This window comes from Salmo trutta, chromosome 6, assembly GCF_901001165.1.
Source record: "Salmo trutta chromosome 6, fSalTru1.1, whole genome shotgun sequence".
Classification (NCBI taxonomy): Eukaryota; Metazoa; Chordata; class Actinopteri; order Salmoniformes; family Salmonidae; genus Salmo; species Salmo trutta.
Window position 1 is genome coordinate 16794513 of NC_042962.1, and position 72089 is coordinate 16866601.

Consider the following 72089-nt stretch of genomic DNA (forward strand, 5'->3'; position numbering starts at 1 on the left):
CTACCAATCACAGCAATTTGAGTATCAGACCCAAATGTATGTTTTCATGTGTCTGTGGATTCAAGAGACACGCATGCACGAACATACACACACACACACACGCACACACGCACGCACGCACGCACGCACGCACGCACGCACGCACACACACACACACACACACACACACACACACACACACACACACACACAGCCCCTTCTCATCAAAGCAGAGTTAGAGGGGAAAGGGTGTGTCTCCAGGTGAAGAGGAAGACGGAGATGAATTGCCTCCGTAATGGGCCTTGGCACCAGCATCACTATTACGCAGGTTAACGTGTTCTAGAGGCAGCTCTGCAGAGTGGTCACTAGCTGGCACAGCCACAAAGTCATAAAAACTGATTTTAAACCACACCTTAACCACACTGCCAACCCTAATGCCTAACCTTAACATTAAATAAAGACTAAAACATTTTTGTTTTTATGAATTTGTAAGTTATAGCCAATTTTGACATTGCAGCTGGCATATCTAAGGGGAAATCAGTTCTGCCTAAAGGACAAGACTCATGGCAATAAACGTCAACGTGTCACTACTACAAGGCCTTGACACCAGCACCACTACTACAGGGTATTGATAGCAGCACCACTACTACAGGGCATTGACAGCAGCTCCACTACTACAGAGCCTTGACACCAGCTCCACTACTATAGGGCCTTGACACCAGCTCCACTACTACAGGGACACCAGCTCCACTACTACAGGACCTTGACAGTAGCACCACTACTACAGGGCCTTGACACCAGCTCCACTACCACAGGGCCTTGACACTATCTCCACTACTACAGGGCTTTGACATCAGCTCCACTACTACAGGGACACCAGCTCCACTACTACAGGGACACCAGCTCCACTACTACAGGGCATTGACACCAGATCCACTACTACAGGGCCTTGATACCAGCTCCACTACTACAGGGACACCAGCACCACTACTACAGGGACACCAGCTCCATTACTACAGGGCCTTGACTCCAGCTCCACTACTACAGGGCCTTGACACCAGCAACACCACTACAGGGACACCAGCAACACTACTACAGGGACACCAGCTCCATTACTACAGGACCTTGACACCAACTCCACTACTACAGGGACACCAGCACCACTACTACAGGGCATTGACACCAGCTCCACTACTATAGGGCCTTGACACCAGCTCCACTACTACAGGGACACCAGCTCCACTACTACAGGGCCTTGACACCTGCTCCACTACTACAGGGCCTTGACACCAGCTCCACTACTACAGGGCCTTGACACCAGCTCCACTACTACAGGGCCTTGAAACCAGCTCCACTACTACAGGGCCTTGACACCAGCTCCACTACTATAGGGCCTTGACACCAGCTCCACTACTACAGGGACACCAGCTCCACTACTACAGGGCCTTGACACCAGCTCCACTACTACAGGGCATTGACACCAGCTCCACTACTACAGGGCCTTGACACCAGCTCCACTATTACAGGGCCTTGACACCAGCTCCACTACTACAGGGCATTGACACCAGCTCCATTACTATAGGGCCTTGACACCAGCTCCACTACTACAGGGACACCAGCTCCACTACTACAGGGCCTTGACACCTGCTCCACTACTACAGGGCCTTGACACCAGCTCCACTACTACAGGGCCTTGACACCAGCTCCACTCCTACAGGGCCTTGACACCAGCTCCACTACTACAGGGCCTTGACACCAGCTCCACTACTATAGGTCCTTGACACCAGCTCCACTACTACAGGGCCTTGAAATCAGCTCCACTACTACAGGGCCTTGACACCAGCTCCACTACTACAGGGCCTTGACACCAGCTCCACTACTACAGGGCCTTGACACCAGCTCCACTACTACAGGGCATTGACACCAGCTGCACTACTACAGGGACACCAGCACCACTATTACAGTGCATTGACACCAGCTCCACTACTACAGGGCCTTGACACCAGCTCCACTACTACAGGGCCTTGACACCAGCTCCACTACTACAGAGCCTTGACACCAGCTCCACTGCTACAGAGCCTTGACACCAGCTCCACTACTACAGGGCATTGACACCAGCTGCACTACTACAGGGACACCAGCACCTCTATTACAGTGCATTGACACCAGCTGCACTACTACAGGGACACCAGCACCACTACTACAGGGCCTTGACACCAGCTCCACTACTACAGGGCCTTGACACCAGCTCCACTACTACAGGGCCTTGACACCAGCTCCACTATTACAGGGCCTTGACACCAGCTCCACTACTACAGGGCATTGACACCAGCTCCATTACTATAGGGCCTTGACACCAGCTCCACTACTACAGGGACACCAGCTCCACTACTACAGGGCCTTGAGACCTGCTCCACTACTACAGGGCCTTGACACCAGCTCCACTACTACAGGGCCTTGACACCAGCTCCACTCCTACAGGGCCTTGACACCAGCTCCACTACTACAGGGCCTTGACACCAGCTCCACTACTATAGGTCCTTGACACCAGCTCCACTACTACAGGGCCTTGAAACCAGCTCCACTACTACAGGGCCTTGACACCAGCTCCACTACTACAGGGCCTTGACACCAGCTCCACTACTACAGGGCCTTGACACCAGCTCCACTACTACAGGGCATTGACACCAGCTGCACTACTACAGGGACACCAGCACCACTATTACAGTGCATTGACACCAGCTCCACTACTACAGGGCCTTGACACCAGCTCCACTACTACAGGGCCTTGACACCAGCTCCACTACTACAGGGCCTTGACACCAGCTCCACTACTACAGGGCATTGACACCAGCTGCACTACTACAGGGACACCAGCACCACTATTACAGTGCATTGACACCAGCTCCACTACTACAGGGCCTTGACACCAGCTCCACTACTACAGGGCCTTGACACCAGCTCCACTACTACAGAGCCTTGACACCAGCTCCACTACTACAGGGCATTGACACCAGCACCACTACTACAGGGCATTGACACCAGCTGCACTACTACAGGGACACCAGCATCACTACTACAATGCATTGAGACCAGCACCACTGCTACAGAGCCTTGACACCAGCTCCACTACTACAGGGCATTGACACCAGCTGCACTACTACAGGGACACCAGCACCTCTATTACAGTGCATTGACACCAGCTGCACTACTACAGGGACACCAGCACCACTACTACAGGGCCTTGACACCAGCTCCACTACTACAGGGCCTTGACACCAGCTCCACTACTACAGGGCCTTGACACCAGCTCCACTATTACAGGGCCTTGACACCAGCTCCACTACTACAGGGCATTGACACCAGCTCCATTACTATAGGGCCTTGACACCAGCTCCACTACTACAGGGACACCAGCTCCACTACTACAGGGCCTTGACACCTGCTCCACTACTACAGGGCCTTGACACCAGCTCCACTACTACAGGGCCTTGACACCAGCTCCACTCCTACAGGGCCTTGACACCAGCTCCACTACTACAGGGCCTTGACACCAGCTCCACTACTATAGGTCCTTGACACCAGCTCCACTACTACAGGGCCTTGAAACCAGCTCCACTACTACAGGGCCTTGACACCAGCTCCACTACTACAGGGCCTTGACACCAGCTCCACTACTACAGGGCCTTGACACCAGCTCCACTACTACAGGGCATTGACACCAGCTGCACTACTACAGGGACACCAGCACCACTATTACAGTGCATTGACACCAGCTCCACTACTACAGGGCCTTGACACCAGCTCCACTACTACAGGGCCTTGACACCAGCTCCACTACTACAGAGCCTTGACACCAGCTCCACTACTACAGGGCATTGACACCAGCACCACTACTACAGGGCATTGACACCAGCTGCACTACTACAGGGACACCAGCATCACTACTACAATGCATTGACACCAGCACCACTGCTACAGAGCCTTGACACCAGCTCCACTACTACAGGGCATTGACACCAGCTGCACTACTACAGGGACACCAGCACCACTATTACAGTGCATTGACACCAGCTGCACTACTACAGGGACACCAGCACCACTACTACAGTGCATTGACACCAGCACCACTGCTACAGAGCCTTGACACCAGCTCCACTACTACAAGGACACCAGCAACAGTACCTTAGGGCTTGACACCAGCTCCACTACTACAGGGACACCAGCACCACCCCTACAGGGACACCAGGGAAGGACAAACACTAGGCATACTGTATGTGTGTGTTTATGTACAGTACCAGTCAACAGTTTGGACACACCTTCTTATTCAAGGGTTTCTACATTGTAGAATAATAGTGAAGACATCAAATCTATGAAATAACACATATGTAATCATGTAATAACCAAAAAAGTGTTAAACCTATCAAAATATATTTTATTGCCACCCTTTGCCTTGATGACAGCTTTCCACACTTTTGGCATTCTCTCAACCAGCTTCATGAGGTAGTCACCTGGAATGCATTTCAATTAGCCGGTGTGCCTTATTAAAAGGTAATTGGTGAAATTTCTTTCCTTCTTAATGCGTTTGAGCCAATCAGTTGTGTCGTAATACAGAAGATAGCCATATTTGGTACTGTATTCTTATACAACATTATTTGTGCCTGTGTGTGTAATGGTATTTAATCATTTATCTGTGTGTACATGTGAAAAGGAAGGGTATGGATGATGTGTGAACAACAGACGTGGGAGTGAGAGTATACAATCATGTGTGTGTGTGTGTGTGTGTGTGTGTGTGAGAGAGAGAGCGAGAGAGAGAGAGCATGTTCACGTCTGTGCGTGATTCCTGAGTGGACACCACAGCCTTGGAACCTAATCACTGCACTGCCCTACACTTTGCAAAAGGAAAATTTACACAGCACTGTGAATATGCATGACGTGATTAGTTTTGCTTGCAAAAGATATCTTTTGTTTTCACCCTGCTTTTCTTGTCAATCCCAAGAGAAAGAACATCATAATGGAACTGAGATAAATAGGCTGACACAACAGAAGTGGTGTTTTTCCAAGTTTTTTTTCATATGTTGGCCACAAAGGCAGTAGACAATGGAACATGGGTTCTACGGGAGACATTGTGGCGCTAGTCTCTTTTGTCATTGCCTTTCATAAACGCTCCATTTTCACTTCCTGATTGATTTAGTGTAATTGTCTTTTTTTTCTTTTTTTAACAGCTCCTTGTTAATGGCGGCTCAGCCCCTGAAGGGTTGAATTGTGATAGGGCCAATTACCGATCCTAGTGGGCCTAAGTCATCGGAATTACAATAGGAAAATAAATCATCATCCCTGGCTAGGCTTAACGGGCTTGTCTGTGTGTTAGCTATGTCAGTGTTTATGGAAGAAATTGGTTCATATCGAAGGAAATAGAAGGGTAAATAGTGATTCATTGCTTTCAGAAGCCAATTACCGGTTGATAGCATATTCAACCAATCGAAGGACTACTCGGGAGGACAGTACTTTTGTTGAAGGTTTGTAAAAGACATATCACATTTAGGGAGATTCAGAGTTGAGATGAATGCAAAACTCCTATTTTCACCTAAATTGTTCATGGATATTAATCTGTATGGATCTCAAGTCAGAATGCTGTCCATAGTGAAACATCTCTTTAGATCTCAAGTCAGAATGCTGTCCATAGTAAAACATCTCCATGGATCTCAAGTCAGAATGCTGTCCATAGTAAAACATCTCCATGGATCTCAAGTCAGAATGCTGTCCGTAGTAAAACATCTCCATGGATCTCAAGTCAGAATGCTGTCCGTAGTAAAACATCTCCATGGATCTCAAGTCAGAATGCTGTCCATAGTAAAACATCTCCATGGATCTCAAGTCAGAATGCTGTCCGTAGTAAAACATCTCCATGGATCTCAAGTTAGAATGCTGTCCATAGTAAAACATCTCCATGGATCTCAAGTCAGAATTCTGTCCATAGTGAAACATCTCTTTAGATCTCAAGTCAGAATGCTGTCCGTAGAAAAACATCTCCATGGATCTCAAGTCAGAATGCTGTCCGTAGTAAAACATCTCCATGGATCTCAAGTCAGAATTCTGTCCATAGTAAAACATCTCCATGGATCTCAAGTCAGAATGCTGTCCATAGTAAAACATCTCCATGGATCTCAAGTCAGAATGCTGTCCGTAGTAAAACATCTCCATGGATCTCAAATTAGAATGCTGTCCATAGTGAAACATCTCCATGGATCTCAAGTTAGAATGCTGTCTATAGTGAAGCATCTCTATGCATTGCATTGACATGATTCAAATAAGACCAGCGGCAAGGCCTAAATTGAGTCAAAATATGTCATCATAATAATCTTGACATTTTCTTGAAAGTCAACTTTCGTACCCCTGAAAAGACTTATGCTTTTTGAAATCTCAAAATGACTAAAGACAGACAGTAGTCCAGATGCAAAATACTTTGCAATAAATGCTGTACACCTCAATAGGGCCTCTATTGAGAGCAAAATAAGTCAACCACACTGCATTTAATTTTAAACTTGACTCTGTTGCTATCCCATTTTGGTGTCGAATCAGATTCATAGGCCCTACATTAACTGACCCTACAGTGTATAGTGTACTTCAAAATAAATTACACTTGGTAATCCAAATAGGTGTCGCCCAATTCAGTTTAACAAATCTGCATGTATTACACCCAATGCATCTACTCAGCATAACAATACCTCTTTTGCTGCTTGTTGGCTGTTGACAACAGTGGAGTACTTACAGATATTCCGAGTTCCTTTTTTTCCTCTCAAATTTCTTTCTCCAATCTCTAACCCTTTTCCTTCATCACACACACACTCATCACCTAACACTTGTCTGGCTTCCTGCTCGTCTGACAGACTGAAAACACCTCCATTTCCTTTCTTCACAGGAGATAGATTGGCAAAAATTAAAGAGACTACCTTCAGTGGACTCCTACCTTAAAACACCAGTTCAGGTCCGGTAGAGAGGATTCTGCTCAGTTGCCTGCTTCTTTAAATATATAATCTACGCTGTACAGCAAGGCCAAACTTTACAGCCAGAGAAAAAACCTGCTTCCAATTTAACATGATCAATCGAAACAAAATGGAAGCCCACAAGCTCAAAACATTCGGTCAAAGTGTATTAGAAATACAAGACAAACATAACTCTATCTTATTCAACTGAAACAGGGACATGTGTGATACAGAAATAATATATTTGTCATCGTGAGTCATCAGTGACTGAAATAGACATAGGAAGTAGAGGAATGATTTTCTCATCCTAATGCTTTGCGACTCGGCTCCCTCCAAGCACTAGCGGTTCTGGGGGGGGGGGGGCAGTGCCCCTGTGACAACAATTTTGGACCCCCTTGTTGCCCCCCTAAATGTGGAGTATGAAATAATTTTTACATAACAAATTTTTGCTATCGTTCTTTTTTTACATCCGTTATTAGACAGTGGCAACGATGATGATTATGAACATGGTCTTTCTAATGCCTGCAATGCAGTGAAGAAAACGATATGACAACAATAACATCTAATGTAACTGGCCCCTCTAACAGTACAACTGGCCCCAGCTTGGCCCCCCCAGTTGAAATGGTCTAGAACCGCCACTGCCTCCAAGCTGTCATTGTGAACGTCGGGAATGTCCCCAATGATCTGATTTTCAAAGAGTTTTCTACCTTTTCCGAGGCTGGCTTGTCAGTCAAGCGAACACAAAGTGCGGCTTGATGACAAAGGTCGGTGCAGAATCTGCCGATCATAAATAGCAACAATTACATCTGAGGGAAAAAACGATGCGGTGTTCCCTCAGACAATGAAAAACTTCCCGGCTGGTTTTTAATTGGCTGTGCCGGATCATTACCATCTAGAGGTGTGGCTCAAACATTGTCGAAACACGTAAGTCCAAACGTACACACCTGCTGCCGAACACATATACAGTATAATGTAAAACGAGCACATTCATGTCACACACGTTATTGTCACGCACTGCTTGTGTGTTAGGTATGTGTGGCATGCAGGGATTTGGTGGCGCTTGTCACAGCTAGCTTGTGATAGAAACAGCTAATTCAAAACACTTAGTATGATTCTCAGAGGTTAGCAGCAATGACTAGCGTCTACTCAATAAATGATCATCTCTGGTGCAGTCTGCTCTCTCTCTCTCTCTCTCTCTCTCTCTGTCTTTCTCTCTCTCCCAATATTGCATAGTATATTTGTATAGCATATTGAAATATGTTCTAAAGCGTTATATTCACTTCCACTGCTCTCCTTCATCTTTTCAGTTAAAGATATGTTGCTAAATACAGAGTGTGTACTAAATAATAACAAGATGGTTTGTTCATCTTAATATCCATGGCACCCATCCAAACGTTCCAGTGGAAGCAAAACAGCAGCAGCCATTATTACGATGGTCATAATCAAATCAGTATCGCTGCTCGAAATATATTGAACCCCTTTCGTATTTCACAGTATACCAGTGGGAAAGCGGTGGTTGAGGCACCGCAAAAGCAAATTAAAACGAGCCGCTGATTACGACAACCCCAGCAACCATGTTCATTAAATGAAGTTGTAATTACACGCCCGTCGCTATGCTGGGTTATTTAGACTAATATTCATATTAAGTGTGTTCATTCTTTAAAGATGGTCATTTCTGGGATTTTTGTTGTTGTTACTGGAAATGACATTTTCTCCAAGTTAGCTCCAAGACGGAAGCTTGGAAAGATTAAACTCATTCCTGCTATTGTAATTGATTAGCAAAAATCTATGGAATTAAAAGAATTGTTGGCTCTCAACAATGCATAACTGTGCCAAGCCACATTCATCAGTCTGCCAAATTCTTTAATACCATCCTCTCCATTTAACTTGGCCACTGGCCTCCAATTTATATTTCTCAAATGCACTATCAATACAGATTCTCCATTTAGACACTTCTTAAAATGCTGGAGTAGACATAACCTGGCCCGGGACACAGGACCATCATGTAATAAGCACAGGACAATATTGTAAAATGTTTACGTGAAGTTTAAAGTTTGAGTTCACCTGCCTCAAGCCATAAACATAGGCACTAGTTGTGAGATAGAGATTGGGTGGGCCATTGGAAGGAAGCCTGACAAATCATCTATCAGTCTATGGCCCAGTAAATTAGAGTCCAGTCACCCCTAAACTTAACTAATAAAGCTCATGTGATCTATGTGTGTGTCATGCATACGCTGCCTTCAGAAAGTATTCATACACCTTAACTTATTCCACATTTTGTTGTTACAGCCTGAATTCAAAATGTATTCAATCAATTTTTTTCCCACCCATCTACACACAATACCACATAATGAAAAAGTGAAACATGTTTTCAGAAATCTTTGCAAATGTTTTGAAAATGAAATACAGAAATATCTAATTTACATAACTATTCACATCCCCGAGTCAATACTTTGTAGAAGCACCTTTGGTGTCACGACTTCCGCCGAAGTCGGGTCCTCTCCTTGTTCGGGTGGCGCTCGGCGGTCGGCGTCGCCGGTCTTCTAGCCATCATCGATCCACTTTTCATTTTCCATGTGTTTTGTCTTGTCTTTCCTCACACCTGGTTTCAATTCCCTCAATCACCTGTTGTGTACTTAACCCTCTGTTCCCCCCATGTCTTTCTGTGGGATTGTTTATTGTATCGTGTTGATTGGTGTGCGACGGGTTTTTGTACCCATATCTTGTTATTTTTTATGCCGTAGGTTTTGCTATTAAACTGCTCTGGTTATTACCAAGTTCTGCTCTCCTGCGTCTGACTTCCCTGCCACCGGTTACGCACCCCTTATATTTGGCATTGATTACAGCTCTTTCTAGGTAGGTCTCTAAGAGCTTTCCACACCTGGATTGTGTAACATTTGCCCATTATTCTTTTCAAAATTATTAAAGCTCTGTCAAATTGGTTGTTGATCATTGCTAGACAACCATTTTCAGTTCTTGCCATAGATGTTCAAGTAGATTTAAGTCAAAATTGTAGCCCGGCCACTTAGGAACATTCACTGTCTTCTTGGTAAGCAACTCCTATGTAGACTTGGCCTTGTGCTTTAGGTTATTGTCCTACTGAAAGGTGAATTAATCTTCCAGTGTCTGGTGGAAAGCAGACTGAACCAGGTTTTCTTCTATAATTTTGCCTGTGCTTAGCTCCATTCCATTTATTTTTTATCTGAAAAAACTCCCCAGTTCTTAACAATTACAAGCATACACATAACATGACGCAGCCACCACTATGGTACTCAGTAATATGCTGTAATGGATTTGCCCCAAACATAACACTTTGTATTCAGGACTAAACGTGTATTACTTAGCCACATTTTTTTTGTAGTATTACTTTAGTGCCTTGTTACAAACAGGATGCATGTTTTGGTATATTTTTATTCTGTACAGGCTTCCCTCTTTTCACTCTGTCAATTAGGTTAGTATTGTGGAGTAACTACAATGTTGTTAATCCATCCTCAGTTTTCTCCTATCACAGCCATTATTAAACTCTATTGCTGTTTTAAAGTCACTATTGGCCTCATGGTGAAATCCTTGAGCGGTTTCCTTCCTCTCTGGCAACTGAGTTAGGAAGAACGCCTGTATCTTTGTAGTGACTGGGTGTATTGATACACCATACAAAGTTGAATGAATAACTTCACCATGCTCAAAGGGATATTCAATGTTTTTACCCATCTACCAATAGGTGCCCTTTGTGAGGTATTGGAAAATCTCCCTGGTCTTTATGGTTTAATCTGTGTTTGAAATTCACTGCTCGACTGAGGGACCTTACAGATAATTGTGTGTAGGGGGTAGAGATGAGGTAGTCATTCAAAAAGCATGTTAAAGGATATTATTGCACACTGAGGGAGTCCATGCAACTTATTATGTGACTTGTTAAGCGCATTTTTACTCCTGAGCTTATTTAGGCTTGACATTGTCACGGACGTCGTAGTAAGTGGACCAGAGCGCAGCGGGTTGAGTGCTCATTTTCAGTTTTTATTTTGAACACTTAAATAAATAAACAAACAAACAATAAACGAACGAACTAACAGTCTTGCAGGCTAAACACAGCAGTGCACAGAACAACCTACCACAATTCCCATAACAAACATACTCCTAAATATAGGACCTTCAATCAGAGGCAACGATAAACAGCTGCCTCCAATTGAAGGCCCCAATTCCAATACATAAACATAGATCTAAACACCCTAGCACAGACATAGAAATATACAACATAGAACTTAACCAAAAACCCCGGACTAATAAATCAAACGCCCCTCTACATAAACACATACTCAAACACACCCTGAACCACATGAAACAAATACCCCCTGCCACGTCCTGACCAAACTACAATAACCAATAACCCCTATACTGGTCAGGACGTGACAGCCATAACAAAGAGGTTTAATACTTATTGACTCAAGACATTTCAGCTTTTCATTTTTTATTAATTTGTAAAAATGTTGAAAAACATAATTCCAATTTGACTTTATGGGGTACTGTGTGTTGGCTAGTGACCAAAAATCTAAATCCATTTTAAATGCAGGATGTTTTTTTAATTACCTTTATTTAACTATTTAACTGAATTGTCTGATCAATACCGGTCTATGACATAATCATCATTGAAAACATAATGATAGATTGATAGGCCCTAAATATTTGATTTTTATTTAACTAGGCAAGTCACTTAAGAACAGATTCTTATTTTCAATGACAGCCTAGGAACAGTGGGTTCACTGTCTTGTTCAGGGGCAGAACGACAGGTTTTTACCTTGTCAGCTCAGGGATTCAATCTTGCAACCTTGCGGTTACTAGTCCAAAGCTCTAACCACTAGGCTACCGTCCCTGTAACACAACAGAATTTGGGAAAAGTCAATGGGTGTGAATACTTTCTGAAGGCACTGTATGTCTGTCAATACCCAGAGAGCCGAGACATACACAGACATGACCAGTGACGCAGGATGGGATCTGTAATCAGTACAGCCCTCATACAGAAATGATCCACACAAGGCGGGCCTCATAGCTTTGTACTATATATCCTGCAGATTATCACCATACCGCAAGCGTGAGCATGCAAAGGGGAGCTGTTACATGCCCTGCAGCCAGAGATAATGGTGCAACGTGGGGACATAGTCTAGTCTAATTCCCCCTGCACCGCTACCCGACAGTGAGGCCACAGCTTTACGCCCCTACAGGGAGGTAAGCACATAACTTACAGGGTTGGACATGAGAGAAAAAAGAGAGAGCAGGGGGGGGGGGATCTTCGTGTTGTGTATAGTCTTTGTGTGTGTATTAAAGGACTTATCTAAATAGGAAGCAAATGTGTTTGGAAAAGAAAAGCATTTTTGCCCATGGAGATCTGCACTCTTAATCGTGTCCTGGCCAATGACACTGACAGAGATCGTATCTGTCTGATATCTGATGTTAACACCCTGTTCCTGATAGAGAGAGAACTTGTGATGTGGACCCACATGGAGTCTGGGTCCAGAGCAGCGGAAACCCCTCAGGTCCAGCTGCATGCCATACATGACACAAAGAGATGGTTGTTATGACACTCAATACATTCGTATAATGATATAGTGAGGAGACTATTACTGAACAAATCATTGTAGCTATTCTGAAGTAAGGTGTAGTGGATTCATCCACCAAACTGTGAGGAGGCTAATACAATTATTTTAGAAGTATAATTAGCTTGTAGTTAATTGATGTTGCAAACAGGTGTTGTCACAGGAGGAAAGCAGCTGTTATTAGTATGTACTGCTGTTTGTAACACCATAAATATTTATAAGTCTTCAGATTGTGTGATTGTGTGTTTACAAAATATTGCAGTGACCACAGATGGATGATCAGATGGAGGGGAAGATACGAGCGACAGAAAAACAACTTTACACACTGCTGCAGTGATGTTTCAGTGAGCGAAAACTTCTGAAGTTCAGTCTGCTCCGAGTGGTTCCGTTTCAACCATGAATCTCTTTGAGAAAGTAAGCTAAGGCAAAAGGAGCGAAGAGGAGGCTGTAGACAATATGGTGCATCAGGGGGCTCAGTGCCTCAGTTAGGCATTCTGACTTTGTTTAAAGGCATGTTCAGCCAGCCTAATGAGCATTAGTGGGAATGATGAGCTTTTAAAAGATTGCCACGGTCCACAGGGCCGCTGAAATGAACTGTGATCCCCCCCCCAGCCTTCTTTCCAACCCTTGGTGACAACCTGAAATGTAATGCTCCAATTGCTGTGCAATTCTAAAGAAACACGTTTAATTTGTGATGCCACCTTAGGTGATGCTGCCTTTAGTGTTAGCAGTCAAATCTGAAAATGATATGACTTCTCTATTTGAAGTTATACTGTACAGTTTATACTTTTCTGTGTTTAGAAAACTTTTCTTGACCTTTTAGACATGTGTACTAATTCACAAGCATAATTATCCCCTGGATGTCTGTGATACATAATTGGCACCACAAGAGGTTGGTGGCACCTTAATGGGGAGAACGGGCTCATGGTAATGGCACTCCAGACAGGCTCAATCAAAAATGTTAAATACTAGGTGAACCTGAGCTGTCTGATATGTAGACAAGTGCAGCTAACAGACAGGTGTCAGGCCACACTCTTAGGAAAGCCATCCAAATCGCTCCGACAGAGTAATTGCCGGCCTGGCTGACAGACATGGTGCAGAAGTGAGGAGGATAACAAGGTCCCTCTAGCCTTGTTATTTGGGGTGGAATGAAAGGCCTCACCTCAGTCAGAGTGAGCCAAACACTGCCTTATCACTGGGATCCCAGCCTTCGCAAGGTTACCATTTCTGTTGTTTAGCTTCAAATCGAGCCGGAAACATGTCAACTTTTCACCATCTGATGACGAACAGACTATCAATCTGTGTTCTATTGGCAACAGTAAATACAGCCTTTCATAGCATCATGTAATTTCCTACTTTTATTTGCTGATCTTTTCCATTTATTATTAAGGGTTGAAACACAATCAGGAAAGAATGAAAGACAATAAAACTAAGGAGAATCCAGATAGCGGTGGCAGCATCGATCCTTCCTTTGCCAAAACAGAATTATTATTATTATTATTATTTATTATGCTGTAAGACTTCTTATCCTAATTTGATGTGCGTGGTCATGCACTTGTGAATGGGAGAACACGGACATACATCGCTGTTTGTAAAGAATAATTAGCACAGCATAGAGCCTCCTTAGGGATTACTAACACTGATAGTAATTGGGGGAGGGGGGGGTAATTTGAGAGAGACGTGATAGAATTAGATGGTGCAGTAATTTTGCAGTCATTCCAATATGCGTTTCGGAAGAGACGTAAACACCAGACCAATGGTGACCTGTTTTTCCAATGATTTATAAGTTAAATTGAATGAATGCCAACTATTTACACATGTATTGTTCACACCATGTTCATGATGCAAATACTATTTGAACCCAAGTCTGGCGTAAATATTCTGGGGTAAACATTCTGCTGTAAATATTCTGCATTTGATTGAATTGGGACTTATCTCTTTTTGTCTCTCTCTCTAAAAAGAGACATTTCCAGTGTAAGTAAGTGACACAAACTCTCAGGTGGACATTAAAATGTCAGAGATCCTACTCTAAGGCACGTACAGTTTATGTGCATCCCATACCTCTGATGTCATGTGTTCAGCGTTTGACCTTTATATTTAGATGGGCCAACCTTGGTTCATGGAACTCCACTCTGTGAATGTTGTGTTGAAATGCGTTCATATCTCTATTCCTTGAGTCCTTTCCCCCTCTATCACACACTCTCTCATTTTTGGTCTGTATCTTGTTTATGGTACATTTTGATCCATGTACAGATGTAGGATCTTAATTTGATCATCTTGTTGTTCCAGGACACATTTAAAAAGGCTTCTAAGGTTTGTAATTTCCACTTAAAAATGTCAGACTTGATTTGCAATAACAAAAAATGTATCAACCCCTACAAAAATGTCTATTAATTATAATGCACCGAATAATTGACATTTCCTGTTACTGCAGGATTATTTTCCTGATGTGAAAAACTGGTCAATTTAAGATCCTATATCTGTAGGCCTGATAAAAATGCAACCATTTCTTGGAGAAGTAATCCGAAAATGTAGGTTCTAACATGTAACACATCTAAAACATAGAATAGAGGCATTATTACAAATGATGTTATTTCTCATGTAATAACGCCTCTGTATGAATTACGTCACACCAAATGCACGCAACCCGTAAATTCTATGGTTCCCGAATGTCGGTATAGGATATTGAAATTATCCGATTATAAGAAGGAGCAAGGGATCAACGAACATGTGAATAATAATTATTTCTTGGCATTTTTCTCAGCGAGGAGTAAAACTAGGAGTAATTAGAATACATCCTTTGAATGAATCCCTCCCTAAAAAGAATCATATGAGTCACCTTCACATAGTTCCTTTAAATGAGGATAGTCATTCATCTACTCAGTTTATATCTCTAGCAAACTGGGAACATGGTCATAATATCCTTTTTCAGATAATAATGTACTGTATATTATAAGTCTAGTTGCGGCTGGTTAAAAAAGCCAGATGAGAAGTACAAGGTGAAGTGTGTGATAGCGGTCGTTCAACACTGCTATTTAGTATACTAGTCAGATGGGGTCTCGCTGATGCACAGTGTCCCAGTAGGACTATTATTATCACTCCTCTGTCGTAGTCTCTCTCTCTCTCTCCCGCTCTCTCTCCCGCTCTCTCTCCCTTTCTCTCCCTTCCTCTCTCCCAGTCCAACATCTGTAGATCTGTTTTCATCCACTCCCTCCATTTGTAACATTCATAATAAATTATGACACATGGAATAAAACTCCCTGACACGAGCAGTTGCCCAACAGTTACGTGCATGGAGGCGGCGGGGCCCTCGCAATCAGTCAACATTAGTGCTGATGGGTTTGTGCATTTATTTTCCTGCATGCTGGCCTCCTCGCTCTATCTATCTACATAAGTGCTTTCAGGTGGTGGGTCGATACTCAATGATTTGCTCGATGTAGGTATTGATTGAAGAACAAAAGTGTACTTCGACATGTGAGATTTGGTTTCCTAACTGGAAGGGGCACACACGGTATCAGGATCCAGAGACAGTATTCTTCTAACGCTTATGTAGGCTGTCACTAGTCTGTTTGTCTAATGTACTCTGTCTACTGTAGATGTCTCAATTCTCACTGCCTTCACCAGATGCGTCAGTGCACTTGAGTCAGACCCTTCACAAATATTGATGTTACACATCTTCTAGACTTGGTTTGTGGTGGGTGGTTCGTATCCGTCAAAATCAGATTAAGACAATGCTTTGACTATGGGGCTCAGGCGATGGACAACGGAGACAAGTCAAAACCAAAATAATATTGTCACATACACCAGACAGGTGCAGTGAAACGTATAGTTTTACAGGGTCAGCCATAGTAGTAGAGCAGTAGTACGACGGCCCTGGAGGGCCATCCATCATGTGACTGTTATATTTTAGTGCCTAAAAAGTTGAGTTTAACTTTTTCTAACTCTATATGGACAGAGTCTTAATCAAATCGCAACACACCACTCTTAACAAGGCTTTGACTGAGTTAATCAAACCTATCACTCACAATTCACTGTTAAAATGCCCTTCTTGGAATTCAGCAATATGGCAATACTAGACACAATTTGGTTCAATAACTGCTGTGATCTAAGATGATATGTAGTACTTAGCCCTGCACTGAATGTACAACTAACCCCAAATGTCTCCCAGGCATATTAGGTGATGAGAAGGGTTTAAGAGGTGGACAATATAGGTGAAAGAGGCAAATGGGCAGCCTTGTGGCGTTCCTTGATCCAGAGGATACAGATTAATACCGGGATAGGGATTGACAGTCTGCTCAAAGAGGATGACAGGCCTTTAAAATGTCTTCACAGAGGGAAAACGTACGGCTGTCTGTGGCTTCGGAACGCTGGGAACGCTTTGTCCCATCTGCCTTGGCTCCGGGTGAGGTGACAGCAGTAACCTTGGAGTGGTGTGTGTGTGTGTGTGTGTGTGTGTGTGTGTGTGTGTGTGTGTGTGTGAGCGCTTTGTCTCTTTCCCTGTTCTATGGCCCCCCATGGGAAAAGCCGCAGGGTGATTCTGCTCTTCCCCATTAACTCCTCTCCGGTTTGATCATGCGTTTAATGTTCCCGCCGCTCCCCTCCCGCCGGTTCCCCACTGCGTCCTTAATGAGAACGACTCGGAATAACGTGATCAAGACGACATAGAAAACACGTTTTATGAAAAGATGTGGGAAAATAAAGGGGAAATGAGAAGGAACTCTGCTTCATGACAAATATGAAGAAGTTAAAATGAGACGACAATCAGGGAGGGTTTGGTGGATGTGCGAAGATGGGGAAAAAATATTTTCAGTGCCATGAAAGATGTTTTCTTTTACAGTTCGATGAAATATCTATAACGACAAGAGGGAACTGTGTGAGGAGAGGACATAATCTACTCTGTAAATGCAATGTAAAAGTTGAGATTAACTATGGTGCTACATATGAGCAGTGATGTAAAGTAACTAAGTAAAAATACAGCCCCTGACTGTCCGTAAATACAAAATACAAAAATTGTGCTGTCTGGTTTGCTTAATATAAGGAATTTGATGAATAACATTTACTTTTACTTTTGACTTTTACTTAAGTATGACAATTTAGTACCTTCTCCACCACTGTACTTACAGTAAGTACATTTAAAACCAAATACTTTTAGACTTTTACTCAAGTAGTATTTTACTGGGTGACTTCTCTTTTACTTGAGTAATTTTCTATTAAGGTAGATTTACTTTTACTCAAGTATGACAATTCAGTACTTTTTCCATCAATGCATATGAGAGAGCCAGCGGTAATCATATTCATGACTTATCTCGGTTGGTCCAACCATGTGCATTACATTAACATGAACTGGTTATTTTTAAACAATAATAAGTTGGTTATGGTTGTTTTTTGAAAAAAAATACCCTTTTGGGAAAGCCTTACAAACAGATGCCAATTTAACAATACTGCCATTTTAAATAAATATAAAATGTGTTATAAAATGTGTTTTAAAGTGATATAAATTATACAGTGGAATTCAGCACTGAACAAGAAAGTGGAAGCATCTGGGCTGCCTGTCAACCATGCAGTATATTAATAACATCTCTAAATCAACATATGCAGAGAAACCATCAGTAAAATAAGCAATAGTCAATGCACAATCACGTTAACGCTATGTTACTTTCAGTGCTACAATTAAATCTATAGTTTAACTTATTAGGGCTGTATTCAGAAGTCTATTGAAATGTTCTTCTAAACGGAGATATTGGGTATGGTTGTTGGTCATACTCAGGGGCGTCATGCACCCCAAACATTTCAGGCAGCACAAAGTAAGTGAGGATGGCTGGTGGTCCCGAGGGGGGCTATGCCCCCATCTGAAAGTTGGGAATTTAACATTTTTCAAACACCTGAAACAGCTTATGAATGCTTGCTTTTCTACAAACCTTGCCAGCAGGCAAGCCAGGAAGGATAGTTAGACACATAGGTGGCGCGTAAGTTTCAAGTTTGGGGAAGCACATTTTCACAATAAAAATTCAAGTTTATAATAAAACATTTTGTTACCATTCAAATAAAATGATGACCATTATGTTATGTAGTTAGTTGATAAACTGGGTAAATTAAGATAGATGGCATAGGCCTACTCAAAATACAGGTGAAAGCTTATTCAGTTGCAGTGTGCGGATCTACAGCTTTCTGGGTCCATAAACATGCAGGAAGATTCTTAGGTAGCTAAACCTGTTGCCGACCTTTACATTTTAAAACACCACAATCATCTAATCCGACTATCAAATGTCAATTTACAGACACGATTGGTGGTCAGCACACCAGTAAATATGTTACAAGTGTGAAATGGCTCGATGACAAAATTGGTGCATGATCAAAAATGATAACTCGCTAACGTTAGCTAGCTACGTTGGCGATTAGCTCCTATATGATATCCTTGCACAATGTTTATCTAGCACAGTAGCAAATATAGCTAGCTAGTTAACACCACAGATGAAATAATTAGTTATCATAATCTTTGCTAACAGGTCACATAGCTATCTGCTTATCTGGCAAGCTAGCTTTATTATTGCATGCATGTCCGGGCACGTAAACACAAGCCTTATTATTAGTGAATTAAACTAAACTAATATCTGTAACAGGAGTTTCGATTTTGGTTACTGTGGCAATTAATCCGTTTCTCAATGTTGCCCCTTTCTGTTGGAGAATGAGCTAGCAGGCTGCTGCTGATGATTTTCCCACAAGACATTCCCCTGCATTGTGCAGTGCTCATAGCAGCATTTTTGGTATGTAGAGGGACAATCATCAAAGCCGATAAAGGGCTGATCGCCGATATACTAGAAAAGGCCAGTATCGTTTTCTAATAAAGAGTGAATCTGTGCACTCACTGGGGATATGGCCGATGATCTCCTCTACATTGCAGTGCAATTTTGCCAGACATGAGCTGCAATTAATACAACTGTGCTGCAGTGGAACTGAATGCAGAGTACCAACCTGATGCAAACATATATCGCTACAGTTAACCTAATAAATAAAAAAAGAGAGCAGGCACAAATAATGTGAAAAACATGGTTAAAGGATGCATGTTGTACACTGTTACAGGTAAATACTGTATGTGAAACATGCGTCGTATAGAGGGGACCAAGGCGCGGAGTGTTGAGTGCTCATGATTATACTTTATTAAAAACTAAACACTTTTACAAAGAAACAAAACGACAGCAAACAGTTCTGTCAGACAACAGACAAAACTACCCACAAACACAATAGAAAAAAAAAAACTTAAATATGATCTCCAATTAGAGGCAACGAGGACCAGCTGCCTCCAATTGGAGATCAACCCCAAAAAACCAACATAGAAATAGAAACCTAGAATATAACATAGAAATAGAAAACATAGAAAACCACCCAAAAACACCCCCTGTCACACCCTGACCTACTCTACTATAGAAAATGACATCTTACAAGGATCAGGACGTGATAGTACCCCCCCCCAAGGTGCAGACTCCGAATGCAACTAACAAAACAAAAAGGGAGGGTGACAATTGTCTATGGCGGCTCAAATGCAGTCCACATAACCTCCAGCAGAGGCGGCTCCAGTTCGGGGTGTAACCCCCGCTCCACCTGTTGATCCTTCTGCTTTAGTACCACCGGACCGTGGATCGTCGGAGGAAGAACCGGACTGTAGATCGTCGCTGGAGACTCCGGACTGGGGAGCGTCGTTGGAGGTTCCGGACTGGGGAGCGTCGCTGGAGGTTCCGGACTGGGGAGCGTCGTTATAGGTTCCGGACTGGGAAGCGTCGTTATAGGTTCCGGACTGGGAAGCGTCGTTACAGGTTCCGGACTGGGAAGCGTCGTTACAGGTTCCGGACTGGGAAGCGTCGTTATAGGTTCCGGACTGGGAAGCGTCGTTATAGGTTCCGGGCTGGGAAGCGTCGTTATAGGTTCCGGGCTGGGAAGCGTCGTTATAGGTTCCGGGCTGGGAAGCGTCGTTATAGGTTCCGGGCTGGGAAGCGTCGTTATAGGTTCCGGGCTGGGAAGCGTCGTTATAGGTTCCGGGCTGGGAAGCGTCGTTATAGGTTCCGGGCTGGGAAGCGTCGTTATAGGTTCCGGGCTGGGAAGCGTCATTATAGGTTCCGGGCTGGGAAGCGTCATTATAGGTTCCGGACTAGGGACCGTTGCTACAGGCACCATTCCATGGATCATCAATACAGGTTCCGTGCCATGGATTACCTCTGGAGGCTTTGTGCCATGGAACATCCCTACAGGCTCCGGGCCATGGATCATCTCTACAGGCTTCGTACAATGGATTATCACTGGAGGCTTTTCTCGTGGAGCTGGAACAGGTCTCACCGGACTGGAGAGACGCACTGAGGACTGGGTGTGCAGAGCAGGCACCGGACGTACTGGGCTATGGAGGCGCACTGGAGGGAGAGTGCGAGAAGCAGGCACAGGACGTACTGGGCTATGGAGGCGCACTGAAGGGAGAGTGTGAGGATCAGGCACAGGACATACTGGGCCATGGAGGCGCACTGGAGGGAGAGTGCGAGGAGCAGGCACAGGACGTACTGGGCTATGGAGGCGCACTGGAGGGAGAGTGCGAGAGGCAGGCACAGGGCGTACTGGGCTATGGAGGCGCACTGGAGGGAGAGTGCGAGAGGCAGGCACAGGACGTACTGGGCTATGGAGGCGCACTGGAGGGAGAGTGCGAGAGGCAGGCACATGCTCACCACAATAAGCACGGGGAGTTGGCTCAGGTCTCACCCCTGGCCCAGTCAAACTACCCGTGTGCCCCCCCCAAAAAAAATTTTGGGGGGCTGCCTCTCGTTCTTCCCTGGTAGGCTACGATACCTGTCTATTACCTGCCCCCAAGTCCAGTTTCTCCTTTCGGTCCACTCCTTCATCGACCAGGTATCCATCTCTGCCCGGGCACGCCGCTTGATCCAATCGTGGTGGGTAGTTCTGTAACGTGCGTCGTATAGAGGGGACCAAGACGAGGCATGTTGATTATACTTATGATTATACTTTAATGAAACTAAACACTTTTACAAAGAAACAAAACGACAGCAAACAATTCCGTCAGGCAACAGACAACAAAACGGAAAACAACTACCCACAAACTCAATAGAAAAAAACCCCAACTTAAATATGATCTCCAATTAGAGGCAACGAGGACCAGCTGCCTCCAACTGGAGATCAAGCCCCCCCCCCAAAAAACATAGAAATAGAAGCCTAGAATATAACATAGAAATAGAAAAAATAGAAAACCACCCAAAAACACCCCCTGTCACGCCCTGACCTTCTCTACTATAGAAAATGACATCTTACAAGGATCAGGACGTGACGGTATGCAAATATTCTCAACTTTTCCAAAGTAGATAAAGCTAATGAACTGCAATAGCACTAACATACAACATGTGTCAATCAACCGTCTTCTTCACACATGGTATATTTGTAGTATTGCACCTCATTAGCAGTCTTATGGCGCACCTGCTTCCACAAGCTGTTCTTAGCACAGCCGACCTGGAATATAGCCACAAAATCTTTCCAGATAACTTCATGGCTGTGCAATTTTAAAGTCTAAATGGAAGTAAATGCATTAGAGGATATTTTTCTATTCTCAGAATGTAGGGTTGAAAATGAAGCACATCTCCCCCTTTACAAAGTCACTTATATTCTACATTCACACAGACCATAGAGATGGTAATATAAAACCATTGATTTTGCAGATAGATCATTTTTCATCTTGACGACAGTGGCTGATATATTGATATTGCAATGGAGGTTTGAGCTGCATACATGTATAAGGCTGACATATACTTCGTGTCTTAAAAAACAACACAAAAAATGGTCTCCCTTCTAGACAAATATAGCAATCACAACAGCCTGGGTGTTGATGTTAAATGTCAAGTTGCCACAATATTTGACCAACAAAACTCCCAATGCATACGAGCAGGGTTGTTGAGTAACAAAAAAGGGGTTAAAAAAATGGTAACTGTAATCCGTTACGTTACCAGCAAAAATATTGTAATCAGATTACAGATATTTATGAAAAACTAGATGATTACTTCGAGGATTACTTATAAATTCAGAAAAGATTTTTGCGACAAAAAATCTTTGACACTTCTCTGTTTTCTCAATGACATTCAAATCAGCATTGAAAAAAGGCGCAAGTTTAAGTTTGTTCCACCTGAGAAGTCTGACCACAAGTCAGAGACCACTGTGATGACACACCAAATGTGTTTGATGGATCGCAGGAAAAGAGCAGGAATAGGCTTTTGTTGACTACAGTCAAAGCTATGTCTTCCTGTGGTGCGACTGCTGTCGGCATCCAAATATTATCCAACTTGAATAAACGCTTGCATGTAAGGATGACAGCAATGGTGTAGTCTACGGCGATATGGATAATACTTATTATAGGGCTCCCGAGTGGCGCAACGGTCTAAGGCACTGCATCTCAGTGCAAGAGTCATCACTGCAGTCACTGGTTCAAATCCAGGCTGCATCACATCCAGCTATGACTGGGAGTTCCATAGGGTGGTGCACAATTTGCCCAGCGTTGTCTGGGTTTGGCCAGGGTAGGCTGTTATTGTAAATAAGAATTTATTCATAACTGACTTCCCTATTTAAATAAAAAAATCTACATAGCTCATTGATGAGAATCACGCCGCTCTCTCTCATTTAGCTATTTGCTTCTTACGGATTGTTGTTGTTGTGGATGGCTGTTCACAAATCTAAATATGTATTTGAACCCAATAATGGTTGAATTCAAGAAGTTTCAGCTGCCTATCAATCATTGTTTTTTGATACCAGTGGACAGCCAGTGAAAAATGCACTCTTGCAACAGCTGCATAGTGCAGATCCCAGCCTATGGAATAAAAGTGTGGCTTTTATTGCTCAATCTAATTCATACTGATAAAAAATAAAATAATCCATAGGCCTAATGGACACATGCTCAAACTCGTACACTTTTGATGTATGATGGCACAATCTGTAGTTGCTACATTCATTTTTGGACTTAGAAATTATATATATTATTGTAAAGATATAATTTAATCGTATTATTATATGTAGTAGAAAGTGATGGGTTAGAAGAAGCCTACATAACCAACACATAAAGTACAAATTTAAATGTGGCCAGCTATAAACTTTAACATTGATTTATCGTGCAATAGATGTCGTTCAACTGGTAACATACATTTGTGTCTTCTTCTAATGCCTCTTAAGGGAAAGGAATCTAAAAGTAACTGAATGTAATCAGATTACATTACTGAGTTTGGGTAATCCAAAAGTTACGCTAGTGACTACAATTTTGGACAGGTAACTAGCAACTGTAACGGATTACATTTAGAAGGTAACCTACCCAACCTTAAATATGAGCAAGGTTAAAGAATTCATCATTCTGTACAAAATGCCTTTGAAAAGAGCCAATGTCAAAGAAAGATACTTTATAAATTGGCCACACAAATGCCAACGAACCATTCATATTGCCAACTGTTCGGTAAGACTATAGATTTAGACTTTTCAGAGATCCATGTCAAAACGTGAAAGCAACAAATGGAAGGTGAGAGGCGGTGCTAGAATTATCCTGGAATTATCAAGAGAGCATCAAATCAGAGGAGAAGGAGAGGGTTACTGTACACCTGTCTGGTCAACAAACACATCCAACAAGATAGATTAAACAAATTAAGTTCTTTAACACAAGATAGGTGTAACTGTGCACTGTATTGACCAGGCTGTTGTGTGAATGATTGCCCTGCAATTCCAAGGTAATGTCTGTACACATCTTTGAATAGATGCACTTCAGTGAAGACCATCTAACGGACTGGACCTGTCAGTCTGTCAGCAATGCTACTGAATGGAAGGCCCTTAATGGCCGACTTCTGGCAGTGCCCGGATCTGTCCAACCTTGCTTTGGCATGATTGCTTTTCTGAATTAATTAGGAGTTCATTGATTCTTTCCAATCCCACTCTATATGTGTTAGACAGATGGCAGTAAGCAGCCATTCCTGAGCTTTAGCGGGGAGTTTGTCAGCTCCATCGATGCCATTACAGTACATGTGCGCAATGGAGACTCACGGTAATGACTTTGGCTGGGAAGCTGAGTTGTTCACCAAAAGATACTATAACTGGCACAGGAGATCCAGACAATTCGACCAGAAACACAAATAACAAATGACCAACTTCGAGTCTAGTTGAAGGAAAATGTTAGGGCTACTCTTCCTGAAACTGAAATGTATCAATCTAGTGATCATTGGGATCTTACTAACTGGGATATTTTTCCTGTGTCTTGTATAACATCAATCTACTGTTATATTCAAGGCACAGTATACTAAGAAACTCAAGGTGTGGTGAGGTGACCATCTTAGGTTGTAGGACATCACCAATACAGACGATGGAATTCTGTTAATCATCTTTCTTTTTGCACATTTGATATGAACAGACTAGTGGCTCTTTGCAATACTGAAAAGTTTCCCAAGGTAAGCGAGGATGGTAAAAAGCTGATTTCTTTTCCAAGTAAGTTACAAACTGCTGTAGCAAAATGATTTCCATTTACTGGCAAGATGTATTTCATTGCTATCACCATTGTGCCCAATGAGAAAATTAGATTCGATGAACGGTTATCTTTGAATCAGACCTGAGATGTTCTTTGGCTAACAATGAACAGTTAGATTGCGATTAACACTGTGAACGTGCCTTACTGTATATAAGGACTGAACACAATAATGGGATCACAAAGGCTCCACAATGTATACAGCGGGGGTATTTCAAAGTGAAATGTGTAAGCATGAGTCACGTGGGTGATAGCATGCAATATGGAAAGATGGGTGATAGAATGCAATATGGAAAGATGGGTATTTTGATTGTGTTTACACAGTCATTGAATTGATATTCAAGAAAAGAGTGCCATGAGGGTTTCAATGGAAATGTTAGCTCTCTTAACAGCTAATACAGGGGCATCTGGTGCTTTAAATCCATACATATGTATAGTTTTAAAGGCCAGATGCATGGAAAATGTAGACATTATATTGGTCTGGTTTGACCCCTGTATTAGCTGTTAAGAGAGCTAACATTTCCATTGAAACCCTCATAGCACTCAACGCACAACATTCTACTTTCATAGACAGTTTGTCATAAGATGGAGTCGTGTTTTGTCGTTGTGTAAAGGTCCCAGTAATATTTGTGGCAATGGATAAAGGCCCCTGCGTCAGAACTTCTGATCAATACAGACATAATGACCATGGGCCTCACTCTGACGCTGGCATTTAAAGGCAATCAAGGCAACCTGATTGTTGCCAATTGGAAAAGCGCAAAAGGGACGTTTTTTTTTCCTTCGTCTCAGCAAATGCTATGTCTGTTCCCTACCAAATCGATATTCTTATGATGTGCCAGGAATAGGAACAAAGGCAAATAGAAGCAAATTATGAAAGTGTCTCACATAGGATTCTGCCCCTCAGTGGGCCTCAGTAGCTGTAGCCCTGATTCAGACCACCAATATGTGGTTTAGGGACCAATTCAATCCAAAATGGAACCAGGAGTTTTCATAAGGCAAAACAACAGCTTCCCACGCTCTGAGTATGCGCACATTAATTAAGTAAATTAAATTTAGCCTTACCCTGTAAACGCTGACAGATACTGGTTCTGGTTCTGATTGCTTTGCCTTACTGTTAAGGGTTTCTGCAGAGTGAAGTTTTTTGTTGTTGTTGCTGCCAACCACTGAAACAATAAACATTTTATGACCCATAAAGAATTAAAGGCCTTGTCTTTGCCTGAACATACTAGTATTGAGAACAGTGACTTTATTCTCATTTATTCAGGATATTCTGTTCACTTTTAGCTTGTCAACTTCTTGTTCACATCCTTAATGTAGTTATCTAAATTATCTAAATAAAGTAACATTTTAACAAAAGTTTTCTGTATTCAGGCACACACTTGGGTTTACTATATGCATCCATTGACAATGAAGTGAGATTACAGAGTATCCAGTTCACAGGTTCACGAAGAGTATTCTTTTAACATAGTGATTACAGCGTGTCAGTGTTCATTTTGGCACTATTTTTTATGATTTAGTCTAGTCTTAGTCATTTTAACTCAAATATTGTTACTCTTAGTCACATTTTTGTCATTTGAATAATGATTTAGAATAGTTATTGTCAAAATGATGAAAACAGAGCCATTTTAGTCAACTAAAATCGGTTTCATTTTAGTCACATCTCATATACATTGCTTCATTATCCTATAGTAAACATAAATCTCTGACTTCCATGTGCACAAACATACATAGCCTTGTCCTACCAACAAACATACACTACCATTCAAAAGTTTGGGGTCACTTAGAAATGTCCTTGTTTTTGAAAGAAAAGCACATTTTTTTGTCCATTAAAATAGCATCAAATTGATCAGAAATACAGTATAGACATTGTTAATGTTGTAAATGACTATTGTAGCTTGAAACGGCAGATTATTTATGGAATATCTACGTAGGCGTACAGGGGCCCATTATCAGCAACCATCACTCCTGTGTTCCAATGGCACATTGTGTTAGCTAATCCAAGTTTATCATTTTAAAAGGCTAATTGATCATTAGAAAACCTTTCTGCAATTATTTTAGCACAGCTGAAAACTGTTGTGCTGATTAAAGAAACAATAAAACTGGCCTTCTTTAGACTAGTTGAGTATCTGAAGCATCAGCATTTGTGGGTGGCCAGAAACAAATTCTTTCTTTCTTCTGAAACTCGTCAGTCTATTCTTGTTCTGAGAAATGAAGGCTATTCCAGGTGAGAAATTGCCAAGAAACTGGTACAACGCTGTCTACTACTCCCTTCACAGAACAGCGCAGACAGGCTCTAACCAGAATAGAAAGAGGATTGGGAGGCCCTGGTGCACAACTGAACAAGAGGACAAGTACATTAGAGTGTCTAGTTTGAGAAACAGACGCCTCACAAGTCCTCAAATGGCAGCTTCATTAAATAGTACTCGGAAAACACCAGTCTCAACATCAACAGTGAAGAGGCAACTCTGGTATGCTGGTCTTCTAGGCAGCTATTACAGTGAAATAATATCATGCTGTTGTTTGAACAGAGTGCACAGTTTTGAACATGAAACGTTATTAATAAACACATTAGAAACATTTGGGCAGTTGTGATACAAAATCTCTAACAGAAATGCAATGGTTCTTTGGATCAGTCTAAAACTTTACATATACACTGCTGCAATCTAGTGGACAAAATCTAAATTGCAGCTGGGCTGGAATAATACATTATGGCATTTCTCTTGCATTTCAAATATGATGGTATAAAAAAAATACTAAAGAACGGTTGTTTTTTTCTTTAACCAGATCTGTTGTGTTATATTCTCCTACATTCCTTTCCCATTTCCACAGACTTCAAAGTGTTTCCTTTCAAATGGCACCAATAATATGCATATCCTTGCTTCAGGGCCTGAGTTACAGGCAGCTAGATTTGGATATGTCGTTTTAGGCGAAAATTGGAAAAAAAGTGTCAGATCCTTAATAAAACGATAAACTTGGATTAGCTAGCACAACATGCCATTGGAACACAGGAGTGATGGTTGCTGATAATGGGCCTCTGTATGCCTATGTAGATATTCCATAAAGAATCTGCCATTTCCAGCTACAATAGTCATTTACAACATTAGCAATGTCTATACTGTATTTCTGATCAATTTGATGCTATTTTAATGGACAAAACATTTGCTTTTCTTTCAAAAACCAAGGACATTTCTAAGTGACCCCAAACTTTTGAACAGTAGTGTATATAAGAATATATAAGGATTATCTGGCCATATACATTTTTAATTCAGCCTACATAGATACTGCTCATCACATTCAAAACAAACACACTCACAAAAGTGCGGAGAGAATGAGACAGAGAGAGAGAGAGAGAGAGAGAGAGCGAGAGAGAGAGAGAGAGAGAGAGAGAGAGAATAGCACAAACACCAAATGATGCCTCAAAGTATTGGCAAAGTAGTATTGGTTGCACCTCCATCACGTCATTGCCATTGTTATCAACATTCCAAATATGATGCAACCACATTGATGTCAAATAGTAGAAGGGGAGCTAATGAGTGTTTCTCCCAGTGATGTAGTTGAGTCACTAAACCGCCAATCCGAATCAAGTCCCAAGTGCCCAATGTCTGAGTTACCAATGGTCGAGTCACAAGTCGAGTAACGAGTCCCTATGGCTGAAGTCTGAGTCCCCGTGCTCGAGCCCTGGTCTAAGTGCTCAAATCTGAGTCACTGGGTCCACATTAACTCAAAGTTAATTACCCAATCAGATATTGCATAGTGGCAAGGGGGACATTGTCAATAAATTGTTTGCTATTCCTTTTCCTTTCTTTCTGTGCCACCAAATTCTTGCATATAGGCTACTGGTAATGTTACCAGGGCCACGTTCAGTTGCAAAACGTTATTGAACGTTGCAGATAGAAATGCAATGAATAGAGCGGACATTATTCCTTATTCAACATGTCCGAGGCGTGTTTGTTCAATATAAAATATTAATATCTGAACTTTCCAAAACGTTGGGTCCTGCTGAACACATCCCAAGTTGTTAGTTGTAGCTAGCTAATGAGGTAACATGACTGAACAAGGTGTAGCCTAAACAAATGGTTAACAGTCCGGTCCGCAAGTAGCCTAGTTTTAGGATGGCCTGTGATATGCTTCATGAATGTCAAATACGGCCCGCCAACGCACGATTGAAAGAAAAAAACATAGCGCCGGTATTATGGATCATATCTGTTGAACGTAATTTGTAAGTCGCTCTGGATAAGAGCGTCTGCTAAATGACTTAAATGTAAATGTAAATGTAAATGAACGGTAACGTCTTCATTCTCTGAGGAAAGAGGGAGACTTGGCTAGTACGTTGGCTAATGGCTACAGAACCTTACTATGTAATACAGTGGGGAAAGTGTGGTGTTGAGCGAGACTGCAAATTCAAAATGTTTCTATACTCAAAGGAGAGAAAAACTTAGCTAGACTGCTTTACTATTAAAGTTAATTCTGCTATAGTTTTAATTTCTTAAAGGAGCTTGTGTTGCTTATCCAGTCGAAGGGTATCTAACTAAAAGGCTGGTTAGCTGGTTAGCTATGGGGAAACAAGAGAGTCGCCTGTGTGATGTGTATAATCAGAGGCGGTCTCGGAGCAAAGCCTGTCTGCCTGTCTACCCACCCTTATCGCTTGGTCCCCCGCAGCTCACCAGCTAATGTAGGCTAGGCTGTATGTGCGGGGTGTGGGGCATCCTTCCCACTGCTGAACAGAACTGTGCTGCTAATATTAATTGTGCTTATCACTGAAAAGCTCTCAATCTCTCCAAAAACTGTTATCCAGTCGACATAGTAGTTCGATTTTAGTCACATAGATAATTTAGTCTCATCTTGTTTTAGTCAACTGAAATGAAGGAAAAAGGAAACCGCACACTGCTCTGAAATGAAAAATAATTTCCGTTAAGTTATATTTTTTTCTCTGTCTATTTAGTCAGTTATAGTTTCATCAAATGCCACTGGAAAATAAGTGTTTGACAAATATTTTAGTCGCTATTTTTGTTGACGAAATGAACACTGCAGTGTGTCAGTGTGAGAAGGTGAACATTGGCCTTGGGAGGCTCAGTTTATAAGCCTACAGCCTTATCTCCAGAAATGACTCGGAGGATCTGAGCTCATCTCTCTGACACGGCAGATAAAGGAGGGGAAAAAATTAAGCTCGTCCATCATATCCCAATCCTGCCTAGTTTACTGTCCAATTTGTCTCTGAGCCGCACGGCAAAAATCCGGGAGCTTTTGTGCTAATCAAATGGACAAGAAATGGGTCAGTAACCAGGGGACACTTCTAAAACCCATTTATCTGACGGAACAATTAGGAAGAGAAATGGAGCTTTCGTCTGGGGCTGAAACAGGACTGTTCTGTGGGCTGACAGCAAAGGCTCATTTCTGTTGTGCCTCATTCCCTCCGACTGAAACACTGCTTTCATAAAAAACACAAAAAAAGATTTATGGCATCGATGTTATGGTGATACCCTATGCAATTTTATATAACGCTCTGGTGTCATAGCAGGCAAGACACAGGATTCATAGTCTCAGATTAAAGGCTTTCCAAAATAAACTTCAATACCTGACATCTCACTGATTGTCAATTCCATATTCACATGAAATGATTAGAATGGGAAATGGAGCAATTTGCAGAGGTGAGTCATGCTAGACAATTACTTTCGCTATGTGTGGGCAGCTATTTCTTTCTTAATAAAGTCCTATTTGTCTTCTCAGGAAGTGATTTTCATCAACTTCTTTGAACCACTGTTGAACCACGGCTGACTCACGTTGACATAAATCTTGGTCTTGTGTAGCAAGTAGGTATTAACATCACAGTCACAGCATGCGTGTAAGTACCCACTTAACATCAACAGTAGCCTAAATGGAAATTCAACTGAACTGAACTCTCAAAGGAACACTAATTCAGTTAATATAATGCCTGTTTTTTTGTGAAATGTACACGTCTAGCTAACTAGTGCATTGGAATCTGATGAGACTGTGAAGGATATTTGGCTAATGTTAAAGTAAGATTTTGTACAGGTTTTTTGGCCTGAGGGCTGGGTTAGGGTTAGGGTTAGGGTTAGGGTGCTCTTGAACAAAATAAGTATGTAGGAGTGACATGCTCAGGCACTGCTCCAAACATGTATTTATCATCAGATAAACATTTCAGGTTTTCGCCTGATCTCAGCATATTTCGGTAAGTTCACCTTCTAACAAAATACTTTGTCAGCATGGAAAGCGATGTGGAGTGCATTGGCCTCTGTAATAAAAGGTTAAAGATCACAGGAAAGGCGCTTTGTCTTACAGTAAACATTCACCCTGTTTGACATTCTACTGAAATTGCAACAAATGATGAGCATTGTTGAATATGATTAAGACTACGACCTATTCCATGGGGTTCAGCTACTGGCAGTAAATGGGCCAGAGAACCACCCGAGAGAGGCAGACCAGCGACTGGAAGGCTCATTTTATTTACAAATAAACAGGGAAACAGTTTTTTAGGTCACATTTATTTGGATAGTCCCATATACTGTAGCTGATCTACAGATGTTCATACTATCAAGAAAATATACAGTGAACAAAATTATAATATAGGTACAGTGTTAGTCCCATGTTTCATGACCTGAAATAAAAATATCCCAGAAATGTTCCATACGTACAAAAAGCGTATTTCAAATTTTGCATAGAAATTTCTTTACATCACTGTTAGTGAGCATTTCTCCTTTGCCACCCACCTGACAGGTGTGTCCACCAGAGCTGTTTCCAGAAAATGTAATGTGAATTTTTCTATCATAAGCTGCCCTCCAACGTTGTTTTAGAGAATTTCGCAGTACGCCCAACCAGCTTCACAACCGCAGACCACCTGTAACCACGCCAGCCCAGGACCTCCACATCCGGCTTCTTCACCAGTGGGATGGTCAGAGGCGGTGTTGAAGAGTACTTATCTCTGTAATAAAGCCCTTTTGTGGGGAAAACACATTCTGAGATTTTTTTTCACCTTTATTTAACCAAGTAAGCTAGTTGAGAACAAGTTCTCCTTTACAACTGCGACCTGGCCAAGATAAAGCAAAGCAGTGCGACAGAAACAACAACACAGAGTTACCCATGGAATAAACAACCGTACAGTCATTAAACAGCGGGAGTAACTATGACTCTCTTAAGGAATCGTTAGCCCCGGACTCTAGGGGTTCCTACGTCTCTGAATGAGAAACAGTCGGAGATGAGCAGGTTCGAGGAGCCGCTCCTGATGGGATAGGGTGGAAATGTAAGGGGGGAGCACTCTAGCAGGGCTTTCTCAACCCCTCTTCGCGTGATGCCTAGCAGGGGTGGATCAAGATGTTTCCGACAGGCTGCTGCAGGGAGGTAAGGGAGAAACCCTCTAGTGGGGCTTCTTCAGCCCCTCCTGGTGGTATGCATGGTGGGGATGTTTCGGGCCTGCTCGCACAGGTTAGTATGGGGAGGTAAGGGGGAGGTCCTTTAGTGGATCTCCCCAACTCCTCCTCATTCAACACCTGTGGTGCGTGTGTGAGGGTTTCTTGAGGGATAATACTGGGAGGTACGAATGAGGCTCTCTAGTAGGGACTCTTCAGCCCCTCCGGGTAGGACTCCCAACGGGGATCCAAACGCGCGCATCAAGCGTTTTTAACTAAAGGAATTGATGGGGTGCAAGTGACTACTTGACCGAATCCTAGCCACTTGACAACCAGGGATATGTTTTCGAGACATTTCCCAGCCCAGAGAGTCTAAACTGGGGGATCAACCATGGACCCACACATGCTACGCCAGGGGCATGATTGTGAGACGCAAAACCTGGTGGTGCGGAAAACGAGAGAACAGATGCATGATGAGATGACAGATGCGAAGAGCAGTTGCGATGAGAAAAATGGTAAAACCAAGCATTGCTTGAAACGTAGAAGGGCGTGGATGTCCAGCCCAAAGGGGGAGAAACCTCCTCCTTGCAAGAGAGGAACTTGCGGAAATGTATCCTTCCAGGATAAGTCTCAGGCCTCGGACCCAGATCCTCCTGATTCCCCGGAAGTGAGGGAGGACGCGGGCTCGGTGGCACCTCAGTGTGTCGGCGAATCAAAGACACATACCCTAGCATCGCGGGATGGGGGTAGAGATGTCGTGTTGCCACCACAGCCAATTCATGCGGTGGGCGAAACCCCAGCCAGTGGCTCAGTGGAAAAGGCCTCTTCAAGTGCGTTGCGTGTATCACTCCCCGTCCGTGATCTGAATTGTGGGCGATGTGGGAGGGCGATGGGTACCGTTGGAGAAGCAGTGAAGCACTTTAAGGTGGTTCACCCGACGTTACTAGTGACATATGTGTGCCGAATGTGCGGGAAGTCGAGCGAGAATAGCCACTCTATCTCCTGTCATGTCCCTAAGTGTAAGGGAATGGTAGAGACCCGGATGGAGTCGGACAGTGGGTATGTGTGTGGACACTGTCCAAAAAGTTTTACAATGGCTATGGGGCTGACTCAGCACAAGAGGCACAAACACATCGCCCTCTACTGTAAAGAAAAGGAGGGGGAGAGGACCGCGACCACTAAAAAGATTAAGTGGATGGAAGATGGGGAAAGTGTGGAGGCGAAAAGAGAGGTGGCTAGACTGAGTGAGGAACTGGCTAGGGATAAACATATAAACAGGTATGTCGCAGATAGCCTGGGCACTGGCAAAACCGCAGAAAGGGTGAGGCAGATAAGACGAAAACTGAGGCGTGGAAGGACACAGAGTGGCGTACTCCAGGAAGCAATTGAGGGGAGGAATCTCATACGGTTGCTGTCCAAACCAGGAACACCACCAACACCCCAGACTGGGCTTCGCGGAATTCTCAGTGGAGCACTGAATGGGGATGATACCGAAGGTGGAGTTCAGATTGTAGACGTCACATTGTCATTGAGGAGGGAGGAGCAGGACCCAGCTTTGCTCAATTTGTCCACCCTTGAACTGCAACAGTTGCTGGGGAAGGGCAGGAGGGCTTCGGGTTAGTCGGGAGAACGCAGGCCCACAATACCAAGTGAAAGAAAAAGTAAGACCAAGGTGACCGAGTATCATATGCTACAGGAGCTATATGAGAACAGAAGGTCAAGATTGGCAGAGTATATTCTAGATGGTAATGTTGGCATGACGACTGCATCTCCGCCACTTGAGGTTGCTTTGGCATTCAAGAGTCGGTGGGAGGTGGTGGAAGCATACCATGGGCTTGGTCGGTTCTGCTCGAGGCGAGATGCCGATAACTGCGTGTTCTGGCCTCTTATCTCGGTGTCCGAGGTATGTGAAAACCTCAAGGCAATTAAAAAAGGTACAGCAGCTGGGCCAGATGGGATAACAAAAGCGGCAATGCAAGAATGGGATCCCACTGGTGCGAAACTGGCCGCCACCTTTTCTGTATGGTTGACAGCGGGCACCCTGCTGAGGCCCTTCAAGAAGTGCAGGACGACTTTGATACCCAAGACTGATGACCCGATCTTACGCACTCAGGTGGCTGGGTGGAGGCCTCTCACTATCGGGTCAATAGTCTTGAGGCTGTACTCTCACATCTTGACACACAGACTGGCGCAGGTGTGTCCCATTAACCCGCGCCAGAGAGGATTTGTTTCCTCATCTGGGTGTTCAGAGAACTTGGCGATATTGGGTGGCCTGATCAAATACAGCAGGGCCAGGGGCAAGATGTTGGCCGTGGTGTTGGTTGACTTTGCGCATGCATTTGACTCAGTGAGTCATTTGCACATCTTGGAGGTGCTCAGGCAGAGAGGGCTCGATGAACATATCATCGGAATCGTAGGTGATTCGTACACCGATGTGACGATGGCGATAACAGTCAACGGTGAGTTGTCCCCTCCCGTTGACATGAGGAGTCAAACAGGGAGATCCGATGTCTCCACTGTTATTCAATCTGGCCCTGGACCCAATGATTGACACACTTGAACGCTACGGCTTGGGGTACAAACTGGATGATCAACAGATCACAACTCTGGCCTTTGCTGATGACCTGGTCTTGGTGAGCGGATCATGGGAGGGCATGGCACACAATATCCTGATTCTGGAAGAATTTTGCCAGCTGACTGGGCTGAGAATTCAGCCCAAGAAGTGTCACGGTTTTCTCGCCCAGAGGGTCCGGGGGGCGCGACAGATCAACCTGTGTCAACCCTGGATAATGTGTGGAGAGGAACTGCACATGGTCGGGCCGGGGGAGTCGGTTGCGTACCTGGGTGTAAGGGTGAGTCCGTGGCATGGCATTATGGAGCCAGAACCTGTTGAGCGACTCCGTAACTGCATTAGTTCGATCGGGCGGTCACCGCTGAAACCTTCACAGAAGGTGAGGATGTTGGGAATGTATGCGGTTCCAAGGATGGTTTATCAGGCGGATCATGGCGGGCTAGGGCCAAGAATACTGAATGTACTCGATGGGATGATCAGGAGTGCGGTGAAGGTGTGGCTTCACCTTCCGCCGTGTACCTGTGATGGGCTGCTTTATGTAAGATGCCAGGACGGTGGACTTGGCATAACAAAGCTTGCTTGTCAAATCCCATCTATCCAAGCTAGGAGGGTCTACCGCTTGTGGCATTCTGAGGATGCCATTATGCGACTAGTTACCCGCAGGACAGTGGAGCCGAAAGAGTATCTTGGGATGTGGCTGAGAGCCGGTGGGGAAGAGGCAGGTCTGCCTCCCCTGGAAGAGAGGGAAGAGAGAGCTGTACGGAGTACAGACCCTGCCGACTCGGTGAGGCCAAAAAGCCCAGTCGCTCCAGACTGGAGTCGAGCGGAGTTCCTGAGATGGCAGAACCTGACATCGCAAGGGTTTGGAGTGCAGGCCTTTGGCGGAGACAAAAACAGCAATCACTGGCTGGCAAATCCGGAAACGTTGGGATCTAGAGAATGCTACTATATTGCAGGTCTCCAGCTGAGGGCCAATGTATATCCAACTCGTGAGGCTTTGTCCAGGGGCAGGACAGACTTACCAAAAGTCTGCCGCCAATGTCTATCAGGAACTGAGTCTTGCTCGCACATTCTCGGACAGTGTCCTGCAGTGAAGGAGAGTTGCATCAAGCAGCATCACAAACTGTGTGACCTGTTAGCAAGTGAAGCCGAAAGCGTCGGATGGATCGTCATCAGGGAAATGTGCTGCAGGACTCGTGCCGGAGCTCTGCGGTGCCCAGACCTGGTGTTTGTGAAATCCGATAACGCTTTGGTGGTGGACGTTACTGTGCGGTACGAGATGGCCTTTGATACGCTCATGGCCGCGACTGCCGAGAAGGTCGCTTGATACACCCCGATTGCTCCGTACGTTGCGACTGCCCTGAAAGTGGGGAAGGTAAAGGTGTTTGGTTTTCCACTGGTAGCCCGGGGCAAGTGGCCGACCGGTAACAACCACTTGCTGCATGCTTTGGGGGTGAGTTGCTCTAGGAGGAAGCAGCTAGCCAAACTATTCAGCAGAAGGGCGCTTCTGTACTCCTTGGATGTCCTTAGGGACTTCTACAGAACGGACGGAGAGGCAGTTGACTCGGATGGTGAGAGCGAGGATAACCATCCCTAGGCCTGATGGGCGACCATCGAGGGGTGACTGCCGTGAGATGGGGGCACCTTCACTGCCTACCCAGAATTCTGACCTGATTCTATCAGGAACTCCCAGTTCCCCACCTCGAACGTAGCCCTAGCTCAGCTAGGAGATCCATAGACTTGGCCTATGGAGGATCATGACAGTTGAAGTACCTCTGTAGCATGCTGGAGAGATTAACACTGGAGTGATAGATCAGCAAAGTAAATTAAAACAATATGGGGATGAGGTAGGTAGATTGGGTGAGCTATTTACAGATGGACTATGTACAGCTGCAGCGATCGGTTAGCTGCTCAGATAGCTGATGTTTAAAGTTAGTGAGGGAAATGTAAGTCTCCAGCTTCAGCGATTTTTGCAATTTGTTCCAGTCACTGGCAGCAGAGAACTGGAAGGAAAGGCGCTCAAAGGAGGTGTTGGCTTTGGGGATGACCAGTGGGATATACCTGCTGGAGCGAGTGCTACGGGTGGGTGTTGTTATCGTGACCAGTGAGCTGAGATAAGGCGGAGCTTTACCTAGCATAGACTTATAGATGACCTGGAGCCAGTGGGTCTGGCGACGAATATGTAGCGAGGGCCAGCCGATTAGAGCATACAGGTCGCAGTGGTGGGTGGTATAAGGCGCTTTGGTAACAAAGCGGATGGCACTGTGATAGACTACATCCAATTTGCTGAGTAGAGTATTGGAAGCTATTTTCTAGATTACATCGCCGAAGTCGAGGATCGGTAGGATAGTCAGTTTTACTAGGGTAAGTTTGGCGGCGTGAGTGAAGGATGCTTTGTTGCGAAATAGGAAGCCGATTCTAGATTTGATTTTGTATTGGAGATGTTTGATATGAGCCTGGAAGGAGAGTTTACAGTCTAGCCAGACACCTAGGTATTTGTAGTTGTCCACGTATTCTAGGTCAGAACCGTCCAGAGTAGTGATGCTAGTCAGGCGGGCGGGTGAGGGCAGCGAACAGTTGAAAAGCATGCATTTGGTTTTACTAGCATTTAAGAGCAGTTGGAGGCCACGGAAGAAGTGTTGTATGGCATTGAAGCTCGTTTGGAGGTTAGTTAACACAGTGTCCAAAGAAGGGCCAGATGTATACAGAATGGTGTTGTTTGCGTAGAGGTGGATCAGGGAATCACCCGCAGCAAGAGCGTCATTAATTTGCTGGGCCTGGCTCCGCAGTGGGTGGGCCTGGCTCCCAAGTGGTTTCAAAGTGTTCTATTAAAAAAGTTTGGTTACTAGCTAGCTACCTTTTTAGTTTGGATCCAGCGACACAGTTGGTATCAGTTGCTAGTGCTGCTGCTATCTGTCCAGTGATCCTGCCGACCAAGGGTCTGAATGTTGCATGTGATGCGGTTAATCCTTATGGCTGGGACCGCGGATTGTCCCGGGCTTGTGGCTGTCTAAAGCCTTGCTGTATGTTGCTATTTCCATCTTCCCTGCGACCTGCCATGTCTGGAATGGCGAGGAGTAACAGCGTTGCCTACATTGCTACCATGACAAAGCCCAAAGGAGGTGGGAGTACCGTTGAGGACAGTGGTGTCTCTCTATCACAGGTGAAGGATATTTTAAACAAACAAAAAATGTATACAAGCAGTTGTTACAACAACAAGAAAATCGCTTCAAGTGTTTTGTCCAAATACTGGTGGAGTCAACTAATAAAAGATTGGATGACCTGACCAGCGAGGTCCAGGACCTGAAGAACAGTTTTCAGTCGTCCCAGGATCAGCTCGATGAGTTAAACAGGAGAACGACAAGTCATTGAGAGGGAACATCAGTTCTGTATGTGAATCCATGATAACAATGACGGGAAAATCAGATTATTTCGTGGGACAATCAATCGGGCTCTCTCTCGGCGGACAAACATCTGGGCCGAAGGTATGCTCACTTTTTCCTCTTGCTCAGGGAAGAGCGTGGGCTGGTAACCCAAGGAACACTCAAAGGGCGATAGACCAGTGGCCGAGCAGGGAAGGGTGTTGGTGGCGAACTCCACCCACACGAGTTGCTGGCTCCAAGTGGTGGGGTTGGCAGAAACGAGGCAACGAAGATTTGTCTCCAGGTCCTAGTTGGTTCGCTTCGACTGGCCATTGGTTATGGGGATGAAACCCGGAGGACAGGCTGGCTGACAACCAAATCAGGGTGCAGAAGGCCTTCCAGAACCTGGACGAGAACTGAGGACCACAATCACCGACCGTGTCAACCGGAAGTCCATGGATCCGGAAGACACGCTGCACCATAAGCTGGGCAGTGTCCTTGGCTGAGGGAAACTTGGGAAGGGGAATGAAATGTGCGACTTTGGAAAACTTATCCTTGTGCTTGTCTCCACACCCCTCCAGATGTTGCCCATCTTCACCATTATCCCCTGGGTACTTATACCTGTGCTCTCTGTTTGTCCGTTGCCAGCGTTTTGTCTCAGCTCCTGCTTTTCCCCAGTCTCTCTTTTTCTCATCCTCCTGGTTTTGACCCTTACCTGTCCTGACTCTGAGCCCGCCTGCCTGACCACTCTGCCTGCCCCTGACCCTGAGCCTGCCTGCTGTCCTGTACCTTTGCCCCACTACTCTGGATTACAGACCTCTGCCTGCCTTGACCTGTCGTTTGCCTGCCCCTGTTGCTGTAATAAACATTGTTACTTCAACACAGTCTCCATTTGGGTCTTACCTGAAACGTGATACCAGGATGACAGGTAAGTTTAGCGGAATGAGTCCATTCCAGGACCAGGACCGGGGACCGGGCCAAATCAGGGACGAACATCCGGTTAGCCTCCTGTCTTTCAGCTACACTGAATTTGGTATCTGGGTCAGAGGGTTTAGCCGTAGAACTGTACCCAGGGCGGTAGGAGATGGTAAAACTGAACCGAGTGAATAACAGAGCCCAATGAGCCTGCCTTGACTTGTGGCGTTTGGCGGTGCGAAGGTATTCTAGATTCTTATGGTTAGTCCACACTAAAAACATATCCCAAAAAGTAGGTAATGGAGCGATGGAATTCACATTTCTCCACTATGACAAACAGCTGGTTCTCCAGGAGGCGCTCAATGTACTCCTCCATGGCCTTGGGCTCTGGGCCAGACAGGGAATAAAGCCACCCCTGAGGCAGTGTGGTACCCGGGATGGGATCAATGGCGCAAATGTAGGGCTGTTGCGGAGGAAGGGATGTGGCGTGAGCCTTGTTGAATACCTCCCGGAGGTCCTGGTACTCCGCGGGAACAGCGGACAGATGCGAGGCTTTTCCCAAGCCCGCAGGAGGACGTCCTGGGGCATGCCGCGCCGCCTTAAGGGAATATCCCAGGAAAGAACCAGTAGCCCAGTTGATCCAAGTACCCCTGACTGTAGTTTGCAGTTCGGGCAGGTATCAATGTGTGCGGAGTCAAACATTTTGACCCCGCCCACCGGTGTTTTTTTTGTCCATCTGAGGTTTGATAGTCACACACTGAATACAAACACACATGTTTGTGCAAGGCACACGTTGAATACAAACGTATTTCATTTTTGAAGATTGTGGGAAATATTATACAAAGTTGTACCGGGACGTGTTGTAACACTTTTTGCTTCATGCTATATTTGAGACAAGCTGTTGATATTGTTGCAGTGAACAACAGACTTGTTATGTATGTCATGTACTGTTAAAATTGTGTTGATATATGTTATGACTTTGTAATTATATTACTTAAATGAGCATATATATATACAGTTACTACCTATCCTGATTTATAATGCTATTTACTTTCCTCATGAGAATGGCGAGACTATACCATATAGACATACTGACAAGCCGAATGTGCTTTGTACATTAAGTTATACCAGCTCCAGTAAAGAGATCAGAGACTCGGGTGACTTCTACGTCATCTTTATTAAACAACATAACACAATTAACACTTGAAACAATTAACACAGCAGACAAAAACAAGGTTTGACCACTCCTCAAAAATGGTTTCACTCCTGCTTCTCAAAATAGGCAGACAGTCATTTTCTTGTTGTCAACTGCCTCCACATAGAACATCTCATAATCTCTCTAACTGGAACGAGAACATGAATGGTTACTTGAGGAGAATATTTTCCTCTTCATCCAGGCCATCATACAACCGTAGTTCTTTAAGGGTTGTAATGCGGTCTTCCCCATCCATATCATTTACACAAGGGAGGGAAACGATGCCTTTAAATGTTGGGTGTTCGCACCACCTTGCTGTCTCTAGGGTGTCCCTTAGAAGAACGTCTGCTTCCTTGAAGAAAAAGGAAGAATAAATATTAAGAGCAGTGCATCATTGGGTGAGCAAGACAAATTACACCCTACTTCCACAATACCCCCTTGCAAACAAAAGCCCCTATTACTAAAAGGGTTTTCAGCGATATCCATAACTACTCAACAAGTCATCACAACTATTACATCTTGCCATGCATCAAGTCTTCAGCATTACACACAGTAGACTACATACCCAGTTCACAGCTCACGGTTCGCCGTGCATTTTGTTTTCAGTATCGTCTAGAAAGAAAACAGATTGTGGTCATTAAGTAATGTAAGGAACCTCTAGGGATGTGTGTACAAGAATGCACCTTACTTTAGCTAATAGCCTATGCAGTACCCGATCCTGCAGAGCTGGATGCTGATGTGACATGCTGTGACTTCTTGGGGGTGAGTCTTCTACATCATCCTGAAATATATTGGAGAGGGGGGTTTTAAGTCTTTAAACACAGACTATACTACTCATCACCTCCTACCTGCAGTGTTTTTTTTCACCGCCTTTTTCGATGTTTCAACCTCTCTTCTTCAGACCTTAGTGAGTGAATGACACACATTACATCCATTCAATATGAAAATATATTCAGGTCAGTCTGGCTACAGTGAAACAAGTGATTTTAAGGATGCAAATGAAAAGTTTTCATAATGTTCAAGACTTACGGCATGGGAAAGTTCTGCAGGAGAACTAGGCACCACCATCGCCTAATTTGCCTAATCACACGATCGGATGGTTATCCCAAAAACCTAATATCCACTAGTTATGAGAATTTCATAATTTATACATACCTCATTGAAATCACACTGTGCTTTCATTGCAATGTACAGAGCGTACTGTAAGTTAAGAAAGAGTAGGTTGTTAAGTTTGATAGTTATGATAACAATAATAATAATGATAATAGTAAATAATAATGAAAATAATAATACCACCCCCCCAGAAATATATTTCAGGATATAGAAGACATCCCCCCAAGAAGTCACAGCATGTCACATCAGCATCCAGCTCTGCAGGAGTTTGATGTATGAATTGTGTATGTAGTGTAAAAACTGTAGAAAATAGGTCGAAAAAAGTGTCAAGAGTAATAAACAAGAAAAGGTATGAGCAATAACAACAGTGTGCTTTGCATGCTGCCAGCACAGAAATAATAATAACTTTCATATGTTATAACAACAGAAAATAGGACAAATATAATATACTGTATAGCCAGCATCTTACCATCAAAACAAACACCCCACAGAAACCTTGCTTTGGTAGGCCCTGTGGTGTGAGTACACTTTTCAATAAAGGAATAACAATCAAATGGTACAGTTCAGTGGAATAATTGAAAGAAATATCTAACCTGATCATCATCCACACCAAAAGTCCTCCAAGGTCCAGGGGCGAAGCTCTTGAGGGGCCTCTGGAGACTGTTTAAGGGCCTCTGGGTGCTCTTGAGGGGCATCTGGGGACTGTTTATGGGCCTCTGGGTGCTCTTGAGGGGCCACTGGCTGCTGTTTAAGCGCCTCTGGGTGATCTTGAGGGGCCACTGGCCACTGTTTAAGGGCCTCTGGGTGCTCTTGAGGGGCCACTGGCCACTGTTTAAGGGCCTCTGGGTTCTCTTGAGGGGCCACTGGCCACTGTTTAAGGGCCTCTGGGTGCTCTTGAGGGGACACTGGATGCTGATGGTATGTCAGGTGCTTCAGAAACTGTGCTCTGTTGATTATTGTTGCCGTGCAATAGCAACAATGAAAGCGTGTCACATTTCTACAAATGAAGCCACACTTTATCATTTTGAACTCTGAAAGAGAGGAATAACAGCAAAGTTACAAGTTATACAATTAAATTAAATACACTGATGTAACTGAAAAAATATGGCAAATCAAAAAACGTGAGCGTCAAATATATTCACTAAACAAATAAATAAATAGTACCTTTGTGCCTCACTGAAGCATGATATTTAATGTGGTTGTTGACCATATATTGTTCAGCCTTATATGTGTAGAAGGGGCAGTGACGAAGTTGACTGCTGCTGCATTTTTACATTTTGAGACTCTCGCCCTCCAATAACACACTAATGTGTCTCTATACATCAAAGAAAATAAGCATAGACATAAAAGGCATGATAATTAGAAAGGCATAAAATAAGCAATAGGCATTTAATTTCATTATTGTATATACTATGTGTAGGCTGTGTAGACTCGCAATGTGTAACTTAGGGAATGGCCGTCAGCATCAACGATACACATTTAGAGCCAACCAAACACAACAAGGCATACATTGAAGAAACACAGAAAATCAACAATCAAATCGATTACATAACTGTACATGTAAACCTAGGCTTATGTCACGATCGTCAAAAGGAGGGGACCAAAGCGCAGCGTGGTAAGTGTTCATTGTTGTATTTATTTTAAATCAGAACACTCCAAACAAAATAATAAACAATGATAACGACTGTAACGTCTTGCAGGCTTAACAAGCAGTACAAAAATAAGGTCCCTGTCACGACTTCTGCCGAAGTCGATGCCCCTCCTTGTTCGGGTGGTGCTCGGCGATCGACGTCACCGGTCTTCTAGCCACCATTGATCAGTTTTTCATTTTCCATTGGTTTTGTCTGGTCTCCTTACACACCTGTTTCTTATCCCAGTAATTACATATTGTGTATTTAACCCTCTGTTTCCCCTCATATCCTTGTCGGTGATTGTTTGTTATGTTATGTACGTGTTGTTTATGTATCGGTGTGCGACGGGTTATTGTTTACCCGGATTATTTACTACGTTGGTTTTGGAGTTAGTTTTTTTAATAAATACTCAATTTTTTACCACTTTGGTTTCTCCTGCGCCTGACTTCCCTGCCACCTACATACACGGATAATGACAATCCCACAACTACAGGTGGGGAAAGGCTGCCTAAGTATGATTCCTAATCAGAGACAATGATAGACAGCTGCCTCTGATTAGGAACCATACTCGGCTCAACACAAAGAAATAGACACCATAGAATGCCCACCCCACACCCTGACCTAACCACATAGAGAAACAAACTGTCTCTCTCAGGTCAGGGCGTGACAGCTTACTGCTCAAGTAGGCAAATTTGTCCAAATAAGATTCCCTCATTGTAAGCAATTAGCTAGCTCAAGTGCAAAAGGGTGCTATTGCTAATTAGCGAGCTCACGTGCAAATGGGTGCTAATTAACGCTATGCAAACATCAGCCATGAAAGCTGCCGGAGCATGTGGGGACATTGCTTACATCCACTACGACAGGCTCATTGTCCACCCTCCCTCCCAAAAGCCTGGAAATTATGAGAGAACCAGGCCAATGGGTTCGTAGCTTCATCCCCGCAGCACACACACACACTTACACACACCAACTGAATGTTTTTTTTCTCTTGCTTTGTTTGCTATTTTCCATATTATGTCTATCTCTGATAAGCTACACAGGAAAGAGCTGAAAATAGCCCTTAATAGTATATGTAGCCTTAGAAATTAAATCAATAAATTGATAACATCAAATAACATTCAAATATTAGCCATTTCTCAGACTAATTTAGATACTGCCATTCCTTTGATGATACAGCAGTAGAACGACAATGATGTAACATCTATAGAAGAGACAGGAATGCTTAGATAAGATCTCATGTCAAGTGTTATTGAAGTGTTGTGGTTGCAGGTTCACCTGCCTCATCTAAAGCCTATTCTTTTGGGGTGTTGATATAGGCCACCAAGAGCTAACAGTCAGTATCTAAATAATGTGTGTGAAATGCTTGATACTGTATGTGATGTAAACACAGAGGTCTACTTTCTTGCGGACCTGAATATTGACTGGTTTTCAGTCAATATCCGCTCAAGAAGATTTTCACTGTAACCAGGGCCTGTAATATGGTTTGGGTTATTAATCAACCTACCAGGGTGTTTACAAACACTATAGAAACAAGATCATCCACATGCATTGATCACATTTTGTTCTACAGCTGTATCCAGATGCAGTGATGAAATTATATCCAGGAAAGCCAAAGTTCCAAATGCTGGGCCTAAAATAGTGTATAACAGATCATACAAAATATTTTGCTGTGAGCTTCATGAATTTATGAGATTGCTTTCTCCAATTATTGATAAACATGCACCTGTTAAAAACTGTTAAGGCTCAATGGTTTGAGGAGGAATTGAAAACCTGTATGTTTGAAATAGATGGGGCAAAAGGAGTGGCTAATAAGTCTTTCTGCACATCTGACTGGCTGACTTACTGTAAATTGAGAAAGTATGTGACTAAACTCAACAAAAAGAAGAAGAAACTATATTATGAAGCCATGATCAATGATGAAAAAAACTTTGGAGTACTTTAAATGAAAGTATGGGCAGAAAGACTAATTCAACTCGATCTTTCATTGAATCAGATGGCTAATTTATCACAAAACAATTTGGTGTTGCCAATCATTTTAATGATTACTTAATTGGCAAATTGGGCAAAAAAATGTATAAATAATGAAAGAAAATCATTGTAAGTTTGAATTTTATGAAGTTAGTGTGGGAGAAGTGGAAAAATTATTGATATTGATCAATAATGACAAACTTCCTGGCATTGACAATTTAGATGAAAAGCTACTGAGGATGTTAGCTGACTCTATAGCCACTCTTATCTGTCATATATTTAATCTAAGCATAGAGGAAAGTGTTTGTCCTCAGGCCTGGAGTCAAGACAAAGTCATTCCTGTACCCAAGAGTGGTAAAGCAGCCTTTACTGGCTCTACCAGCAGACTACAGTATCAACCTGCTGCCAGCTCTTAGCAAACTGTTGGAAATAAGTCTGTTTGACTAAATGCAATGCTATTCCTCTGTAAACAAATTAACAACAGATCTATAACATGCTTATTGAGAAGGGCACTCAATATGTACTGAGCTGACACAAATTATTGATGATTGGTTGAAAGAAACAGAGTTTGCCATTCGGGCTCTGGCACTCCCCGCTGCTCCGCCGACCGCTCCATGTGCCCCCCCCCCCCCCCCCCCCCCCAAAAAAAAACAATCTTGGGGTTTCTGTGGCCGCAGTCCCCGGTGCCGTCGCTGTCCCCCTATGCTCCTTGGCGACTCCCGCCAAGGAAGGGTCTCGTGTCCTCTCATGTCCTCCCAAGTCCAAAACTCCTTTACCTCATTTACACACTGCTTGGTCCTGCGTGGGTGGGATATTCTGTCACGTTCTTCAAAATGAGCGGACCAAGGCGCAGCGTGAATTGAGTTCTACATCTTTTTAATACAAAGTCAAACTAGAAACAAAACAACAAAACTTACAAAGAACGTGAAGTCTTAGTGCCCACACACACTAACTCAAACAAACAATATCCCACAAACACAGGTGGGAAAAACGGCTACCTAAATATGATCCCCAATTAGAGGCAACGATTACCAGCTGCCTCTAATTGGGAACCATACAAAACACCAACATAGAAAATATAAACTAGATCACCCCCTAGTCACGCCATGACCTACTACACCATAGAGAACCAAGGGCTCTCTATGGTCAGGGCGTTACAGCATCACTTCTTGTTTTTTAAATAAATATTAATGGGTTGGAAATTCCTAATTGTTTGCATATTAAACTTACACACAGCATTGACACACAAATTTACCCTACCAGACATGCCACCAGGGGTCGTTTCACAGTCCCCAGGTCCAGAGCAAATTCAAGGAAACATACAGTATTATACAGAGCCATGAGCGTAAGTGAACAAACTTGGTTTAAAACAAAAAATTAAGCAACACCTCACGACACAATGCCTGTCCCCCATGTGGTCTACTTCTCGTGTGCATGTACTGACATGTATGTGTAACTGATAGATTCACACGCACGCACGCACGCACGCACGCACGCACACACACACACACACACACACACACACACTACATGTCAATGTTTTTAAAAGTACAGTACCAGTCAAATGTTTGGACACACCGACTCATTCGAAGGGTTTTTCTTTATTTGTATTATTTTCTACATTGTTGAATAATAGTGAAGACATCAAAACTATGACATAACACATATGGAATCATGTAGTAACCAAAACAGTTAAACAAAAAATATTTTACATTTGAGATTCTTCAAAGTAAAAACCATTTGCCTTGATGACAGCTTTGCACACTCTTGGCATTCTCTCAACCAGCTTCATGACGTAGTCTCCTGGAATGCATTTCAATTAAAAGGTGTGCCTTGTTAAAAGTGAATTTGTGGAATGTCTTTCCTTCTTAATGCCTTTGAGCCAATCAGTTGTGATGTCACAAGGTAGGGGTGGTATACAGAAGATAGCCCTATTTGGTAAAAGACCAAGTCCATATTATGGCAAGAACAGCACAAATAAACAAAGAGAAACACAGACTGTGTTACAGTCCATCATTACTTTAAGACATGAAGGTCAGTCAATATGGAAAATGTCAAGAACTTCCAAAGTTTCTTTAAGTGCAGTCGCAAAAAAACATTAAGCGCTATGATGAAACTAGCTCTCATGAGGACCGCCTAAGGAAAGGAAGACTCAACAGAATTGAAGAGGATAAGTTCATTAGAGTTAACTGCACCTCAGATTGCAGCCCAAATAAATGCTTCACAGAGTTCAAGTAACAGCCACATCTCAACATCAACTGTTCAAAAAAGACTGCGTGAATCAAGCCTTCATGGTCGAATTGCTGCACAGAAACCACTACCAAAAGACATCAATTAGAAGAAAAGCTTCTTGCTTGGGCCAAGAAACACTAGCAATGGACATTAGACCGCTGTAAATCTGTCCTTTCATCTGATGAGTCCAAATTTGAGATTTTTGTTCCAACCGCCGTGCCTTTGTGAGATGCAGAGTAGGTGAACAGAGGATCTCCGCATGTGTGGTTCCCACTTTGAAACATGGAGGAGGAGGTGTGATGGTGTGGGGGTACTTTGCTGGTGACACTGCCTGTGATTTATTTAGAATTCAAGGCACACTTAACCAGCATGGCTAGCACAGTATTCTGAAGGGATTCACCATTCCATCTGGTTTGCCCTTAGTAGGACTATCATTTGTTTTTCAACAGGACAATGACCCAAAACACACCTCCAGGCTGTGTAAGGGCTATTTGACCAAGAAGGAGAGTGATGGAGTGCTGCATCAGATGACCTGACCTCTACAATCACCCGACCTGGGATGAGTTGGACCACAGAGTGAATGAAAAGCAGCCAACAAGTGCTCAGCATATGTGGGAACCCCTTAAAGACAGTTGTAAAAGCATTCCAGGTGAAGCTGGTTGAGAGAATGCCAAGAGTGTGCAAAGCTGTCATCAAGGCAAAGGATGGCTACTTTGAAGAATTTGAAATCTATTTTGATTTGTTTAACACTTTTTTTGTTGACTACATGATTCCATATGTGTTATTTCATCATTTTGATGTCTTCACTATTATTTTACAATGTATAAAATAGCACAAATATAGAAAAGCCATTGAATGAGTAGGTGTGTCCAAACTTTTGACTGGTACTGTATGTAAATTGTAAAGTATTTTGTCTGTAACGTCTTTTTTGTTATGTGTCGGAACCAAGTAAGAATAGCTGTCACCATTGGCGTTGGCTAATGGGGATGCTAATAAATCAAAATCTACAGACTATCAGTAACATTTCAACAAATTATCTACTAACCCTAGCCTTAAGTCTTATACTAAGCCTAAACTGAACCCTTACCCTAACCCTAAACTTAACCCTTACCCTTTCTCTAACCTTTATTCTAAACCTAACGCTAACTGTAACCTTAGCAAGCAGTTTCTTATGAACAGGTAGTTTGATGATAGTATGACTATCTGTAGAGCATCTACAGATGGACTATCTGGACTGTACAAATAAAGTGTGACCACACCTCCTTGCTAAGGTTACAGTTATGGTTAGGTTTAGAATAAGGGTTATGGTATGAGTCAAAGGGATACTTTAGGATTTTTAGCAATGAGGCCCTTTATCTACATCGCCAGAGTCAGATGAACTCGTGGATAGCATTTTCATGTCTCTACATATAGTTTGAAGGGAGTTGCTAACTAGCAGTAGTACGCAATTGCTAGCTAGCATAGACTTCCAGTCATTGCGCTAATGCTAGTTAACATTGGCTCACGAAACTACCATAAAAATGGTATCCATGAGTTATCTGACCCTGGGGAAGTAGATAAAGGGACTCATTGCCAAAATCCCAAAGTATCCCTTTAAGGTAAGGGTTAGAGCTAGGGTTAAGGTTAAGTTTAGGGCAGGATAAGGGTTAAGGTTAGGGTTAGGGTTAGGGCCAGGGTTAGCATTAGTGGATAGTTAGTTTAAATGTGGTTACAGTTATTGAACATCTACTGAACATCTACAAACCATCTATTTGGAACTATCTAAATAAAGTGTTACTGGTTTTTTATCTTAAAAGGAATGGTTCTCAAAAATTACCAAATTACCTTTTTGTTTGCTTACTGTGAAAGCAGACACATACTGTTTATACATTTGTAAGTTGGGTTAACTATCCCTTAAAACGTATCCAACTTATTCCTTTGTTACCTACCATTGCAGCTGTAGTCACCATGGCAATACTTGGGTCTGATTAGCAGCAGTGATGGACAGTGGACGATCCTCTCCATCTCTTCCAGTCATTCCTAAAGTTCCTTTTTCAAAAGAGCAAATCACTTCTTTGTGATGGGGCAAACAGTGAGCAGAGTGAAATGGACTGTGCAGAAGAGCAGACTGGAACACACACAGACACACTGGCCATCTGTACCCATGGCAGCAATTATCTCCCACCTCTTCAACAAAGTATTTTTTCTCTCCTTTCCCCTGCTCCTTCTCTTTTTCATCCTGTACTGTCAGAATACTACGTAGGTACCTTCAGATGTCTCCAGGCTACGATCTGCACTCTCTCAAGGTAAGAAAGGAATCTTCGCTGAACTGAAGCAAGGATGTGACTCAGTGCTTATGAAGCTCAGCCTGTCGGCTTGCAACTAATCAAATCCTCTCTTCTTTTTTTATTGTTTTCACATTTTCCAATTGATCTTCATACAGGATAGAGTTCATAGTCAGAATGATTATTATTATTATGATCAAATAATAAAGGATCTTCATAAGACTTACTAGAGTTCCTAGTAAATCATAAGTTACTAGAGTAACTACATGTAAGTACATTGTAACAAGCTAGTAGGTAGCTAGTACTTGCCATTTACCTCCCAGAATGGTCAATTGTATTAGAGATATTGTCACCAATTTTCAAACTTTAATGACAATAGAGCATGCATTAAGTATTCAAGTTTATAGCCCTACATAGAGTAGTCATACTGCATAAAGAGAGTTATAAAATAGCCTTACAGCTGGCTTTTTTTAACCTCTCTTTATATACAGAAGCATGACATCTGCTTATGAATGACATATCACCTACACTGAGTGTACAAAACATTAGGAACACATGCTTTTCCATGACGTAGGCCAGGTGAATCCAGCTGAAAGCTATCATCTCTTATTGATGTCACCCGTTAACCCATCAGAGTCCAAGCCCAGCCGGGGGGTTCCACTAAGCTATATGGAATTGTTTAAAGAAGGTCATACCAAGGATCATTTAGCTATTTGATTTAGAATTTTTAGACCCCTTGAAATGTAAAAAAAGTATACAGTACCAGACAAAAGTTTGGACACACCTACTCATTCAAGGGTTTTTCTATATTTTTACTATTTTCTACATTGTAGAATAATAGTGAAGACATCAAAACTATGAAATAACACATATCGAATCATGTAACCAAGAAAGTGTTAAACAAATCTAAATAAGCTGTCATCAAGGCAAATGGTGGATACTTTGAAGAATCTCAAATATAAAATATATTTTTATTCGTTTAAGACTGTCATGACGTTGGCCTGTGGGTAAGGTTTATGACCCCCCATAAATACCTTTCTCCCTTCCCCTCTCTCTCTGACCCTACTGAAGGACTTTTGAATAGCCTTTGTTAAATATAGAGAGTCTGGGAACATCAAACAAATGGGGGAAAGGAACCATATTTCGGTAATAGAACCAGTTGGAAATATGTGTTGGAACTTAATGAGTATGGATATCAGTTCGGTTGTCATCTGGGACATTATGACTGATGACAGGACGACATAAACTGTACCTGGGAAAGTCTACACATTCTAGTTATCAGATTCACATGGAATTGTTGTGCAATTTAAATGTTTGATATTGAAACTGTTTGTTAGAAGATTAAATGTAATTTTAGCTTCCAAATGAGAGAATTGGGTTTTCATAAGGAAAGTGCCCTGCTTAATCAGTGGCCCACACCCTTCTCCCTCTCCACTATATAAGCCTTTGACGAAAAGGTAATCACCCCGTTCTGGGTACGTGAGGTCTTCAGCCTCTGCATTAAAAGGACTCACATGTCAAGTACAGAACTAAGCCAACCTCAGCGTGAGCTTTGGTTGTGAATGGTATGAACTTTGAACCCTTATTCACTACAGAAGTGATACTTCCTAGCCGTTGAGTTAGCAGCGGCCGCTGTAAACGTGGGCTAGGAAAGGATGGACGACGGATCCAGTCTAACACACAACGAAGATACTACAACGTATCCAATTTACCACCAGAGACATTCTTCCGAGGACAGGAAGATCTCTGTTGGCCAACCGGGCCAGCATCTACGACCAACCTACCGAAGCGCAGCTCAGAGTAAATATTTATTGCATTTTCCTTTTCCAAATGGGCGGTAATTTAGAATGCATACGATTCTGTATTTACGATGGCACAGCTTCTCCCTTTTGTTCCTCAGTCTTCCCGCTCTTTCATTCAAACCCAACCCCCTCTCTTTGTGTAACCAGCCGTCATGTTGGCTCCGTCCACCAGGGGCGTTTTCTGTATTACATAATTTGCATTCTGTGTTTATGTAATTCTGTGTGATTAGTTTAGGTATTTGGTAAATAAATAATTAAACCCAATTTTGTATTGCTGATTCAACTTGTTAGCCAGGGTTCGTGAAGATAACCAACAATTTACGATGTTTGGAATGAGATTGACGTGAGGTAAATAACACATCATGAATGAGGAGACAAATCGATCAGATATTATAATATCTGAAAGTTATATTAGGAAAATTATAACTTTGTAATCTGAATATTTTCCTTGGTGCCCCGCCCGACCTTCTAGTTAATTACAGTTACACGATTAATCAGTTTAATCGCGTAATAATAATTACAGAGAGTTATTTGATAAACATGTCTTCCGTTTTAATGATGCCAAAGACACGACAACACTTTTGTGGTTACTACGATTCCATATGTGTTATTTCATAGTTTTGTTGTCTTCACTATTATTCTACAATGTAGAAAATAGTCAAAATAAAGAAAACCCTGGAATAAGTAGGCGTGTCCAAACTTTTGACTGGTACAGTATTAAAAACATATTTGAGGAAAAAAGCCCATACCAACACTGTCACGTCCTGACCAGTGTAGGTATTATTTGTATTGTAGTTTGGTCAGGACGTGGCAGAGGATATTTGTTTTGGTTGGTTCGGGGTGGTTGGTTGTGTTTAGGGTGTGTGAATTGTTAGTTCTGGGTGTTGGGTATGTTCTAGGTTGTATGTTCTACGTTCTGTCTAGTTTAGTTTTTCTATGTTTAGGTTTGGGTGTGGACTCTCAATTGGAGGCAGGTGTTTCTATTTTCCTCTGATTGAGAGTCCTATATATAGGTATGTGTTTTGGGTTGTTTATTGTGGGTAGTTGTATTTCACACTGCTGTTATTTTTGTAGCCTGTGAAACTGTCGGTCTGTCGTTCTTTGTTTTCTTGTTTTCTTGTGTTCACAATAAATATAAAGATGAACATGCAACCCGCTGCGCCTTGGTCCTTTCTCTCCTACGACACCCGTGACAAACACATTGAATAACAGATTCACTACATGGAACAACAAATAGTGTGTCTCTCTTATATCTGAGAGATATAATAAGAAAAGGAAATATTTTTTTTAATATGTACACTGCTCAAAAAAATAAAGGGAACACTTAAACAACACATCCTAGATCTGAATGAAAGAAATAATCTTATTCAATACTTTTTTCTTTACATAGTTGAATGTGCTGACAACAAAATCACACAAAAATAATAAATGGAAATCCAATTTATCAACCCATGGAGGTCTGGATTTGGAGTCACACTAAAAATTAAAGTGGAAAACCACACTACAGGCTGATCCAACTTTGATGTAATGTCCTTAAAACAAGTCAAAATGAGGCTCAGTAGTGTGTGTGGCCTCCACGTGCCTGTATGACCTCCCTACAACGCCTGGGCATGCTCCTGATGAGGTGGTGGATGGTCTCCTGAGGGATCTCCTCCCAGACCTAGACTAAAGCATCCGCCAACTCCTGGACAGTCTGTGGTGCAACGTGGCGTTGGTGGATGGAGCGAGACATGATGTCCCAGATGTGCTCAATTGGATTCAGGTCTGGGGAACGGGCGGGCCAGTCCATAGCATCAATGCCTTCCTCTTGCAGGAACTGCTGACACACTCCAGCCACATGAGGTCTAGCATTGTCTTGCATTAGGAGGAACCCAGGGCCAACCGCACCAGCATATGGTCTCACAAGGGGTCTGAGGATCTCATCTCGGTACCTAATGACAGTCAGGCTACCTCTGGTGAGCACATGGAGGGCTGTGCGGCCCCCCAAAGAAATGCTACCCTACACCATGACTGACCCACCGCCAAACCGGTCATGCTTGAGGATGTTGCAGGCAGCAGAATGTTCTCCACGGCGTCTCCAGACTGTCACGTCTGTCACATGTGCTCAGTGTGAACCTGCTTTCATCTGTGAAGAGCACAGGGCGCCAGTGGCGAATTTGCCAATCTTGGTGTTCTCTGGCAAATGCCAAACGTCCTGCACGGTATTGGGCTGTAAGCACAACCCCCACCTGTGGACGTCGGGCCCTCATACCAGCCTCATGGAGTCTGTTTCTGACCGTTTGAGCAGACACATGCACATTTGTGGCTTGCTGGAGGTAATTTTGCAGGGCTCTGGCAGCGCTTCTCCTGCTCCTCCTTGCACAAAGGCGGAGGTAGCGGTCCTGCTGCTGGGTTGTTGCCCTCCTACGGCCTCCTCCACATCTCCTGATGTACTGGCCTGTCTCCTGGTAGCGCCTCCATGCTCTGGACACTACGCTGACAGACACAGCAAACCTTCTTGCCACAGCTCGCATTGATGTGCCATCCTGGATGAGCTGCACTACCTGAGCCACTTGTGTGGGTTGTAGACTCCGTCTCATGCTACCACTTGAGTGAAAGCACCGCCAGCATTCAAAAGTGACCAAAACATCAGCCAGGAAGCATAGGAACTGAGAAGTGGTCTGTGGTTACCACCTGCAGAAGCACTCCTTTATTGGGGGTGTCTTGCTTATTGCCTATAATTTCCACCTGTTGTCTATTCCATTTGCACAACAGCATGTGAAATTTATTGTCAATCAGTGTTGCTTCCTAAGTGGACAGTTTGATTTCACAGAAGTGTGATTGACTTGGAGTTACATTGTGTTGTTTAAGTGTTCCCTTTATTTTTTTGAGCAGTATATTTAACCCCATATTTTTGGCATTGTACAGTCTCCATGTATACTGCCATGAATATTTTCAACTGGTATCGGGGACCTTCAGACGAGTCTTGTGAGGCCCATAGAGCTAAACAACCATAGAGTCTCCTGACACTTGCAGTGCAAAACGGAAAACACCATCGTGTTTGTGAGAGTCTCATCTTTCCATAGAGGGGACATAGTTTGTAGGCCAAACCGTTCAGACGATTTTGTGAGAAGACCAATTTTTGGGATGTCTCATGGTCTGACAAACACCACTCTAGCTCTGTCACCTTTCACCGCAGATGCAGAAGTGTTACATAGCCGGATGCGATGGATTGAGACAGATAACTCTAGTTTAAACTGACAGATATTTATGGGGATTTTTTACACACTCAGTGTATATACACCTTATAAATGTAGTAACCTGACATTTAGATTAATTGTTTTCCTGGCTGACCACATATATGGGGGCTCCCAAGTGGCGCAGCGGTCTAAGGCACTGCATCTCAGTGCAAGAGGCGTCACTACAGTGTACTGTATCACATCCGGCTGTGATTTGGAGTCCAATAGGGCGGAGCACAATTGGCCCAGCGTCGTTCGGGTTGTAAATAACAATTTGTTCTCAAAAAATCGTCCCACCTACTCAACAGCCAGTGGAATCCCGTGGTGCGTTATTCAAATACCTTAGAAATGCTATTACTTCAATTTCTCAATCATATGACTATTTTACACCATTTTAAAGACAAGACTCTCGTTAATCTAACCATACTGTCCGATTTCAAAAAGGCTTTACAATGAAAGCAAAACATTAGATTATGTCAGCAGAGTACCCAGCCAGAAATAATCAGACACCCATTTTTCAAGCTAGCATATAATGTCACATAAACCCAAACCACAGCTAAATGCAGCACTAACCTTTGATGATCTTCATCAGATGACAATCCTAGGACATTATGTTATACAATACATGCATGTTTTGTTCAATCAAGTTCATATTTATATCAAAAACCAGCTTTTTACATTAGCATGTGACGTTCAGAACTAGCATACTTCCGCTGAATTTACTAAATTACTCACGATAAACGTTCACAAAAAACATAACAATTATTTTAAGAATTATAGATACAGAACTCATTTAAGCAATCGCTATGTCCGATTTTAAAATAGCTTTTCGGTGAAAGCACATTTTGCAATATTCTGAGTAGATAGCCCGGCCATCACAGGCTAGCTATTTTGACACCCACCAAGTGTGGTACTCACCAAACTCCGATTTACTATTAGAAAAGTTTGATTACCTTTGCTGTTCTTCGTCAGAATGCACTCCCAGGACTTCTACTTCAATAACAAATGTTGGTTTGGTTCAAAATAATCCATAGTTATGTTCAAATATCCTCTGTTTTGTTCGTGCGTTCAAGACACTATCCGAAGGGTAAAGAAGGGTGTTCATTAAGCCTTAGAAGTTATGTTTAATTTAAAGTACATTCAACGGATCAAGACCACAGATCAGGTATCATTTTGTAGAACATATCGCAAAGGGAAGATATCAGACTTCAATTATTTTAATTGCTGTTATGACTTTCTACACTAATAACACACTATTAACAGATCAACTCAGACATCATTGTTCAAATGATATGAATAGACTGATGCCATGGTTTGAAAAGAACATAAGAGGAGTTCTCCATCTCTCTACACTATGGATGGGTTTTATATGTTTTATTTGTCAGAGTCTTTTGGCTCTTGATGGGATCCATTAAAAATATAAGGTACCTATCGTAATACCAAGGTACGGCTTGATTGGCAGAATAACAGGACTCATTTCCAAGAGAAACCGAGACATGTTTTTCAACCAGTCCACTAATTTCTTGTTAACAAACCATTGTTTTGGCAAGTCGGTTAAGACATCTACTTTGTGCATGACACAAGTAATTTTTTCAACAATTGTTTACAGACAGATTATTTCACTTAAAACTCACCGTGTCACAATTCCAGTGGGTCAGAAGTTCACTAAGTTCACTAAGTTGAATGTGCCTTTAAACAGCTTGGAAAATTCCAGAAAATGATGTCATGGCTTTTGAAGCTTCTGGTAGGCTAATTGACATAATTTGAGTCAATTGAAGGTGTACCTGTGGATGTATTTCAAGGCCTACCTTCAAACTCAGTGCCTCTTTTGCTTGACATCATGGGAAAATCAAGAGAAATCAGCCAAGTCCTCAGAAAAGAAATTGTAGACCCCACAAGTCTGGTTCATCCTTGGGAGCAATTTCCAAATGCCTGAAGGTACCACGTTCATCTGTACAAACAATAGTACGCAAGTATAAACACCATGGGACGACATAGCCATCACACCGCTCAGGAAGGAGACGCATTCTGTCTCCTAGAGATTAACGTACTTTGGTGCGAAAAGTGCAAATCAATCCCAGAACAACAGCAAAGGACCTTGTGAAGATGCTGGAGGAAACAGGTATAAAAGTATCTATATCCACAGTAAAACGAGTCCTTTATCGACATAACCTGAAAGGCCGCTCAGCAAGGAAGAAGCCACTGCTCCAAAACCACCATAAAAAAGCCAGACTACGGTTTGCAACTGCACATGGGGACAAAGATCATACTTTTTGGAGAAATGTCCTCTGGTCTGATGAAACAAAAATTAAACTGTTTGGCCATAATGACCATCGTTATGTTAGGAGGAAAAAGGGGGAGGCTTGCAATCCGAAGAACACCATCCCAACCGTGAAGCACAGGGTGGCAGCATCATGTTGTGGGGGTGCTTTGCTGCAGGAGGGACTGGTGCAACTCACAAAATAGATGGCATCATGAGGTAGGAAAATTATGTGGATATATTGAAGCAACATCTCAAGACATCAGTAAGGAAGTTAAAGCTTGGTCGCAAATGGGTCTTCCAAATGGACAATGACCCCAAGCATACTTCCAAAGTTGTGGCAAAATGGCTTAAGGACAGCAAAGTCAAGGTATTGGAGTGGCCATCACAAAGCCCTGACCTCAATCCCATAGAAAATTTGTGGGCAGAAGTGAAAAAGTGTGTGCGAGCAAGGAGGCCTACAAACCTGACTCAGTTACACCAGTTCTGTCAGGAGGAATGGGCCAAATATTCACCCAACTTATTGTGGGAAGCTTGTGGAAGGCTACCCGAAACGCTTGACCCAAGTTAAACAATTTAAAGGCAATGCTACCAAATACTAATTGAGCGTATGTAAACTTCTGACCCACTGGGAATGTGATGAAAGAAATAACAGCTGAAATATATCATTCTCTCTACTATTATTCTGACATTTCACATTCTTAAAGTAAAGTGGTGATCCTAACTGACCTAAGACAGGGAATTTTTACTAGGATTAAATGTCAGGAATTGTGAAAAACTGAGTTTAAATGTATTTGGCTAAGGTGTATGTAAACTTCCGACATCAACTGTATGATTTAATTGAGACTTTAAGTGAGCAAAATTAAGTAATTCTCAACAAATGTTTTAACTCAATTACACTGACCATTGGACTTTTTGACACTTGTAATATTTGGCCTAAGTCTATGAGTCATCTATCTGAAGGACAGGTCAGCTGCACATTCTGAGCTATCTGAAAATAATATGTGAATGGAATCATTTTCAATTTGATCAAAACCACCCACATTGAATAGAAGAGGCTGACCTAGTGTGTGGGTATTGCTTTTTTCACTACAGCCAGTGTGTGGAACAGTGACCCCAATCTATGCACTCACTGACCCAGGCGGGTCCACCACTCACCATCCATGCAGTGGAGCTTTCATAATAGGAGAATGAAGGACTCGTGCTTATGCAATACTAACAATCAAGAATTTGTTTCTATGTGAGTTTAAGACACTCTTTAATTTTATTATTGATGAATGAATTTAAGGTTTAGACAGAAATGTGATCCTCTTATTCTATAGGGAAGCCTGTTGAATGTGAAGAATACATGTGACACATTGGTACAATGTCCGTAGAATCACATGAAGCTTGTAACAGCCAGAAAGGTCATTTTTGTCCAAGTGAAATGTCCTGTTCATTCTCCGTCCTCAAAGAGATTCTTAATAGGAATAGCAATGGTGTGAGGAAATTAGGATTTTCCTCTACTGCTATCTGCTGATGAAGCATTGTAATGAGTGGATTAGGGACTTTCAGATTCAGAGGCGTACAATTTGGATTAAAGGTGAAACCCTCTCAAAAATCCTAATTACCGAGTTTAATTAGGATTCCAATAGGTTGGATATCAAGAGGGATGGTATGGAGGTGGGTTTTAAATAGTTATAAAGGGTAAGACAATATCCCCTTTGAGATGCGTGAGTCACTTTCCCACCTTTTGACATTCGGCACGGCTTACTTGCGTCAGTCAAATTCATAGCTGTTCATGGGGAAATAAATTCCCACTGTGCAGTGTTTGTGCAGTATGCTTATTTCAGTTGAAGGTCTCAGGAATTGTTCAGTTGAATGAAGTGGCCCTGAATGCCATAAAATTGTCAATTTAAACCATTAATTGTCAATAGAATGGTACCCTGAGAGGTCCTCAGCAATAGGCAGCATTGTGGCAGCAAATGCTTAGTGTTTGGCAGTTCATTGAATTTTATTGTCAATCCAGAATTCTCTGTGGATGGTCTTACTGTTAGGGGTTCGGGAAAAATCCTACCTACCTACCTACCTACCAAACTATATGTCCTTAAAAGAAGGACGAAAACACTTCCATCTGATTGCTTTCTAATTTTCTGCCTCATTTAATCCAATGCTTTGGCCATTCTGCCCTCTGCCAATCGACGTCTATCATTTCTCTGGTAGACATTTCTCCTCTGTCCACTCATCCACTTTTCTCTTTTTTAATTCCTTGACCTTGTGCTTTCTAAGAGAAGCTGATCCAGGAGCATGTCGAGCCACCTGGAACCCCAGTGGCACTCTCCCTCATCCTCCCCCTTTCTTTCTCTGCCTCCCTCTTTCTCTGCCTCTCTTTGCCTCTCTCTCTCTCTGCCTCTCCCTGTTGCTCTCTCTCTCTCTCTCTGCCTCTCTCTCTCACGATCTCAGAGAGATGTGACAGCAGTGGGCTGTTAGGTCAGGTAAAGGCCTTCAATGCCTCTCCACGCTCGTGTCACTCACCTCCGCCTCTCTGTCTGTGGCTGTCACCATGGTGACAAGGAGCCTGGAAGAGAGTATAGGTGAGATGGACAGGCCAAACGACAGGGTGGCACCTACAGGCACATGATTATCAGGGGAGGTGGGGCAACCATGTCTGGTCCCCCGTATAGCATGTACACAGATGGGGACATATGACAGCTAGGGTGGTGTGATACAGCCCTTACTTTACGTGTTTGCTTTAGCTTGCCTGAATACCAGTTCCATTGGTTCACTGCCCAGTGAAATTATTTCAAATAGTATTTGAACCCAGGGCTGGTGTGATATTTTTTTTCAACCTCATATTCCCATACCTAATATGACTGGTCATGCCTCCAATGTTTTTTTTTTCTCTCATCACAGAAATCCTTGAAATACAAATCTATGTTTTTGTTTACATGCCTTTATGGAATAATGAATTCTGATTGTTCATTGCACCACGCTGTAGTGATTTCTTATCATACAATGACGCATCCTATTGTGGTTTAGTCTTTATTGTTATTATATTCTTATATGATATTTATTATTATATTAATATTATTATATTTCTCATTATCCTGTGAGAATGACTGGATGTAGATGTAATGATTTACAGTAAGTTGTGAAGGTCATGCACATAGTGGAAAATTGCTCCCCATCCAGTGAAAACAGAGAAAGGCCTCAAATAAAATTAAGATCTGCTGACTGAGATGGCCATGGCATATGGTTTACCTCGTTTTCATGCTCATCAAACCATTCAGTGACCACTCAAGCCCTTTGGATGGGGGCATTGTCATCCTATGGGGGCATTGCCACGGTAGCCAAAATAATGGCCTGCCCAGCATTTTTATACATGATGGGATGTTAATTGCTTAATTAACTCAGGAGCCTTTGTGGAAGGACCTACTTTCAATATACTTTGTATCCTTCATTTACTCGTGTTTCAATTATTTTTGCATTTACCTGTACTTTGCATGAAAAAGACGAGACGTTTGGCAGCGTAGGTCTTAATCCAGGCACTTGTCATCTCCCATCTACACTACTGCAACTCTCTGTTGGCTGGGATCCCCGCTTGTGCCATCAAACCCCTGCAATTTATCCAGAATTCTTCAGGCCGCCTGGTGTTCGACCTTCCCAAGTTCTCCCATGTCAACCCGCTCTTCCGCACACTCCACTGGCTTCCAGACGAAGCTCACATCATCTTCAAGACCCTGGTGCTTGCCTACGGAGCAGCAAGGGCAACGGCCCCTTCTTAACCTTCAGGCTATGCTCAAAGCCTACACCCCAACCCAAGCACTCCGTTCCGCCACATCTGGTCTCTTGGCTCTCCCACCCCTACGGTTATGCAGCCCCCGCGCTCTTCTCTGTCCTGGCACCCCAATGGTGGAAGAAGCTTCCCCCTAAAGTCACGACAGCCCATCTTTCGAAAACGTCTGAAACGCTACCTCTTTGAAGAGTATCTTAAATAACTCTCATGGCGCCACCTAGCTATCTTAAGATAAATGCACTAATTGTGAGTCGCTCTGGATAAGAAGATCTGCTAAATGACTAAAATGTCAAATATTTATGAATCTGGATGCTCCAGGAAACCACACAGCACATATTATGATGTAGTAGTGCAGGCCATAACATTTCTTTAACATGTAGGTTAAATATTGAATCAATTCGTACAGTATCGGGTAAAAGATGCACTACAGTAATAACTAAAACAGATAAAAGGACACATTGAAGACATAGGATAAGATATTGGTTTAACATTTCATCAGAAGGAGGCTATATGGTTAAGTGTATTACTTTCATTACCTCTTGTGATTTTAGATGAAAAGGACACGTGCCCTGAAAATTAACGTCCTTGACTTTTCCTAGTTTTCAGCTAGAAAAAAGGTACTGGTACTCCTATTTTTGTAAGGTCAATTTACAAATTGGTGACCCATTGGTGCTTATAGCCATGAACAGGAGGCTAACCCCACCACAATGTTCTATAAAGGTCTGTTATTGTGTTTTCCTCACTGGGTTTTGAACTGCTGCATGGACACACAGTGCCTACAGAGGTACAGTGCCTTCCATATGTCATTGTGTTGTTGTAGAATGAAGCTAAAGCCAAATACGTATAGTTGTGTCACAACGTCCACAAGTGGCACCTCTCCCCGTTCGGGCGGCGCTCGGCGGTTGTCGTCGCCGGCCTACTAGCTGCCACCGATTTCCTTTTCTGTTTCGTTTGGTAATGTCTGGTTAGGGTAGCACCTGTTTTGTGTTTAGTAATTAGTGGGGTATTTAGTCTGTCTGTTTTGTGTGTGGGGTTGTGCGGGATTGTTTCGTGTCTGTTGTTGTAGGTTGGGGGATTATTTTTTCTTGTCCTTAAGAATGCGTTCCGCGTTTTGGCATTAGGGTTGCTGGGCTGCGTCCCGCTACATTCCTAGACTGTGTTTGTCTTGCTTTGGAATTATTTTTTACCCTGCCTTGTCGGTTCGGTTCGGTTCTTTGGACTTGCGTTCTTCATTAAACGTGTTTCACGTACCTAAGTCTCCTGCGCCTGACTTCACCCCTCCTGCAGAACTATTATTGACAAGTTGAGATTTTCTGATCTGTGGCACTAACATTGGCTAGCTCTTGAAGTTAAGCAGGGTCTTTTATAAAAAAGAAATATTTAACCTTTATTTAACTAGACAAGTCAGTTAAGAACAAATTCTTATTTACAATGACGGCCTACCAAAAGGCAAAAGGCCTCCTGTGGGGACTGAGATTAAAAATAAATAAAAAAATACAATAGAGACAACACAACACTACATAAAGAGAGACCTAAGACAACAACATAGCAAGGCAGCAACACATGACAACACAGCATGGTAGCAACACAAAATGACAACAACATGGTAGCAACACAACATTGTAGCAGCACAAAACATGGTACAAACGTTATTTGGCACAGACAACAGCTCAAAGGGCAAGAAGGTAGAGACAACAATACATCCTGCAAAGCATCCACAACTGTCAGTAAGAGTGTCCATGATTGAGTCTTTGAATGAAGAGATTGTAGATAAAACTGTCCAGTTTGAGTGTTTGTTGCAACTCATTCCAGTCGCTAGCTGCAGCGAACTGAAAAGACGAGCGACCCATGGATGTGTGTGCTTTGGGGACCTATAACAGAATGTGACTGGCAGAACGGGTGTTGTATGAGGGCTGCAATAGATATTTCAGATGGGGGAATGAGGTCTAAGAAGGTTTTATAAATAAACATCAACCAGTGGGTCTTGCAATGGGTATACAGAGATGACCAGTTTACAGAGGAGTATAGAGTGCAGTGATGTGTCCTATAAGGAGCATTGGTGGCAAATCTGATGGCCGAACGTTAAAGAATATCTAGCCACTCGAGATCATCCTTACCTGCCGATCTATAAATTATGTCTCCATAATCTAGCATGGGTAGGATGTTCATCTGAATCAGGGTTAGTTTGGCAGCTAGGGTGAAGGAGGAGCGATTACGATAGAGGAAACCAAGTCTAGATTTAACTTTAGCCCGCAGCTTTGATATGTGCTGAGAGAAGGACAGTGTACCGTCCAGCCATACTCCCAAGTACTTGTATGAGGTGAATACCTCAAGCTCTAAACCCTCAGAGGTAGTAATCACACTTGTGGTTAGAGGGGCATTCTTCTTACCAAATCACATGGCCTTTGTTTTGAAGGTGTTCAGAACAAGGTTAAGGGTAGAGAAAGCTTGTTGGACACTATGAACGCTTTGTTGTAGAGCAAAGAGGGCATAGAGGGTCAGGCATGAACCTGAACGGGAGATTTTATGGGGAGAATCCAGTTGATGTTAGAAGACTTGTTGTGTGGTCAGTAGTGGGGAAATCTTTCCTGTGGTCTCTAGGTAACCTTCATGCCACTGGACAACGATAGGAGCACAGGGTGCCATCCTCCTGATGAGACTAACCAGAGGTTCTGACTCTTGATGGTCATTTAAGCTCTCATGAAACCTTTCACAGCAACATGACAGTAGCAGTGTTAACCTTGGTGATCTGGTCCAATTCCCACCTGCCCTCTCACACTATCATGTTCACCTGATCATACCCTGCCTCAAACAGGCAACCCATTAAGCCTCCCTAGGCCAGGCGCAACACTCCCTTGGTTGCTGTAAATGAGAACGCTCTCAATCAACTCACTGGTAAAGTAAAGGTAGAATAAATACAGGATATGAATAAAACATTAACAGACGCCAAGTGTCCATTCGGGATAGATTGGAAATTTGCAAGCAAGAGAAGATGGCTAGTCTTATAAAGGAATTGACAAGTGGGCTCCTTAAATTCATCCTTCCTCATCGATATGCAGGTCATCAGGTCCATTTGGCAAAACCGATGATGACTCCATGAATAATGGATACTTACAGCTCAATAAAACATTTGGCTTGATTTGGACTAAGGGCTTTTTATATAACCCAGGTAAGGTTTCATATTGATGCCACTGAGTGACAGCCCTTTTGAACCCTGTTAATCGAATTATGACCCTTTCACTTCCTGTTTAATTTCGGGACATTTGCTACCACAATATCAAATGTTCCACTTTAACAGTCACCTGACATCTAAGTTCTAACTATCAAATGGGGCAAAATGCATACCACATCAACATTTCAATAACAATGTTGAGATTCCCATTTATTTCTTATAGTATAACCATGTCATAGCATTGCTAAATTCATGTTAGTGGGTGTTTTGTGCAGGGATTATATACAGTAGTAGGATACCGTGTCTTCAGAAAGTATTCACACCCCTTGATTTATTCCACATTTTGTTGTGTTACAGTCTGAATTCAAAGTGGATGAAATATTATTTTTTTATCACCCATCTACACTAAATACTACATAATGCATTTTTGTTGTTGTTGTTGTTTTACATTTTAGCAAATATATTGAAAATGAAATACAGAAATATCTCATTTACACAAGTATTCACACCCCTGAATTTTTTACTCTTGAACTTATTTAGCCTTGCCATAACAAAGGGGTTGAATACTTATTGACTCAAGACATTTCAGCTTTTCATTTGTAATTAATAAAAAATACAAAAAAATACATAACTCCACTTTGAAATTATGGGGTATTGTGTGTAGGCCAGTGACAAAAATCCCAATTTAATCAATTTTAAAATCAGGCTGTAACACAACAAAACATGGAAAAAGTCAATGGGTGTGCATATTTTCTGAAGGCCTACACACAAGTAGAGTTCTGTTTTTTTTATTTTTTGATTCATTAATCTAACTGAATTAATTATATAGTAACAGCTTATGGTGCATTATATGTGTCAACCGTAGGCATTTCATCACTTTACCTAAAGAAATCAAAAATGACTTTATAGAGGCTTATAAGTACGCTATAACACACCATAACAAAGAATATGATGCAGTAATGAAGATTTAAAATGCATCGCACTGATAGCCATTATACTGTGTATGATCCTTGAGGAAAAAGTGACCAGCAATTATGAAGCACTATGTTTGTTTCTGAACATTATAAGTGATTATGGTTATACTTACCATGCATTAGGAGTATTGGTATACAGAATTATTGGTATTTATGTGTGTCTATAACTATGCTTATACCACATTATTACTAGTGCATTATGAGAACATGTATAATGCTGTATAATGCATTATTCATATTGGCTTCATAGAAAGTGTTACCAGATATATCTTGTGTAAACCATGCCGTGGGATTTGAGAGTATTCAAAATAATTTTGACTAATTGTTACTGAATTAATACAAAAAAAAGTAAAGTTATTGAGCAGACTTACAGTTAGTGTATTCATCTTAGGCAAGACCACCTCATATAACAGCAAATGTAAATAGCCTGTCACCTTTATTTACCACATAACGAAGTAATTAGACCTCTGAGATTTGGAATTACAGGGTTTGAAGAACTCCCTGTGGAGTCATGTAAAGCTGATGTCGTTTCTTACTGTCTGGCAAATGATAGCATTATGTCACACTTTTCACCTATCATGCTGGGCTACGTCAACACACTTTACTTCTGATACTTCTGATACATAGTACATCTTCGCATCCCCTGCTACAATAGCATGTGCAGTTCAGCCGATATAAGTCCCAGTCCATTGACATTAGCGCACTCTCTGCCTGGGCAACCGACAACCCAGTAGCCTCTCAGAGAATAAAGCTCTCAAAAGATCCTGAACTGTTTGGATGTTCTAAACAAAATCCTCTCCAAATGGTGATCAATCAATCAAATCAAATAAATAATCAGGGAGGGAGAGACAGAAGGCTACCGCAAAATTGCATATCATCCAGAGTTCCTGACTTTGGGCTTTTACATAGGAAATGTATGCTTTTAAAGAGAACTCCACATGAATTGACATGGGTATTTAGGTATGCTTTTCTCTAATTTCTTTGGAAATGTTTCAGATTATGTTTCTGTTTTTCTATGTTGGGTTCGATTGTTTAACAGCATACAAGCTCACACCATCACCTTGACTCATCAAGTCTGTGAATTGAAATCAGATAAAGGTGGTGTGTTTAAGGCTGGATCCAGCAGTACGTGTTTCAGGAGCGTCCTCACTCACAAATAGACACTACATTATACGGTATACTCCTACACAAAGACAGACACCCACAGAGAAGTCATTGTTGGAAAAGACTCTGTCAACCCTTTAAAAGACTTTACATCCAATCACCTGTATAAGATATTCACTTTACCTCAGTCCGATGTATACCTTTCCCATGTCTCTGTAAGTGTAATTGAAGAAGATTTCCAAAGTGTATTGACATTATGCTATGACTTTTAATCTTCCCATTTGACATTCAAAAATATTATGCCAACCTCATAGGCTACATTACCCCAGTCTCATAGTTACATTTTCCAAGCCCTATCCCTCAGCTTACCAAACAAAGTGTCAGACTCAGGCTCTTGAAATTATAGATAGTGGCTTTAAAGCTGTAGATGCATTCTGTTTACTGTATACCGTATATCTAATTCCTCTCAGTTGTGCAGTAGGACAGGATGCATTATTCATGATCAAGCTCTCACTATGAATCATTTGGCTACTCCTCCTCCATGAATTTGCAAACACTTTCCCTCCCCTTTCTGAGACAACAGGCTGGAAAAATATCACTTTTGAGATCTGGCGTCCATGATGCAAAGTGTACACCAAGAATACAATGTGAAATTCAATGCATAAACCACACCTCTCCTGACACACTCGCTCACACACACACACGACACACACACTTTGACCTTTTGCCCAACCCTACCATCTACTTCATCTTTTCCCCAAAATATGAGAAAATCAGTTGTTATTTGGATTCCTTATCATTTCAGAGAGAGAGAGAAAGAGAGAAAGAGAGAGAGAGAGAGAGAGAGAGAGAGATGCAGGATTACAGTTTGTGAGGGCTTTATCAAGGTCTCCTCAAGGTGTATGGTTTCCTTCGGAGAGCCAAATAAAATAAACTCCAAGCTAAATGGCTCTTTCCAGAATTGGACTTGTTATCCCAACGGAATTCATTCCCCACCAGCAGGTGAGGGGGCAAATTCAACTATCCTCGCAGGCTGTGGAAAACCAATTCAATTTCCCATGGTCCCACTATAGCCCTGTAGGCAGAGCACACTATTCCTATCATGATGGACTAACCCCTCACAGTCCTCAAGGACCTGCATTATAATGCCGCCGTGGGCTGCTCCAAGGACTTGGTACTCTTGCGCTAGCCAACTCACAAGTATTGAAAACATTTAGCACTCTGCAGAATATGATGTTGGTAAATGTGTTTTCTTGATGCACTCATAGCTGCAGCTAGGTTCTCCTCCAGCGAAAAAACTTGTTTTGTAGTCAGGGAACCAAAATAAGCATTCATGAAATGGTTATGTACTTCTTATTAATGTATTGCGTATGGATTATTAATGTGTTATGAAGTCCTTCAAATAAAGTATAAGCCATATTTTAAAATGTGCATCCAGGAATAGGAGTACAGTTATATACTGTATTGTTGGGATTGTAATTGATGTGATAATACTGCCTATACAAAAGGTATCTAGAGGATTTTATAAATCAAGAAAAAACACTGGCCTCAATGCTTATTAAATATAGTTGAAAATGTTTTTTTTGTTGTTATATAACCCAATGCCAAATGTCTGATCACCTTTCATAATAGCCCCTAACTTAAGTTAGGTGCTATTATAAAAGGTTATCATACATTTGAAACATATTCAGAGACAAACAGAGTAACAAGCTTTTGAGGTTGCTACAAAGCATGTGATGGCAGAAGACTTGTTCATTAGATGAGAAATTGGAAATCAACATAAGACAGTGAAGTCAAAAAAACCTATTATCCCTCACATGAACGATTCTGAGAAATATCTTCCTGTTCTGAGAATTTCTATGTCTCCATTCCCCCTAGGAACATGCTACTAAAATGGTTGAAATATCAGCTCTAATAATCTTAGTCAGAGGGACATATGAGCAAATCAAAGTGCTGGATGAGAGTGCAGAAATGTCATGTTTATTCGCTAATGTTGAAGCAATTAAGCAATTAAGCGTCATCTTAGTGACGTCCATGATAGCGATGACAGGTTTCATGTTGTATAGGCACTGTGGAATGGATTTACAGTGATTTAAATGGAAACATAAAATCAGTTATTTCTCAAACTAAGTTAAGACATTGCAAATTTGGTGTCATTTGGTCCTATAGTTCATGAGAAGAAGATTTTTGAATAATGTTTTACGTATTTTAGCATATTAGCATATGTGCTAATATGCATCTACTGGTATAGTGTGGCCATCTTTGAATGCATCAACGTTATTTTCTCAAACTCTTTAGGGACTACTGTGAGTGCAAAGACCACATTTGGAGTGAATCTGACTTTTAGTCCATGAGAAAAACTATATTTTATGATTAGTTTAAGCATTAGCGTTACATAGACAAAAAAGTTAATTGTTTGTAGTTTCCTTATTTTTTAAGATATCAATGCCAAACTTAAAATGTTTATGTCTTTGATAACCCTAAAAAGGTGTCAAGTTCATAGGCCATTGTGGATTGAATTTATAAAGGATTTAAATGGACACGTAAAATCAGATTTCCTGATTTATCAATAACTCAGCCATCGCTTAAAGGCCCAGTGCAGTCAAAAATGTGAGTTGAAATTGTGAAAATTATGATAATACCCTTTTAGTGTAAGAGCTGTTTGGAAAGACGTCCTGAAATTTCTGGTTGTTTTGGAGGGATGGAGCTTTGGCCTGCCTGGTGACATCACCAGGCTTTAAATTAGTTAATAGACCATTAAGAAAGAGAGTTCCAAACCTTCAGTTTCTGTGTTCCAAATTAGAAAAAAAAGTTGCCTATCTATGCTTTAGTTATTTGACCATGTCAAGGGAAAACAAATCTAATAATAACAATAGGTTTCTAAATACACAGTGTGTAGAACCAAATACACAGTGTACTGAGCTACTGGGAGCTGGTACCGAAAGGTCAGGGTAAGAGCTTCACAGTCCTACATGCATCTGAGACAGAGATGGCAATCAATACAAGAGAAGTCTCAGGGTAAGGCGAGAAACATACAGGCAATGTAAACAATTAAAGGCATGCAGCTGTACTCAGCTTCCCACCCTCTGAAGGCCTCTGTTTAATCAATAATCCCGCTGAAGTGAACTGAGAAATAGAGGTCAAAAGCATGCTGAGCCGATGGAGTGATGAAGATGTGGGAACTCGTTTGAGTCCGAAAGGAAGCCGCTGTAAATGAACATGCACCATGAAATCTTAAAAGCCAGAGTGAAGAGTAGTGCTGAAATTGTGAACTGATCACTATGCTTCACTGAGATTTTGTGCATCCCTCTTTAAAGGGATAGTTTGGGATTTTGGCTAAGGCACGTACACTACATGGCCAAAAGTATGTGGACACGTCTTCAAATTAGTGGATTCGGCTATTTCAGTAACACCCGTTGCTGACAGGTGTATAAAATCAAGCAAAAAGCCATGAAATGTCCATAGACAAACATTGGCTGTAGAATGGCCCATATTGAAAAGTCCAGTGACTTTCAACATGGCTTCATCATAGGATACCACCTTTCCAACAAGCCAGTCCGTCAAATTTCTGCCCTGCTAGAGCTTCCCCGGTCAACTGTAAGTGCTGTTATTGAGAAGTGGAAACGTCTAGGAGCAACAACAGCCCAGAAGTGGTAGGCCACACAAGATCACAGAATGGGACCGCCGACTGCTGAAGAGTGTCGTCTGTCCTCAATTGCAACACTCACTACCGAGTTCCAAACTTCCACTGGAAGCAACGTCAGCACATGAACTGTTCATCGAGAGCTTCATGAAATGGGTTCCATAGCCGAGCAGCCGCACACAAGCCTAAGATCACTATGCCCAATACCAAGCGTCGGCTGGAGTGGTGTAACGCTTGCCACCATTAGACTCTGGAGCAGTGGAAACGCGTTCATTGGAGTGAGGAATCACGCTTCACCATCTGGCAGTCCGACGGATGAATCTGGGCTTGGCAAATGCCCGGAGAACGCTACCTCCCCGAATACATAGTGCCAACTGTAAAGTTTGGTGGCGGAGGAATAATAGTCGGGGGCTGTTTTTCATGGTTCGGGCTAGGCCCCTTAGTTCCAGTAAAGGGAAATCTTAACACTACAGCATACAATGACGTTCTAGACAATTCTGTACTTCTGACTTTGTGGCAACAGTTTGGGGAAGGCCCTTTACTGTTTCAGCATGACAATGCCCGCATGCACAAAGTGAGATCCATACAGAAATGGTTTGTAGAGATTGGTGTGAAAGAACTTGACTGGCCTGCACAGACCCCTGACCTCAACCCCATCGGACACCTTTGGGTTGAATTGGAACGCCGACTGTGAGCCAGGCCTTATCGCCCAACATCAGTGTCCACCTTCACTAGTGCTCTTGTGGCTTAATGGAAGCAAGTCCTTGCAGCAATGTTTCAACATCTAGTGGAAAGCCTTCCCAGAAGAGTGGAAGCTGTTATAGCAGCAAAGGGGGACCAACTCCATATTAATGCCCATGATTTTGGAATGAGATGTTCGACGAGTATGCGTCCACATACATTTGGCCATGCAGTGTATTTGTAGTCATATTTGCATGAAAGACTGTTTATCCATAAAGAGATATGGGCATGGCCGACTTACAGTATTATCATAGACATAAGTTTAAAGTCCATTCTACACCGATAAGTGCTTTTTAAAATAAAACATGCCTTTGTATTAAAGTCATAGTTTGGTCCTTTATCTGCTTCCCCAGAGTCAGATGAACTTGTGGATACCATTTTTATGTTCAGTTTCAAAATTGTTGCGAACTAGCGTTAGCGCAATTACTAGCTAGTGTTAGCGCAATGACTGGAAGTCTATGTCCTGTAGACTACCAGTCTATGAGAGCAGTTAGCATGCTAGCTGTTCCTGTAGACTTTAAGTTATTGCGCTAACTACCTCTAACTTTCTTCATATTGCATGCATAGACATATAAATGGTATCCACAGGTTCATCAAAAGTAATTGTGAGCACTGTAAGATGTTGATTGATGATGTGGAGTCTACTCACCAGACTTTTCTCACATCTTTCAACTCTGTATTTCACCACTGTTTTCTCTTAGTTAAACCACATAAGAGATCAGCAGAAAGGTTCTGGAAACCTTGGTTTACAAGTTGTATAAAAAGTTTCTCACAAATCCCTCTCCCCTGAATACTGCAAATTTCTAAGAGTATAAGAACAAATTTACTCACCTACTTCGAATATCCCAAAAATATATTTTACTAACAAATTCCAAGAATCCTTAAATAATGTAAAGTCAACTTGGATAATCATCATTCAACTGTTGAATAAGAAAAAGGCATCTACAACTATCCCATCTCAATTTATTGTTGGAAATACTGGAAGACCTATAGTGATCCTGATGTTATTTCTTGTGAATTTCTGATTTTTTTTGTGAATGTGGGTTCCTCTCTGTCAATTTTTTTTTAGAAAACTGATGGAAATCCCTTGGATTACATTAAGGGAAATGTCCCTTCTCTGCTTCAGTTTGATCCTCCTGATGTAATGGAGGTGATGGAAGTAATTGTTAACTTAAAAGTATCAGCAGCAGGTCATGATGAGGTTGGCGCCTCTTTGGTAAAATCAGTGTCTTCCTCAATCACTGAGCCTCTAATGTATATATTCACTGAATATATGCAAACTTGTACTGTTCCTAAAGATTAGAAAATTGTCAAAGTTTTCCCCCTCTCTAAATCTGGATATCCAAGACCTTATACAAACTATCGCCCCAATATCTGTACTATCATGTTTTTCAAAAATCCTAGAAAAATTGGTGTATAAGAGAATATTGAAACACTTAAATCAACACTGTATTCTATATGAGCACCAAAATGTTTTTTATAAAAACTATTCCACAGATATGACTCTTTTGCGACTTGTGGATAAAATATTTACTGCCCTTAACAACGATGAATACGCTCTTGGTATCTTTTTAGATTTATCCAAAGCATTTGACATGGTTGATCATGAAATATTACTTTCTAAATTGCATTATTACAGTTTTCATGATTATACATATACTTGGTTATATAATTATGTTTATGATAGAGAACAATTTGTTTATGC